Source organism: Pagrus major, chromosome 12, assembly GCF_040436345.1.
Source record: "Pagrus major chromosome 12, Pma_NU_1.0".
Taxonomy (NCBI): Eukaryota; Metazoa; Chordata; class Actinopteri; order Spariformes; family Sparidae; genus Pagrus; species Pagrus major.
The window spans coordinates 25,113,632-25,173,041 of record NC_133226.1 but is presented as its reverse complement, the minus strand read 5'-3'; the positions used below and the strand labels follow the sequence as shown (position 1 = coordinate 25,173,041).

The following is a 59,410-nucleotide window of genomic DNA, read 5'->3' as shown; positions in this document are numbered from 1 at the left end:
TCCTGCCACAGACTATCTTAAAAAAGTCTTTCAGCATTATTTGTGGTATGTAGCCATCAAGCAGATATTTTATTATCCTTTGACAGGATTTTTGTTGTCAGATTAAAGTGGAAACGATAAAGACGTAGCTGAAGATGACACTTTTAACTCATTGACACATGTTAGCTTAGCTGGCTAGCTTGATCCTTTCACAGGAGTTTTGTTTTAAAATAAGTGAGGAAACATTGCTGATGTAGCTGAAGACGGCACTTTGATTTCATTGAGAAAACGTTAGCTTAGCTGGCTAGCTAGATGCTTTTACAGGATTTTTGTGGAATTATCGCTGTTTTAACGCAGTCGTAAACGCTCTTTGTGTCTGTATTTAAGCCTCCAAACTCTGTAAAACATGTTATTATTATTATTATTATTATTATTATCATTATTATTATTATTATTATTATTATTATTATCAGATGGAATAAAAAATGCATGTTGACTAACTTGCAGCACATACACTACTTAAGATTAGTTAGGGATATTAGGATATTATTATTTTTAACTGTTCTTTGTCGTACAGTTGATTAATTGTGTGCAGGTAGAACGACAGTAATGATCATTTTTCATTATTTAGTGATCATTGTCTCTTCAGATCTCCAGACAATAAAGACACACAGTTTACAATCAGTAAAAGTCAGGGATATCTTAATGTTTCACTTGGTTGTTTATTCTGTGACATATCTGAATTTACACACATTTAATTTGACTTTTATCGTATATTTCATGCACATTCATCATTCTGAGTTGTGTATATGATGAATATAAGCAACACATATTCACATTTAAGCATCTGGAACCTCTGGATGAAGTGCAAGTGCAATTTTGTGTGGATAGACTCATCGATTATTTATTCTTCTTTCCGATTTAATGTTCATTGTACTCTTCCCTGTACACTGAGAGCCAGATTCCTTGTCGGTGTGCTCACACTCGGCCATTAAAGCTGATCATCTGACTCATCAGCTCAGGCGTTGAGTCATCTGTACAGATGTGTGCAGCTGTTGGATCAAAGCTGGATGAAGATCTTCAGATCTCCAAACACCAGAGACGCACAGTTTACCATCACACACACTGCTCAGGACGACTTAGGGACGTTTTATTGTTTGTTTATTTTTTGAAAAATTAGATTTTTTTTACACATTTCACATTTAATTTGACTTTTATTCACATCCATGCACCTTCCATCCAAATAGCCCTTATTCATTCTGTTAAGTGTCCATCAGGCAGATCTTTGTGCAGGAACAGAGCAACACTGCCACCACCTGGTGACTCACGTGAGCTACACACACACACACACAATAAGCATTGTGTGCGTGTCACAATGTGTGGACCAGTCTGCGTGCGTGAGTCTGGCGTCTGGATTACGCAGACAAAATGACAGAAAAGGTGTTTTCCTGTGTGATTTAGATTAATTGCTGAGTTTTTCTTATTCGCTTCTCGTCGCTGCGGCGGTGAAACCTCCTCCAGCCCGCGTTTAAAGGCGCCAGCAGCGGATCCAGACCCGCCTCTCCTCAGTCGGTCCGGACGCATTTTGTCTCCAACTGTGTGTCCGAGATGACGACGAACAGCAGGTACAAGAGCCGCGCGCCCCGGTCAGGTAAGCTGTCTCCCCCCCCCCCACCCACCCACCCAACACAGGTGATTAACGAGCCTTCCACGCGCGTCACAGCTGCTTTTTGTTAATTGACTAAAGGCACAAATCCACGTGATGTTTTCATTCTCTCCTCCGGATATCATCCTCATCCTCCTCCTGGATCTGGACCGACCGACCCGACTTGTCTCCCGGAATCTGTCTTCATGGCGCAGATGATGGAGAGGTAAGAGACAAGGTGTGTTAATGATGAGTAATTAATCCTACAAAATAAGAGCCGAGAGGATCTTCTTTTTGTTTTGGCGGAGCTGGAGGTGGAGGTGGTGGTCAAGCTTCCCTCCTTTGTCACTGCTGGTTTCATTCAGCTTTTATCCAACATCTGCACACATCTGCACAGAGTCAGATCATCCAGAGGTTCCAGATGCTTGAATGTGAATATGTGTTGCTTATATTCATCATAAATGCATCTCAGAATGAGTGAGGGGGGTATTTGGGATGTGGGTGCATAGATGCATCTGCATGGATGTGCAATAAAAGTCAAATTAAATGTGTTGCATCATAAAAAATCAGATATGTCACAGAAGAAACAGTCAAGTGAGACACTAAAATCTCCCAGACTCATCCTGAGGAGCGTACGTATGATAGTAAACTGTGTTACTTTGACAAAATGACACTAAATGATAAAATAATTGTCATTACTGTAGTTGTAGCTGTACACAAATAATCAGCTGTATTAAAAAAGGGCTTTTGCAGACAGTGCAGGAGAATTTAACGATCACAGACTCGTCCAAAACTTTATCTTAAATGCTTTGAGATGTATCCGGTCTTTGTCATAGATAATATTTTAGCCATATAAGTTCAGCCAGATATATTTTGTATCTTTGGGTGACGTTTGTATAAATCCCTCGGTGGAAACATCACACAGCAGACCTGTCAGATCATTTTATTAGGAGGCTATTTGTCCAGTTTCGTGGTTAAATTCTCTTATTTCTTATCAGCCTGTTGACGCAGGAGAATTTAGTTTATTTAATCACATTTAAAGGTCAGATAGGGAACGTCAGTGTCTGGTCCCTTGGCGCTCGTATAGCGTCCATGAAAAGCTGGAACAAGATGACAGAGAATAACATTCATCGCTGATATGATCTGCTGACTGTTTTCTCCATGAATCACATGTGAAATGTCAGAAAATATGAAAAATGGGCTGTGAAATGTCCAAAAACTCCAAGCGGACACCTTCACATGTCTTTTTATTGTGAAACCAACAGTCCAAAAATAAAAACAGAATCTAAAACACTGTAAATCCTCATACTGGAGAAGCTAAAGTCAGAATGTTTGGCAGCTTTAAATTATATAACTCAATATTGTGAGCATGCTAATGTTATTGCTAATGGCTAATGTTAGCATGTTAGCCTGACCCTCTGCAAGTTGTCCAGTGGTTTCCGAGGCGGAGGGTCTGTTCGATAAATAATGATCCATTGTGTCTCACGTTAATGTGACAATAACACTGATAACTGGGCAATATACTGTATATGATTCCTGTCGTTATCGTTATACGAGACTATGTCGTCATTATATCCACCTTACAGAGGATTATTGATCAGAAATCTCATTGTGTTTCATATTTTGTGAAAGTGCCAACAGTCATCCCGACAATATTGCCGCAAGATTATCGAAGTCGGGTCTATTTGGTCAAAAATATTGTGTATTTTGTCGCCCAGTGCTCACTTTTATGAAGTGCTTTTTGAGAAGATTTCAATATATTGGGGTATATATCGAGAGTGAGACACTGTGAAAATACGTCATTATAAAGACGACACAGCCAACAGTGTCATTAGTGATGTCATCTCATTGAACGCTCACCAAAACTCGTCACTTAAACATTGTAGAGCTGCTCCTGTATATCAGCAGCTCACAGAACTGAACCAGAACCCACTCCCCTGTCACAGAACTGCAGTCGTCAATATGAGCAGATTTATTGTGATTTTCATCGTTTTTACTTTTTGACTTTTTTTACGAGTAGTCGACGTCTTTGCTAATAAAATGTGGGATTCGTGCTCGTTCTTGGATTCATGTTGATGTGTGTTTTTAGACACATTTAAGAGACCAACAACGTATATGATCGTACACAATTGTTATTATTTTATCAGTTATAATTTAGCTTTAATAGAATGAAAATAAAGGTGTTTCTAGTCCGTCCGGACAGATGTAAAACTTCATATAAACCCGAAAAAGGGTTTGTTTTTGGTAGAATTCAATACCGTAGATAAGTTTAGGAACACGGTGAGATAATATTCAAATTTTGTTCGACGGTATACCTTGAAAAATGTTATGTCGCTGCAACCTTAGCTGTAAAAAGATGGATTTTTCCAACCTTAAAGCTCCTTAAGATCATAAAATAAAGGAAAACTGTGTGTTTAGCTGGTTTCATGTGTAGAAGACTGAATGCACATCATCACTTCAAACACACAGAGTGGATGAATCAGAGCAGATACACTCGTGTATGTAACGTGCAGCATCTCTTCACTGTGAGCATCTTTATTTTCAGATATATATATCCCCCCAAAAAATCCCACGAGCGGTTTCATAATGTTTGCCTTCATCCTGCTTCACAGCTTCTGTCTTTTTCATGTCGTCTTGGACGGCAGCAGCAGCAGCGGCAGCGGCAGCACTGAGTCAGAGTCAGAGCCGCGGACGTAGACGCAGCGCGGCGTTAGCCAAGCCAGCGAGTCTGGATGTGTGTATTTCTGTGATACGTGTGTGGGCGTGACACAAACACCATCCACAGACAAAATGTCAATATGGAAGCAATACCAAAGCAAAGAGAGAAGAAAAAAACACAACACCCCCACAACCTACATATGCACTCGCTGCACTACTTAGTCACTTCCCTGAGTAGTGGAGCTTTAATGCACTCTACATTAGATTTGGTATTAAAAAAAAAAAGCTGGCAGTGGAAGTGTTCGGAAAAATCTAATGCATGATGGGAAGAGCTGTACTTTTATTTGACCGCGTCTACTTAGTTCACATCACGCACCATCTGCCTCCTTCAAGCCTCACTTTTTATCCTCTTCCACTGTCGATTTAAGCCGTTTTCTGCTCTTTCTATGTGCTCAGATGAACATGTTTGCATCCCCACCCCCTCCTCCTCTTGTGCCAGTGGCTGCCTGCCATACTGTATTATGAATACTTGGGGGGACCTCAGGCCTTCGGTCTCAGTCTCTCTGCCACCCTCTCTTCAATAAAACATGAAAGGAATCATGGGAATGTCCTACTAACACGACTACGGCTGCTGCAGCACCGAGCTGTGGAGGAAGAGCTGACCCAGATCGGGCCGTGCGTCGGCTATTATGATACACAATAGCTGCTGCCCTCAATATAACTGCGTTTGATGGGGTCGAAGATGAGTTATAACCTGTTTCTGATTCAAATAAATGTTTTTTTTAATATTTTTATTATAAGATTAATAAAACGAGGATTGTGTAATCTTGGGATCACGTTTTTGATGCCGGACTCCCTTTCTCACCTCGAGAAGGTGCATGAAGTCACATCTTTTTTGGACTTTTGCTGAAAATCTGACCACATAAAGAAAATCCACAGTCCAGCAGCATTAAAACAGGCGACCGAGAGAGACGGGAGAGGTAGTAAACTGCAACAAATCCTTAATCCTTAAGAGAAACAGCATCTAAATTAATTTACTTCTGGGGTGTTGCAGCCTGGTCTCATTCCCAGCGTGTCAAACATGGCAGCCTGGTCATAGGACTTATGCAGCAACTGTACTCCTTCTGTACTTCCTGCTGAGTCACTACAACTAATTTGATATTATTTTGTGTCTTTGTGTGATTGTTTGTTTCTAGGAAAAAGACTACGTTGGTTTTGCGACGCTGCCCAACCAGGTGCACAGGAAGTCTGTGAAGAAAGGGTTTGACTTCACCCTCATGGTGGCAGGTGAGTGTTGCTACGCCCTGCAATCTTTCCGACGTAGCATGGCACAAACGGAGATGACGATGCTAACGCTAAAACTCCCATGATTGGTTGAAGCTGACTTTAATGTTTTTTCAGCAGTTTTCTTTTTAAATGAGAATCCTTTTAATAGCGGTCCTAAATATGTCCACAACGCTCAGAACAATATATGTGTTATTAATTTCATCATAACCTTTTGAATAGTTTGGATGTTTAGCTTACAATAGAAAAGACACCCAGAGGTCAGATAAATGCTTTAATTTAACTGCATGTTTCACTTTTACAAGGGGAAATAGTTTAAGGATGAGAAATAAGATGAGTTTGGTCAAATTAAGGCAATTTAATACAAGTTTGTCTGTAGTTGCAGAAGAGCAGACGACCCAAACCCAACACAGAGCAGGACAGAGCCGGTAACGTTAGCTTAAACTCCGATATAGCATTTTTTAAACAAAAACCCCACAAAATAATGTAGTTAGTGAATGTTTCCCCTGTTGCTTTAATTTGGAAATTACCCCCAAGTTACACTGTCGGTAGTTATCCTGACACGCTAACGTTAGCAGAGCAGATAAACACACGTTTTTGATCCATTCATTGCACTTTTGCCCTTGAATTCTTGTTTCATAAAGGCTGTTTCTCTCATAATAGAGCACCCATGAGCGCCACGTCTGCACGTGGATCAAATCCAAAGCTCGTCTTCACACTAACAGGACTCAGATCCACGCAGGATGTCCTCGTCGTGAGGCAGCTCTACCACCACACCTCCGCACCAGCTCAGTCTTCACAAGTTTCACGCGTCCTGTGAAAATGTGTCGCTCTGTTTAAATGTTAATGAGGAAGAAGACAGTCACAAAATCTCTCCTCCAAAATAAATGATTTAATTACACTCACCCATTATAACGACAGCTGGATTGATTTTGCTTTTGTGACTCGATGTGATAATTGAGTTAAGTTTATAAAAGTGTGTCTCAGTCTCGAGTGTGTCTGGTTGGTTGGTGGAGGAGGCGTTCAGGGACGTTCAGCACTGCGTCCTGCATGTGAGGCTTTTATATGAGACAGTCTGCTTTGGCTTTTTTGCTCAACACTTTGTAGGAAGCAACTTGTTTGGGGAGACGATGCCAAGACGTCGGCTTTTGGTTTGATAATTCATCATCATTTATTTGTTTGATTTATATTTTGTGTTATTAATCTGAAGATGCAACAAGTAATGAGTCACCAAAGCTGTCTGATGAATGTAAAAGTGCAGTATTTCTCTTTTTAAAATGTAGTGCAGGAGAAGGAGAAACACCTCGGGCACCTGGCGCAACAAATAAAGTTACGGCGGAGAAAGATGTAGCGTTTGCTAAATCGGAGGATGTTGCTGAGATGTTGGCGTTCGGTAGAAGCAGCGACGTCTTGGCAGCGTGTGAATTCACCCTGTGGAGTCTTATCTTAACCTTTAATAATAATAAAAATAATACATCGACATATCTTCTGTTCGTTGCACCAACATCTTCAATATCCTGTAGAAATCTGAGCTACTTGAGGTATTTCTTCCTCTCCTGCACTATACTTTTACTCGTACTTTTACATTTATCTGACAGCTGTTGTTACTAGTTACTTTGCAGATTCAGATTAATAATCCAAAATATAATCAACAGATAGATTATGATTATGATTTCACAGGCTACCCAGAAGTATATAAAGTAATTAAACCCAACAAGACGGTGTCACTTTGGGCTCTTTGAGTAATTGTGACGGCATTTCTCACTATTTTCCAGATTTTTTTGTACAAACCAAACAAACAATCAATCAGTTAATAGAGAAAATAATCAGCAGATTCATCCTTAATGAAAATAATCAGTAGTTGCAGAGGTGAGTTGTTGTCCTCCCTCCAACTCTGACTCATGTTTCCACCGTCGTCTTCCGGCAATAACTCATTTCTTGTGAGATTTTAGAGCGAGACTGAGAGACTGAGAGTGTTTCTGGTGAAAATCTAATTATATAACAAAAAGGTTTTTCTCTGTAGGATTTGTTTCATATTGTTGGACCGATTGGGCCCAGGTTTTAAAATATATCTGTATTTCCCTGTGAATACTTCCTCCACCACGTTCCCCATGAACAGTGACATGATCTTGATGTGTAAAGTTGTTGTAATGCCCCTTTAATGAAACTATATGTGTGTTTCTGTGTGTTACAGGTGAGTCTGGTTTGGGTAAATCCACCCTGGTGAACAGCCTCTTCCTCACTGATCTGCACAAAGACAGGAAACTGCTCAATGCAGAAGGTGAGTCAGCAAACCGATCAGATGTTTCTCCGATGACGACGAGACGGACGCCGTTAAATATCTCTTTGACCCGCAGAGCGAATCAATCAGACGGTGGAGATCACGAAGCACACGGTGGACATCGAGGAGAAGGGCGTGAAGCTCAAACTGACCATCGTGGACACGCCGGGGTTTGGAGACGCTGTCAACAACACTGAGTGGTGAGTTTCTACAGCTTAAAGCTCACAGATGCCACTTCACTGTATCTGACCTGTTTCCTTTCAGCTGCGTCTCTCTGTGTTTTCACCCACACAGTAAATAAAAGCTCTGCAGTTCCTACATTCAACAAGAAAATGAGAGAAATGGCTTCTTTGCTTATAAACACTGGCTGTACTACGACTGAAGCGTCTTCAAGAAACTGACACACGTCCAGTTGCTGACGATATATCACTTATTATTATTATTATTTTATTGTTTTTATTAGTTATTAATCTGCCAACTGTGTTCTTAATTAATCGTTTGGTCTCTAACCTGTCAGATATTTGATATAAACAACAGTTCATCCTGTTTATATCACAATTAAATCAATTTTACACCTAGTTTAAAGCCTTTTGTGGCTCCAGTTGCATTGTGGGTAATGTAGGCGACAGATTTTGAAAAGCCTGTTGGACTCATTTTAAAAACAAATGATGAAAATCGATACAGCAGAACAAGAAGATATCACCTTTTTTTATTCCACACTTTCGTCTTCCTTTTCAAATCCTGACGCCTACATTACCCACAATGCAACTTAGCCACTGAGTGACATCACTGGAGGCAATTCCTCTGGAGCCACAAGTTTACATTTAAATGTAATTTAAATGTAAAAGATGGATTTTACCATCATAGGAGACAAAGAAAACCAGCAAATCGACACATTTGAGAAGCAGGAACCGTTGATTTTTAGGCTTTTCTGTTTAAAAAAGTAAATAAAATCAGGACTGCAGCTCATAATTATTTTCATTATTAATAAATCTGCTTATTATTTTTCTCAGTTAATCATTGGATCTATGAGCTGGTTCAAGGTTATGTTTCCAAGTGTCCGAAGCAAAGTTCTCCTGATCTTAACTATTTATTTTTAACCCAAATCATAACTTTCCGTCGACCTCACCAAACGTAAACCATCACATTATCACATCATAAGACAGATTTATACATCAGCAGCTTCTAAGACAGCCAGTGTTTCGTTACCTTACGCCTCCGCAGCTTCAGCACAACCTGGATCTAGATTTCAGATTATCCATCGATGCATCTTTTTCTTCGACCTGCCTCGTCTGTTCAAGCTGTCGTTTTCCTTTTTGTCCAGAGCTGCAGTATTGATCTGATTTCATCAGGACATTAATTATATTTCACTCACTCTCACCGTCCCTGTTGTGTCGACGTGTTATCGATCTGTTTTGTTTGTGAAGCGATTTTTAACTTCCTTCTTTGTAAGAGCTTTATAATTCTTTCCCTTCTGTAGTATTTTACATTAACAGAGGAAAATGATTTTCTGACAAGGTTTCTGCAGGATATTTAAATAAATAAGAAGGATTACAGACGGTTGTTTACATGATTTCAGCCTCGGCAAGCTAATAAAATGATCCAAAAGCCTCTGATTTGGTGAGATAATAGTAAAAAATGATGGTTTAACAGCTTCTTCTTGGATCGGGTTCAGTTTTCTGGCTGTTCTGTGTTTTAAATGCCTCCTTGCGTGTTTTCTAATTAACTAGATGAGTCGTTTCAACGGCTGCCATTTCCAAAAGGAGAGTAAATATCAGTCTGTGCTCAGTTTTGCATCCTGCTGTTTGAAAACTGCACACTTCAGCAGCGACACCTTCATCGCCTGCTGTTTCCGACTGATGCAGCGTGACAGCTGGCGCACAGCTGACTCCCCCCTGCTCATCAGCACTGAGGGTGCTTGACAAGGCTGATGTTGAATATTAATCACTCAAGTTTAATCACGTGACGAGTACCAACACTGGACGCGCTTTTGAAGGCATTCAGCCACTTGTCGAGAGTTAAATGTGAAGACTTGATACCGCTCTTAGCGTGAAGAGCTAGCTTAAAAGTTCAAATATACACCGGGCAACACCTCCACACCTCACCTCATTAATTAACGAGCTGTACCTTCATTGTTTCTTTATGTTTTGTAGCTGGCGGGCAGTGACGGACTACATCAACCTGCAGTTCGAACAGTACTTCAGAGACGAGAGCGGACTGAACAGGAAGAACATCCAGGACAACAGGGTGCACTGCTGCCTCTACTTCATCCCCCCGTTTGGACACGGGTAATACACACTCATCACATCTTATGCACACGTGCCATTTATGTTCATGCACGTATTAAAAAGTTCATGTGCTCCTGTAGGCTTCGTCCAGTCGATATCGAGTTCATGAAGGCCCTGCAGGATAAAGTTAACGTTGTTCCTCTCATCGCTAAGGCCGACTGCCTCACTCCCTCTGAGATAAAGAAACTCAAAGAGCGGGTAAGACGGCTAATATACAACCACATACATTTAGATTACATAAACAATAATCCTTGAACACCAGATGTATGGGACACGATGTAAAATTCCCTTTTAGTCGTAACAGCTTTATACTGTGTGCAATAAAAAGCTGGATTTATGGACCAACCTTTCCATCTGTGCAGCATCTCTTCTTGCTGCTGGACATTCGGTGTTTGTAAATCATATTTCTGCACTGAATTAAGTGAAATCAGAGCAGAAGGAGAAGCAGTTGAGGAGTTTAGAAAGAAGCATTGAACCTCAGCGTTAGATTTGGGTTCAGTCTCAGTTAAATTTAGTGTCGATGACTCATGCGTCCCTCCACAGAGATTTATCTGGACTGAGTTGTAAAGGTTTTTATAGGGCAGTGACTTGTCTGTGTGTGTGTGTGTGTGTGTGTGTGTGCGTGTGTGTTAACTGTTATCCATCACATCTCTTATGTGTGTGTTGTCCTTTTAGCTGAGGGAGGAGATAGATAAGTACGGGATAAAGATCTACCAGTTCCCTGACTGCGACTCTGATGAGGACGAGGAGCTCAAACGACAAGATAAAGAGCTGAAGGTGAGCTCGATTCTGGTCTAAAGCACGCAGTTTATTATTTCTGATTGTTTTGCAGGGGTGGACGTAGATACTTAGTGCTGAATGGTTCCTCTGCTGCTTCATTTTGTGATTCAGGAGAGCATCCCCTTCGCAGTGATCGGCAGCAACACCGTGGTCGAAGCTCGAGGTCAGCGAGTGAGAGGGCGGCTCTACCCGTGGGGCATCGTGGAGGGTAAGAAACCTCCCCGTGGCTGTCTAACAACCCGACTCCCCTGCAGCCATTTTTGAGATTCCAGTTATCAAGACAACGCTAATTGTCATTGACGACCAGGCCTGATGTTAATCTCTTCCTGTTTGCCAGTGGAGAACCCGTCCCACTGCGATTTTGTGAAGCTGAGGACGTTTCTGATCAGAACCCACATGCACGACCTGAAGGACATCACCAGCGACTGTCACTATGAGAACTACAGAGCTCAGTGCATCCAGACCATGACCAGGTGTGTGTGTATATATATATATATGTTCAGAAACAAACTTTATCGCCATCTTTCACGTCTTTATTGTATTTCACTGTGAATAAATCTGACACTTTAACAATGTTTACTGCTCAGAAAGTTTGACAGGAAGAGATCGCTGGAGAGATTTTTAGTCCTTGGCAGCAGCAGTGGATGTAAACAGTAAACTTCATTTGTATTGATGGCGCGGTTGTTCTGCCAACAGCGGAGGAGTGAGGGAGGTGACGAAGTACAGTTTCTCATGAAGAAAACATTTCTTGGGATCTTTAGCTCTTCTCAAATTTAAGCTCCTCGCAGGCTTCTGTAAGTTTAACTCATGAAGATAAACAACAAGGAAATGTCAGACCTTTTATGGAGCTTTAGATTTAGTTTCAGCTCGTTCTTTATCTCTCCGGCCCTCAGCTTTACTGTTCTGGTTTACTCCGATTGAACGTTATCAGCCAATATTTGTTCTACATAGTGTGATCGGGCGTCTCTATAAAGGCTGATTAAAAGAGCCAGTCAGATAAACATGTGAGACAGTTTCTCTACACGCCGCTTAAATGTGTTTTGAGCAGACAATCGCTTGACAAATGAAAAAACATTAGCTGTGAGCTGCCAGTGAACAGCAGAGTCTTGCAGTGTGTTTGACTGAGGGCGCTAACAGCTAACGGAGCTAAACACACAGCAGGACTGAGAGTTTCTGTTCAGAGGATCAAACAGTGTTGAAACAGTGAAATGAAGTTACTATTACTCCAGCTGAGTACAGTCTGGAGGTAAAAGTACTTTGAGTTTGGAGTTACAGACACTTCACATCAGTGTACATTATATCAATCTTCTGTTAGAGATTAAAGTAAGCAGGTACAAGCAGTGACCAGGTGGTGGCGTTGTGGCTTCAGGGCCCAAAGACCTCAGCAAGAAGACTGAAAACAACTGAGAGTGACACAAAATTCTGCATCCTATTATTTTTATTTCTTAGTTTAAAGATACATTTTCATTTTGTTCAAGTTATTTCTTTGAATTGAGCACAAAAACAACTATTTCTTTCATCAACATTTTAATTTAATTAATAATAAAGTAAAGAAACAACATTATTGCTCCCAGTTATCTGTGACTGGCCCCCAAAACAACTGATCAGACTATCCATACTCTCACCGCTCTCATAGCATTGTTTTCATCTGCAGCAGGAAGCTGTTTTCAGAGAAAAAGCTGTAAAAAAAACAAACTCTGTTCAGCAGCAAACAGATACAGTTTGCAGAGAGTAGGTCATGAAGAGCCAGAGGAGTTTCCCTCAGGAGTTGGTGGAGACCAAAGACCGAGCTAAAAGAGGGTAAATATATAAGCATGCCTCAGATGTACATTGGACATTTCCTGTATTGGGCGCCCCCCAGTGGTAGAATCAGGAAAGACACTGGGGACACTGACATGAATGGCCTATATATGACCAGTTCTCACTTGTGATTGTCTCATTTAGCTGCAAATGCAATTACACTCATTTAATAGATGTTACAATCACATCATAAAGGTTTTGAAAGAACCCAAACTGTCTCCGTTCACGGTTTCATGACCGAGAATTCATTTTCTGGTCTCTGCAAGCTGCTTTCTCACACCGCAGTGAAACAAAAGAAAACCACTGCGGCTCGCTCGTTGTCGTCATCCGTCATGTTTATCTCTTGAATCCTACAGCAAGATGAATGCAGATAAGCGGGTGGAGAGCCCCATCCCACTGCTGCCGATATCCACACCAGACGTGGAGACGGAGAAAATCATCAAAATGAAAGATGAAGAAGTGAGTGTGGAAATACCTCGACTCCATAATAAACCTCTAATACTGAATAATGTATCGCAGGAGGCATTACATAACCAAGATGCTGGTGTGGAATGATGACCCATATATGTGTTTTATTATATAAGCCGTGTCTTATCATCCTCTTGTTCTCTTGTCATTATCTTTGCTCCCTCTGCAGCTGAGGAGGATGCAGCAGATGCTTCAGAAGATGCAGCAGCAGATGCACGATCAGGACCTGTGACTATAACCTCATGTTGCATCCTGGTGCAACATGTTATTTAAGATGGATAAAAGTCAAAAACATAGCTCAGACTTAAACCTTCAGGGGATGAGATGAAGGAATGGTTTTGCAGTTACAGTCGATGTTTCACCTGATTCTGAAAAAACAACCCGTCACAGAGAATGACAGCATGCTGGGATGATATGTATTTTGATTATAATTTAAACGTTTTTGGCATTTATATAAACTTTCATAAACTTTTTTTTTTTAATGCAGTCATTAGCCAAGTGAGTCTACACGTAGTGAGGCAATAGAGAGTAGATCGCACTTTGTTAGCTGTAGGTCAACGGTAGATTTACGAGCGTGTTTACTACTTGAAATACTAAATGACACAAATGCACGAGAACTCGATTCATTTAGTAGTTTATGCACTGATTGTTTGGGCGCCTGCTGCGTGTGGAGCGACGCCTGGATGGAAAAAGTCTCTGATGGTTTGAAGCTTTGGTTTTAGTGGCATCTGCAGTTTGTTGCTGGTACACCACTGGTGGTTTGTGGTATGTGCTTCACAAAAGATGTAAAAACCAACAGATAACGTACAATAACACACAAATATTAGAGATTAAAACTAACAAAATTAAAATAAAACACAGTTCAAGAACAAAATAAACTCTTTGTTTATTGTATTTAAGTACAAATTCGAGGTATTTGAGGTATTTATTGTTCAATTCCAGCACATTTCAGAGGCAGACATTGTACTTTATACTCCACTACATTTGTTATTAGTTACTTTTCAAATATCAATTTTTCACACCCTTTCTGTCCATCTTAGATTTTAGTTTTATATTTTTTATTTTGCGCAATTAAAAGAAAAAATATACACAAATAACAAGGATGGAAAATAATATGTTGTGCAGAAAAAGGGAGGAAACCCACCTACAGTTAGAGAAAATGCATAATTAACGTACAGAAAGTAATCTGAATGCATTAAAAGATGCTGAACTAGTGGCTAAGCTGCATTGTGGGTAATGTAGTCTAGCATCACACTACTATAACATTGTTGGACTCATTATGGACGGTTTAAAACCAAATATTGATACAGCAGAACCGGAGATGTCACCTTTTTTATTCCACACATTCTTCTTCCTTTTTAAAACATCATTGCCTACATTACCCACAATGCAACTACGCAACTGAGTGACATCACTGGAGGCAATTTATCAGATTTCACACAGCTTCATCTGTAAACGCACTTCTTTTAATGTGTAAAATCGGTGGAGTTGCCATTTAATTCTGACAAAATGCGAAACGACATGTTAGAAAATATGATTTTTAAAATAAATGTACGATTTCTGGGCTGATTTGTGAGAGAAACGTGATAAAATCTCGGAAATTGTGGTCGCAAATCAGTCAGTTTATAGTTTCTATGACTAAAAAATCTGAGTCAACATTCACAGAGATGTAGGAACCATAATCCCACAGTGTGACGGCTGATACGCCCCACAGCGACTCATAATGTACGAGTGCATATTCCACTGTATCAACAGCGACGTACCATCAGCCTCTTTCAAACCTCGGCGCTGCAGTGTGTGAGCGTGTGTGTGCTCATGCATACGTTTTCTCTGACTACGAGGAGTTTCTTCTCGGCATAGTAAAGCCATGATAATACACACATACATCAGACAATCTCGTCCTTGTATATAAAAACTTTTAATCATTTCTTTTGAAGCAAAGTGTTGCAGTTTACAATCATAACTGAACATCACAGAGGGAAGAATCCTGTGTACAGTTCACTGATTACATTTTGAGAGCATGTGTTTTTTTTTTGAGTTTGTGTGTATAATATTAATATATAACAATCAGTATTTCTCACTAATCCCATAGCTGTTACGTATGTTACAAGATGTTGTACACAAGCCTGTTGCAGATCCTCGTTCAGTATTTAACACTCTCCTGTACCTGCAGACAAACTGTCACATTTAAAGTAAGTTCCCAATAATTTATTAGCTTTATAATAATAATAATAATAGTAATAATGACTTTTGTTTGTAGAAATGAGAAATAAAATGTTTTGTTTTCATCTAAAAGTGTGCGTCTTCTTTGGGGCAATAATAAACTTTTAACCAGGATGATTCTCTATTTGTTTAATGTTGTTTTTTTATGATAAAATTGTCATGAAATGATGTGTATGAACTCATTTTCCCGTACAAATCCTTCTTTTTTAAATACAAATTTGTTAAGACGACTTTATTATCAGATAACCTATAAATATAAATATCTAGAGGAGGGGATGGAGACACTTTTTGGACATTAGGGGGCAGCAGAATGAGCTGTAACCCACAATAGGACATATTATTACCATAAAATGGAGAAATAATGGTGAGTATGCCAGCAAACGTTGCTTATTTACACATTTAGCAGACCTTGGTAACATCAGTATTAATTATGAGACATGTTTATGTCAACCTCATATGAACAACCCTCTTGACATTATACATATTGATCCATTATTACCTTATAAATTATAAAAGTAATGGTTAGTGCAGCTTTAATTGAGTCAGCCACCATGAGCTAGGCTACTCGTCATACCACACCAAGTGAGGTTAGCAGCTAGCACATGTTTTACTACTTAACTTTTCTTTTAAAAGAATTAATGTTATTTCTTCTTACAAAAAGTAAGAACGTGGCACCGTCTCAACACTGTATCCAGGTTTTAATGTAACACCCTTGGGCTTTACTTGGGCATAGCGGTGCTTTGAGCTATGCTAACGTCAGCTTGCTAACACGCTCACCCTGACAATGCTAACATAGCCTACGGAAGTTCTGTCAGATTATTGTTGGTCATTTTAGTTTAGTGTGTTAGCATGCTAACATGTGCTAAGTAGCTAACAAAGCCCCCAGGACCAGGCTTCGTAGTGGCCAAACTGGGTTGCAAAAACGCTTTTTTACCCATAGGCTTACATTGTGAATGAAGCTGCTGTAAAACACTCTTTCACAGTCAATATTTGACACATTTAGTCTAATAAAATTGGGAAGAGCCGCAAGATTGAATAATTTTATCTCTATTTTTGTTAGCCGGGCGCTAAGCCAGAACGTCCTCGGGCTATTAGCTAAGCATAGCGGTTCTATGAGCCGCTATGCTAATGCCAACGCGCTCACCGTGACAATGCTAACATACCGGTTGATGTTTTTGTAAGTTCATCATCATATTCATTATCTTGGTTAGCATGCTAACAGTTGCTAAGTAGCTAACAACGCCTACAGAGGCTGATGATGTCATAGTTATCGAAGTATCGAAGACGATAAAAACATTCTATCTTAACGGCTCTAAATTTGCCGCCATTTTGGTTAAAGTGAGGTCACGGGGGCTCATTAGACGCTGAGGCGGGTCCTGCTGCGCTCTGTCCCCGCCTGCTGTTGAGGATTTCTCCGTGAACTAGGGGGCTGGACGACCCCGACAGCCAGCGGTGGAGACGTGAGACATGTCGAGTGTTTGTTGTTCGTGTCTTCGCGTGTTTTTCTCGGCGTAACGCGGGTGAATAGTGTCAGTTTTGTCGCCTGAGCTTCCTCAGCAGAGGGCGGGAATGGAGCGGAGCGAAGGGGGCGACCATGATGAGAGCTCCTCGTCCCAACAAAACACCATGTGGAAACAGTTTCAAGCCAGAGCCAAGCCGCTGCTCAGCCCCAAGCTGGGCTCCAGGGACCCCGAGGAGAAGAAGGAGCGAGGCGGCTGGATGTTCAAGAAGATGAAGCGGAAGGAGAGCGTCGCTCTGGACCGGGTGATCTCCTCCTCTCAGCCCGACCTGCTCTTCTCCTCTCAGGTGGATCCGGAGGCGAAGGAGGCTCAGCTCTGCGGCAAAGCGGCCGGGAGCGGCTCCGGTCTCGGCCGCGAGAAGCTGCCGTCCTCAAAGCACCAGTCCGCCAGCCCGAACAAGCCCACGTTGGCTCACCTGGTGCAGTCCCACCACAAGAGCTCCTCTCTCGGGTCTGCGTGCTTGGAGAGGTTGGCCGAGGCGCCGGGCGGCAGCGGCGGCAGCGGCGGCAGCGGCGGAGGCGAAGCGGCAACAGCTGCAGCCGCGGCGGGAGCACAGCTGGAGGGCAAAGATGAGCAGCCGGTGAGTCCCACCTGTCAAATAATGTGGTTTGACCGTTTATTATAGTAGTTATAATTAATATTATAGTGGTTATCTGCAACTAAATGTCTTTATTCACAAGTGGATCACATGTTAATGGATGTTTGGACACTTTTCAGGTAAGTTTCCAGGTAATGTTTGCAGCAAATAGACAAAAACAACCCATATAAAGAGATTTATTACAGGGAAACTAAATAAATATTTTATTAAAAGTGAAAATCATTAAAATTTTAATTCTAATACAATGGCATAACTAATTACCTACATACATTAGTTGATTATTTTCTCTATCAATCATAGTAAAACAGTGAAAACGTCCATCACAGATGAAGGAAGCTTAAAATGATGCATTTAAATTAACAAAAACCCAAAATATTCACATTACAATGACATAAAAGAAAGAAAACAGCAACATTCATCTCAAGCGAGAAGCTGGAAACAGAAAACTTTTGGCATTTGGGCTCAATAAATAACAAATGATGTCAGGAAATGATTCATCATTTCAGCTCTAATAAGGACACATGTTGATCCTGTACTGAGCATTAAAGGCTCAATCATTCAGTCATTATCTGTGTAAGTGTGTATGTAATTGAATACTTTGAGTAACAGAAGAAAAATAATTATTTTGTGTGTTTCTCAGAAATAACAATATTAGTTTTCTCTCTAAATATCTTCCATTAAGTCACATCCATTAGTTCAGACCAAAGTGATGCAATGCAGTGATGGAATGTAACTAATTACATCTACTCAAGTACTCTACTTAAGTACAGTTTTTGAGGTTTTTGTACTTTACTTGAATATCTAAATTCTCTGCTACTTTATACTTAAGATAAAACACTGACTCCGATAATGAGATCTGATTAACAGTCGACCCATATACAGTACAGACATGTAAATATATGTTTAATTTACTTTTACTTGTACTTTTAATACCAGAAAATTACTTCTGATACCAAAATACATGTAATATCAGATACTTTTACTCAAGTACTATTTGGATGGGCGACCAAAGTAATAATTTAACAGGATATATTTACTTTTACTAAGTATGACAACATTGATAAAATGTCTCAAAGAACTTTAAACATTTCTGACCCAGTTCAAGTTGTAGGTAGACAAAGAAACAATAAACTAGTGCTTATTTTCCCCAAGAGTCCAACAAATAAATCATCCTTTCATTAAAGCCATGAGGGGCTGAGTAGGTGGTGGAGGGAGGTTTTTTGGAAAAGTAACTGGCAGCTCAGAGGTGGAGGAGGTCAGCAGGGACGGCTTGTTAGAGAATTGTTCTGAAGTGGAGGAGGACGTGCAGCGTTTAAAAAGGTTATGAAATACAATATTAGGATCATCTCAGCACTAAATCGGCCTTGAGATGAGCGAAAGTGTCTGATTCAGCTCAGCCGGCGATTGATTGATTGATTGCTCACATCGCTCGTTGACTTGGTGGTAATTAATCAGAGCAAAACTTCAGGAGAGATTAACAACAACAAGCTCTGACTCATCCTGAAGTCCACATCTGCATATACAGTATACATAATGGATGGTTAGTCATCCTCCGCTAACCAGCGTCCCTGGGGGAAACCCTGCGAGAGCTGTCACTCACATGTGACAGGGGAGGCGGGGTCCTGCACATCTCAGCAGGAAATAAAATGAGTTTGCAGGATACGTGCAGAGAATGGGTGGAGAGAGGACCATGTAATGCTGAGAGGATGAGCCCACAATACTAAACTAACAACGCTAAGCCTGAGCTACGCTGACCCACCCCTGCACGACAAACTGTGTTTAATCCCATGGTAGATGGTAGTTACGCACACTTAGTCGAGAGGATGGTAAGAATAAATAAAGGTGCAGTAGTAAACGTGTAAATGTGTGTACAGTTAAAAGGATATACTTTTCCAATAAAGTCTTTTATATAATTAGTATCATCAGAGTGGTGTGGAAGGTCCACAACAGGCGTTTTTTTCACAGCAGACACTTTAACTTGTTATAGTTGGGAAAAGGACAGTGATATTATTAATAGTTTGAACAAAATGTCCAAGTAAGACATGGAGATGAGTCAGCATGCACAATACCAGTGTTCTGTTTTAGCAGGAAGGACCCAAATGTCAGACACAATGCAGGCTGGAAGACTGGAAGGCGATTAAAACAGAAAGAACAAAAAACTAAAGAGAAAATACAAAGGTTAACTGACAACAAACAGGAATGACGCAGGGAACGAAAAGCAGGAACACCGATGAGACGCGAGGAGAAAGACAATGACAACATGACAACTGAAACAGGGAAACACACTCGGGTATTTTCGGAAACAGACGATCCAGACGAGCCTTTCAGCACCATTTCAGAAATAATCTCCGTCCACACAACACACCTGAAAATGCATAACTCATGGCCATTCACACACACCGGGCATGTGCCTGCTGTCGTAAACATGAAGCAGTTCGTTTACTCTGGACGGCTCGTTAGCTACGGAAAATACTATGAACGCGGCAGAGAAACATGACTTCTCTTCACAGAATCTTCTTTGATAACTTGTCAGCAAAAACGTCGTCAGCAGCTGTTTTTGTCTCTTTTCCATCATTGTATTTCAATGTTTGTTTTTGTAAAACATTGAAACATCCATTCCGTCAAATACTCTAATATCAAATTAACAAATGAAACAAGGGAGACACCGAAAACAGGCAGGAAAAAGACAAAGACAGGAAGTGTAAAGCAAAACGCGACACATGAGGAGAGTCTCTTTCAACATGAGACAGGACATAACTAAACTAAAACTAAGGACCGTGACATCTGAAGCAGTTAAATGGAAAGCAGCCATTATTTATTTTATCATTTACACCTGTGAAAAACTACTGTAGTGACCGTTGACAGCTGAGACTGAGTATAGTTTGCTCGAAGAGTCTGGAGCCTGCACCACCAGTGGAGCGAAGATGAAAAGTCTCTGAAAAGGATTTTACGAGTGTTTAAAAAGCTTCAAATTGCACCCACATGGCACCACTTTTTTTTTTTTTTTTTAATGAGTGCAACTGGCAGATATCCAAGCATGTGCCAGAGGCGAGGTGGTACAGTCGTGTCTACAAGCAGTGTTTTGGAGAGGCCCGGCCAGCTGCTGTAAATGATTAGATCCTTCATCAGAAGTGATTTATGGAGGGAGATCTGGTGGGCTGAGATAGACCCTCCAGGAAACAGCTGAGTTAGAGGAACTGGGACAAACGCATGATGGGGAAATAGATAGGCCGGAGCTTTTGTCTTTAAACAAATTATTCTGTGGAGGCTAATGCTGTGTGTTGGTGTGTATTCACCCGGTTTAGGAAAGACGAGAGATAAAATTCTCTCCCTGGGGCCATCTTTGTTTCCCTTCTGGGGCATCAGAGGCTGTGTGCGTCCACCTGTACTGACCTGCATTGGTCACATTTCAGGCATTGTGGAGACGGAGGCTGCAGGATTTTGCAGCGGAGCGTGGAGTCTTCTCTGTGACTCATGCACTCGGCTCCCTCTGCATACCAGCGTCCCTGTGAATGATGTGAAACATTAGAGAGCTACAGGTCATTATTTCACGGATTGGACAGAGGTTATTGAACAGTGTGATTGGTTGTAAGGCCCGTATTGATGGCCGTGCTGTATAATAGCCATTGAAGATGTGTCACACATTGAGTTTTCCACCGTGAAGAGCAGCTGACTCAGGGGAAACACACCATGTGCTTTAAGGCTAATAGTAAATGTGTTTTTTACACAAGACAAATAGCTGCGAGACTTGATGGTAACTGTTTGTCTTTCTGTGTGTGTGTGTGGTCCCTGTCAGAGATGTTAGCAGTGTTAGTTTTCGGGTGTTTGTTCAGTCGCTGCACGTGAGTTTTGCATATTAGAGTTTTTGTGACACTGAACAGTGTAATAATGTAATTTCTCATCACCTCACAGACTTGTGAATTCAGCAGGGTTGCAGCTAACAGTTACTTTCATTGTTTATTATTCACTTTTTCAATTAATCAATTAGTTTTTGTTCTATTAAGTATCATAAAATGGTGAAAAGTGACATACTGTTTCCCAAAGCCGAAGATGACATCCTGAAATGTCTTGTTTTGTCCCCAACTCAAAGATATTCAGTTTACTGTCATAGAGGAGGAAAGAAACCAGAAAATGTCCACATTGATAATCAAAGGAGTTTGCAACTATTCTTTCGATTGACTCATTGATTAATTGTTTGTAAATGATCCTCTGTGTCTGTTTCACTGTTGGTGCAGGAGAGAAAAACCGGACTTTCAGTTATTTCTATAAATTAGTCTTTGAAGCATGTAAACAAATTATTTTGGGAATGACTGATGTAGCATGAAGCTGCTGCTGGTGTCTGCGCTCTCTTGTAGTCTGTTCTGGTCTGGTTATTCTCAGTTCCCTTCAGATCAGGTCTTTCTATTTTGAAAATTAATTCATGCGTGTCGGGTTTGGACTATATCCACAGCTTTAGTCTTTTGAAAAATAAAGAAAAGGGCACAATATCTGCAGTGTCTTTATATTTTCTGACGCAGAGAGAATCCAAGTTTAAGGTCTGTATTTTGTGACTCCTGACTGGCCTTAAATCTTAAGTCTGTGACCTTATGAGACTTCTCTCCCGTCCTTACGTCTTACGCTTCAGTCCAACCTGTCAGTCAGGCTTACTCCACTGGAGAAGGATTAAAGTCGAGCCAACCAGCACGGTTCCTCCTCTTCGTCCCTCCTCCTCACCTGTAGCTCCTTCTCTCTTTCAGCAGCACCACCACTCGCTCCTTCTTGGCTGCAGCTGTTTTCTTGGGAGATACTTTTTTTGTTTTTCTGCCAATCTGGAATCACCTCGGAGGTATTCTCAGTTTTCTCTGCCTTCGCTCAAACATAGATGTTCTACTCTAACAAATCCTCACTCCTCTCTGATCGCCTTCTACCTCCACCTCAACTCGCCTGTATCGTCTCCCTGCGACCTGCTCGAATCCTGGATCTCTTCATAAGAGAGGCCTCGGTGGCAGAGTCCCGTCTAGTGATTCGAGAGTTGCTTCGCTGTGCCTCTTGTGATGACTCTGTCTCCTTCGCCTCCACATGTGGACGGCTGCTGTCGGTGAGCATCACCACCCTGTGTTTGATCCCTGTCTAGATAATTTGCGCGGTGCTCTGAAGACAGACGCGAGCGGGGACTATTTCAGCTCCGTGTTTGTGTCTCGTCCTTTGCACTTCATGGAAAATGTATTAGGTGACACGTGACTGCGTCCAAACACAAAGTAACTCATGACTCTTAAGAGTTTTGCTTTTAGTTTTTATTTTTGCTTTTGAGTTTTGCTGAAAAATATAAAAAGTAACAGGAGTTGTTTGCCTTTGACTATATATGTATGTATGTATTTAAATATGGGCCTATGACAGATATATCATTATTATAAATGTGCTGATATGACAACTTTGTTTTTAGAGACTCTGATGCAGAAAAAGATGATTGAGGTCATTTATAATTATCAAATTCCCAGTGAAGTTTAATAATTCAGTGCACTGATGTCATTTTTGACAATTAAGCTTTTTGTTGAACAGTAAAATATCCTCCCTCCGTTACATAACTTTGTCGCAAGTGTGTAATTACCACATTTGAGGGGTCATTGTTAAAAACGTTTGTATATCAGCCGATAAATCGTTTTATATCAGCATCGGCACCTGGAATCGGATATTGGTCGATCTCTACTTTTTTGCTTCTACATATCATTATGATATTATAAAGGTTGATTGCACAGTGTTATGGTTATAGAATAATGACACCATCTGTGTTTAGATTGGTTCCCTATAATCTTCGCTTTCACTATATAATTTTGTTTGCCATCCCGGGGAAAATTAGTGCTAAATGGCGCCATTTCTATCTGATTTCACGTCTTCGTTATAGAATAACTGAATGAATAAACTCACGTTCTGTCCCGTGTTGTTGGTAGTTGCGACAGTGAGGAAAACGGAGAGCGATCCAATTGTCTTTGCGACAGCAGCGCGAACAGTAATACCACTTGAAAACGCTAGGGGGGAAAAGTTGTTCTGGTTTCGTTGTAAGGCAAAACTTTATCAATCACAGAGATAAATTAACAAGCTAACCGGCAGAATGTAAAGTAATTCAAAATAGATCCACTTTTACCAGCTGCAACATTAAAGTAATGAACACATGAATTCATCAATAACCAGTATAGCATTCAGGAGAGTGCTGATCCCAGAGCTGTGTGAGCAGAAAACTGATCTAACTAGCACCTCTGTGTACATTAGGGGTCGACCGACATTGCTTATTCCGGGTCGATACGGATACCGATTATTAGAAATCAAGAATATTTGGGACGGATGTTCATTTTTACAGTAAAAATGAAGTACAATTTACTCATATACTGTTCTTATGTACAATTTTCAGGTACTTTACTTGAGTATTTCCATTTTCTGCCACTTTATACTTCCTCTCCACTAACTTTAGTTACTCGTTTCTTTGCCGATTCAGATTATTCAGTGTTTATAGGCTATTAATTGTGACATGTTACCAATTGTGGGCGGGACATCTTGTGCAAGGATGTTGCATCAGAGCCAAATTAGCACGTTTTTAAATTTGTTTATTGTATCGAGAAACTGACATAAAAATCGGATAATCGGAAAAATGCTGAACATCAGCCCCAATAATTGACCCGGCCTTACAGGAATGACCCAAAGAGAAGTTAGCTTTTTTGCACTACCTGTTCCCTCATCTTGATTTTCAGGTTTTGTCCTACGACCTAAAATACTTCTGTCTGACTGGGGGAAAGAATTCAGCCTTTAACCTCTCAAATGAGCCCAAAGCCACACCTGTACTCCAAATGGTTCAACAACAGCTTTAGCTTTTACTTTGGGCTCGACTGGGATCAGTGTTTCTGGTGTTGCACTTACGCTTCAAAAATCATGAACGGTGGTGTTCATCTGTTCAGATTATTTTACTGAAGAAAACGTGTAGGTGTCATAAACAGAGTTTATATTCTGCAATAATCCCACAGGGAACCATGCAAAGCCTACAAAGATACATCATCCCTGCAGCACGTTATTGCGGTCGGTGTTTGTCACTGCTGAAGGAGATTAAATGCAGATCACAAGCAGCTGATGTCGACCTTCACATTGCATCACATTCCCACTTATAGACAGCCTGATCCTGACCACAGTCTGGGTCAAACTCAGGGAAGATGAGGAATGACCCAGTCAGATTTGACCTGTTAAAGGTTCTAGAGGGAATCCTTAAGACATAAATCAGGTCAAACTGGTGCTGTATATTTAACTCATCTCATGGATACAGTCTCTGTCTCTTTCGTACAGTAGATCTGAAGTTGACTCAAGTGAAAACAGTCTTTGTATCCAGACTTCTGCCTCAAAACATGACTGTTTGTTATGGCACACTTCTTTAATCCTGCTTATTCTGAGATTGGCCTACATACATGCAGCGCTGGAAGAAGTGCTCAGATCTTTTTACTGAAAAGGTACAACAAGATACCATCAACTGGTTATGAAACAGTCTCAGTTTAATACCGATGGCTCTATCTGACCTACATAACCAGACGACAAATCTGTTTTCAGTTTTCTGTTTTTCCTTTTCTCTTTTCTTTTGAAATATGAGGATGATTTCACCTCTTTGGGCCTCAAACTGTCATGTAATTAAACCAAACAATGAGAGAACTGAGGAAGAACAAATAGAGAACACAAGCAAAAAAAGGTTGAGAACCACTGGTTTAATCTTTAACACTGTGTTGTATTCAATAAGATTTAATGTAAAATCTTAATCTGAGAAAGAAACTTGCAACTAAAGATGGCAGACAGATATAGTTGAGTAGTATAAAGTTGCATAAAATCGAAATACACAAATAAAGTGAAGCGTTTTACTTCTTTTCCTCTGTTCGACTGAGCCTGTTGGGAGCTCCTGCCTTTCATTTATAGTATTGATCCCTGCGGTCTGTATTGGCAGACAGTATTGATGTTAATGGGCCCTTGAGGTTAAAGCATCAGGTTATGGAGAGCTGTGCTGTTGACACGAGGAAGATGTATGTTACTCTAATGTTTTCAGCGCTCCTTAGTGCTTTTTATCGACCGTTTTTTCGAGCCTCTCAGGCCGTGGTCTCTAATCTTCATATGTCTGTAGTTATGTGCTTCCTGACAGACAGAGTGCTACTTTGTCTTCTTTACATAATACACATAAAGAACAGGATTTATCATGGTGAATGAAATACAAAGAATAGAGCTGCAGAGATTAGTGGATTCATTAATCAGAGTGAAGATACCAAACGTTTGCTGCTTCCAGCTTCGAAAAATTGCTGCTTTTCTTTGTCATTAGATTGGATTTTTCACTTTTTTGACATTTTACAGACGAAACGAAAGGCACATTAATTAATAATTGAAAAGCGAGTTACGGCCTGAAAATAAAGTAAGCCGATGTCAAAGCCACCAGTTGTTTAGTCAGCATAAATAGAGCTGTATGTTAAATGACCTCAACGGATGAAGATTTGCTTCGACTAGAATAAAATATCACATTATTAACATTAAGATTGGTTGACAGTGTGATAATGGCCCCAGATTTTTAAGAGAAAGTAAGGAAAGAAGGAAATAAACAACTTAATGTGTTGTACCTGTTGCCGAATTTACAATAAGGCATGAATGATTCAGAATTTGCCGTCGCTGCTTCCCAAATGTTTGTCAAGTTTCCCCTCGTTCAGCAAATCTCAAAATTGCCAGATTTTGTAAGGGAGTCTGGGGATTTTGCTGTTACTAGTTCAGTGGTTTTATCGATGAAAGAGACAGTGGGTAGAGCTCAATGATGCAATGTGCCTAAAATCAGACTTCAACCACTTCTGAATGTGGTCTGAGCGATCATATCTTAAAATCTTCTTGTTCTGCTTCTCCAACAGGAGGATTTGCCACTTAGATGCAAACAAAACAAGACAATTAAGGACTTTAAGACTTTTTGAAACAAATCATCGACTAAACAATAAAGCAACAAAATAATTGGCAGATGAATCGATGATGTAGATAATCCTGTACTTTGATAAGACAACAGATAAAGCCTTGGCTGCAGATGTTTGCATAAACCCTAAAATAGGAGTGCATCAGAATAGCTGATGGGATTGTGTGTGATCTGGTGCTATTCTCAGCTCAGTGCTTCCTGACTTTCCTGCAACAAGACAGTTAATCCTTTCTAAGCAGCTTGTTAATTCTGGCAGCCTGGTTACTCCCTGACTCAGCCTCAGACTAGGGTTTGTGGCAGTTTTGGCTCCTCTGTTTTCACCATTCATACCTGCCAAGGTGATAAGACATAGCGTGAGTTAGGACACTTTGGTCTCTGTGCCGAGACGAGGAAGGAAAACCTCAATGTGGCACCTGAGGAGCTGCCACACACCGGATGTTTTGATGGAAACCTCACACTGCTTTTGACTGCTGTCTTTCTGTCTGAGGTTGTCACTGGCTTTTTGCAGAGTAGAGTGACTGTTCAAAATCCCTGTTCACATGTTACATAACAAGTGTGACTGATGCACTTTCAACAGAACTTGCCACGCATTTCCTCTCTCTAACCCTCTTTTCTAACCCTGAACAGAAAACAATACGCACAGCGGACTGACTTCAGCGAGCGATGAGCAAAACTTAGCGTTAAAAACTGGAACCTGGCTTTGTCTGAAGCGTAAAAACACCTGTAAACCTCCCTAATTACCATGTTTTATCTACTCTGTTTAAACTGCACTCACACAGACAAGCAAAAATAAGAGTTTGTGGTTTCAGTGGGAGTAATCTGTGGGCAGATTGTTGACTAATTGTTGTAGGTCAAGAAGTAGTTACACAACAAAGCCCTTCCTCAAACAACAAAATGTCCTCTTTAAATTCAGGTTTGTGAACGGAGTAAACAAATGAGATACAACATGTTAATTATTGAGCTTAAGAGGCATTTTTTTTTTAATTGGACAGAGCCAGGCTTTCAATTAATCGCCTCAATGCTTTAAGCCCTGAAACGGACGCTGTGTTAAAAATAAATAAAAACAAAATGCAATAATTTCCAAACGAACTGCGTTTTGCCCCTTTTTTATATGCAGTCACGATACTGTCACCTGTTACCAGTGACGCTGTTTACCTGTGCAATGATACAAACAGGTGTTTTTGGAGCATTTCACAACTTTGCCAGTCTGTTGGTGCTCCTGTCCCAACTTTTTAAAGTCATGTTGCTGCCACCAAATTCAGATTAACCAGCTAATAACGACACTCATACAACTTTAAACTTGATTATTTGTAATATAGGAGTGTTCAACTATATTTAAGGGTAACTTCATTGGTTTTATACGTGTAAATATCCTTAATAAAACATTAAAAGGCCCCCAAAACAAGATCTTTTTAATCACGGAAAATCACTGTATTTTTACAAGATTCTTTTCTGTTGTTTTACAGTATTTACAGTATTTTTTGACGCCCCATGCTGCCGGAATATTACCCCCCCTTTTTTTTTTACAGTGTTGGTGGACAATACGGAGGGTTTTAAGGGTCAAAATTAAATACACAAATAAATATATAATTAAATGTATTTAAATGTAAAATTAAAAAAAAAACAGAACGCTTAAATAAAGTAGTACATTCATAATTATATAAAAAAAATACTTAAATAAATAAAAGAATGAGCAATTATATACTTGATGCTAAATAAATATATAATTATATAATAAAATGCTTAAATAAATAAATAATTATTGATTTTAAAGCTCATTTGTCACTGTAAATGAATAAATCACAAATTTAAAAACACATTAGATATATAAATTATATATTTTCTTAGAGTATTTATTTATTTATTTATTTATATAAATTTATATATTTACACTTTTATTGTATTATTTCATGTAATGAAATGTAATTGTATATGTATTAAGCATTTTGTTATATAGTTATGTATTAATATATTAACACATTTTAATATATAAATATGTATTTTTTCATTTATTTAGGTATTAATATAATTAATTTTGACCCTTAAAACCCTCCGTAGGCATCTAAATGAAAGCTAATGTTGCTCTGTGTCTGCTCGATGTGTATAAAGACCGTTGGTTGCTAACATTAGCCAAAACCGCTCCAAGAGATGATGATATGCGAGTGTTTCCAGTTATGTAAAGCTGACCTGGAACACCTCATCCTGCAGCATGTTGGTCCACTTCATCTCCTTATTCAACACCATCACGTCTAACCTGGACTTACCCCACTTGTCAGAAACTCTGCATACACAACGCTTCAACCGTCCCTCCACCTACAACACAACCCTCCACACGGACTCGCTCAGCCTCCTCATGTTACACACGATGGTAACACTTATTTTATTACCCTGTTTTCAGTCACTGCCCAGCTGGATTTCCGCAGCTTGCAGAATGCCAGAGCAGAACTTGGCACACTTGTAAAAGTTTTTGCGGCCTCAGGAAACAAGTTTGTGTTTTATAACGTGTGTAGCTGAATGCTTGAGAGGCTGACAGGATGCTTTAGAAGCTGGTGATGCTGTTTGTTCTTTCGTGAGAGCCATCGACTTACATCCATGCACTTATGTTATTCTGATTGTGGCTGGATTAAAGGGAAAGTTGAGAGAAATTTGAGTTGAGTTAATTTAGTCTGACATTCAGCTTCCAGAGCCAAGTCCTCCAGTCAAAAATGTGTTTTTCCTCTTGTTCTTACAGATGAAGGTTTGAGCTTCACTGTTGAGAATGATTAATGTGCCGAGTTTGACGCTAGAGGGCTGTTTTCACAATCATTGCTTCAATGCTCCAGTTCTGGTGTCAAAACTGACATTTCTCACCATTTTCTGATATTTTATGGACCTTGCAACTAATCAGTTGATCAAGAAAATAATCGACAGATTAATCGAAGTTGAAAACAATCGTTGGCTCCAGGATGCTTTCTTTGTTTTTTAAAGTAACAACATTCTCCCTCAGTAATGGACAGAATACGCCGACACTTATATAATATATCATAATGACCTCTTATGGCCCCCTGTGGTGGATATCGTCTGTGTCGAGCCAGGCGCTGCTCCCTGCATTATTTAAAAGGATCAGAAGTACTCTCTGGACATCTGAACTTTAATACACACAATCAACTGAGGCCTCTTTTCATAAGAGCAGTCCTTATGTATTGCTGTATCACATTACAAAAGTATTGATCAGAGCTTCTCTGTAAGTGGATAAATGTGTGTTGACAGGATGCAGAATCCCCGGCAGAGTAGTTGCCCTGCATTAGAAATGATGTTGGATGAGATTAACGTTTGATAAACACTGTTGCTTACGTGTGAGCAGACGTTTATTTTCATTGGAGAGGCACTGACGAATGTAGAATCACATGTTGTGATCTTTATTTCAAAACCTGCAGACCTTTCTCTGTGCAGGGTGTTTGTTTATATCTCTTTGTACAAGTCAACAGAGGGTTATTTTATTGCTTTGTTCTCTCATGAGGACACCAAGATTCAGTTTCAACAAAATAAGGAACCCTAGGATTAAAGGAGAAAAGGTAGCAGGCAGCGAACCGACCAGAGTAAAGTAAATTAATGCCCTGAGGATGTACGTGTAACAGATTTGGTGTCACTACTGGATGCCTTGTCCTCTTTTTCCTGTTTATATTTTGATTGTTTTGGGACTATTTAAAGTGAGTAGGATAATTGCTTTGCTGTAGCCGGTTGTGTTTGCTCTCCTGTTTAGTAGCTCCTAAAGTCTGAGGATAAGTCACGTCAGGATATTAAAGCAGATTACTGTATATACACGTTATCAGATTGACCTCTTTTTTGCTTGTCACATCCCTTTTGTAGTAGTTTAAGTCTTTGTTGTTGTTTTGCAACTCCTAGTGATCATTTTGAATTTTTTTGTAGTTGTTTTGAATCTCTTTGTAGTTGTCTTTAGTCTTTTTGTGGTTGTTTTGAGTCTCTTTGTGGTTGTTTTGGATCTCTTTATAATTGTTTTGCATTTCTACTGGTCGTCTTTGTGGTTGTTTTGGGTCTCTTTGTAGTTGTGCATCTCTTTGCGGTTATTTTACATTTCTTTGAAGTCGTTTTTGAGTCTCTTTGTGGTTGTTTCGGGTCTCTGTAGTTGTTTTGCATCTCTTTGTAGTTGTTTTGCATCGCTTCTGGTCGTCTTACATCACTTTGTGGTTGTTTTTGGTCTCTTTGTAGTTGTTTTCCATCTCTTTGTTGTTGTTTTGAGTCTCTTAGTCGGTGCTGTGCATCTCTGCGGTTATTTTACATTTCTTTGAAGTTGTTTTTGAGTCTCTTTGTGGCTGTTTCAGGTCGGTTTGTAGTTGTTTTCCATCTCTTTGTAGTTGTTTTGCATCTCTACTTGTCGTCTTACATCACTTTGAGGTTGTTTTGAGTCTCTTTGTAGTTGTTGTGCATCTCTTTGCGGTCATTTTACATTTCTTTGAAGTTGTTTTGAGTATCGTTGTGGTTGTTTTGCATCTCTTTGTGGTCAATGTGCATACATTTTTGGTTGTTTGGAGTCTTTCTATGGTCGCTGTGCATCTCTTGGGGGTTGTTTTGATTCTTTTGATGGTTGAAGCTCATTAATTTAATGGACGAAGTTACAGAATGGTCTAAATGCATTCACATGTAGTTGATGTTAGTGTTTCAGCCTTTTCACAAGATGACAAATACAGTCTGTAACTGTGTAGAAAGTGTTCATAGAAACATTGATCCTCTCTTGCATCTGTATCTGGTATTGATGCAGTGTTTGGCTGTGAAGTACTACAGTTTGTCTGTCTTGTGTGTTCAGTTTCTGCAGAGGTGATGCTGCTGCAGTGAAAGTGAGAGCTATACAAGAATGGAAAAAATATTAGCTCGACAACACTCTGGTCGGATGGGAGGAAGCTACTCTCGTGTAATTTCCTGTCAGTAGTCACCCCTGGGGGACGTTACTGAGCTGAATTAGACACTTCAGTCAGTGTTGGTAGCGTCGGTGCAGCTTCAGTTGAGGAAGTGAAGGCTGCGCTTCAAAGGCAGCTCATAGCGGCTTTTGTTTCTCTTAAAAATGGCGGTGAGTTTTAATTTAGGAGCGTGGCTTTTGTGATGTGAAGGGAGTGATTTATAGTAGTGCACTTTGTAATGAATGCACCCATTTCTCCTGACAGGGTATGGGTGCTCCATGTGCCTCGGGGGTCACGCCTGAGAGATCCATTCACAGCTCGGGGATGTACAAGCTGGAGATTGAGCTGAAGAGAGGACACAACCTGGCCGTCCGAGACAGAGGAGGTAGAGTTGTGTCTCATCTGTTGACTCTTTTCTGTCTTTATTTTGTAGATCTGTGACGACTTTGTTCCTTTTTTTTTTTAGGCAGCAGCGATCCTTATGTCAAGTTCAAGCTCGCTGGTAAAGAGGTATTCAGAAGCAAAACCATCCACAAAAACCTCAACCCGGTGTGGGATGAGAAAACAACGCTGATAGTAGATTGTCTGAGTGAACCGTTGTATGTAAAGGTAAGGAGTTTGACTCACAATGCACAGAGCTTTTCCCCATGAACTCTCACTGAACACAAGAGTCAAAGGAGGTTTCTCTGTTGCTCCTCTGCAGGTGTTCGACTATGACTTTGGCCTTCAGGATGACTTCATGGGTTCTGCTTACCTCTACCTGGAGTCTCTGGAGCAGCAGAGGTACGTCAGTCCTCATAATAATGCCATTGTTTGGTATCATTTATGTGTCCCTCCTTGAAGTAGGGCTGTCACCATTCTCCAAATCCAAATACGTGACTAGACTACATGTTATCATCTGTGATATAACCGCCATATTTTTTTTAATGTCAGTACTAAGGCTATACGGCTGAAAAACATTTTTTTAGAAATGTAATTACAGTAACTTATTTCAGTTTGGAACAAACAAGGATCACTAGATGGCAGACTTCCACTTCAAGACACTGTCCTGCGTCTACTATTATTTTCTTACTATGTTGTGTCATCTCTGAAGTGTTGTTTTTCTTTCATATGTGCTGCTTTTGATTGAGATTATCGAAATTCAGAGGTTATTTTGATCGATTTTCGATTTAAAAATCAGAATCGTGAACCTTTTACAAGCAGCTCCATTACCTTGCTGCGGCACTTCATGACACAGTCACGTTGTTTATCCAGCAGATTCGCCATTTCTTTCTCATCCTTGAATCACAACAAAATAATACAACCACAAGCACAACAATTACTGTTATCACACTCATATATTCTATTTTTTGCATGTCGGTTCACACTGGAAGAAGGATTTTTTTGTTATACGAAACAAGTACGCTTCTGTAATGCCTGGGAAGTCCTTGAATAGTCTTTGATTTAATTTATTTTTTTAAGTTGGGGAACCCTGATGAAACTGTCTCAGATGGTGGTGATCAGTAAGGCCTCGTGTTATAAAGTGTTGTCCACATACTTAAGTGTTCATTTAAAAACTTCGATTAAAAGATTATTTTTCAACTATTAAATTCAGCTGCAACTATTTTGATAAAAGATAAAATGTTTAGAGTAATTTTTTAAGAAAAAAAAGCACGATATATATGCCGATATACTGATTAAATGATCAGCCCGATTATGAAAAATGTACATTATCGGTTATCAGCAAATAATGAAATTAAATAGAACAAATATATTGTAACAAATAATACAAAGTGAAATTGCTTACGTTGACTTAACAAGTGCAGCATTTACACACAGTTTGTGGCGGTACGCACCTTTAAAGTTGGTTTGCCAGCTGCCAATAAACACAGAGAAGAAGAACAACAACAACAATGCTGTTGTCGCGTTCATGACGTGGAGCTGCTGCACCTGAGCCACACATGTCGTTGCTGGAGTGGGCGTCGTTTTTCAACTTCAGAAGAAGACAACACAATCGTAACTTGCAATATGTGTTCGCTAGTGTTTCAGAGAGGAGGGAGAAAGTCTGAGTTTAACACGATAAATCTTATTAGAGCTATGAATAATAAATCATCCATCTTTGCCCGCTTCATCTTTGCCTTTTTACCCTCAGGGGTGCATAAACAACAGGTTATGAACTTATTTTTAAAATAAGTGTATCAGTATCGGCCGTGAGAAGTAGGTAATTATCGGTTATCGGTATTGTGCATCCCTAAAAAAAAAAAAGTCTCAATTCTCTGATTCCAGCTTCTTAAATGTGTATATTTTCTGGTTTGTTTCCTCCTCTGTGACAGTAAACTGAATATATTTGGGTTGTGGACAAAACAAGAAGATTTAAGGACGTCATGTTGGGCTTTGAGATAATGATGACCAACATTCTTCACCATTTTCTTTCTAATCAGTTAATCAAGAAAATAATGGAGGGATTAAACAACAGTGGAAATGATAGGTCTTTTGGCCCCAGTTACAGAGAGTGAAGTGGCCAAGGGCCCTGAGCACCACCAACCATCTCACCTTACCGCTGTAGTATGTTGAAAACATGACACAACACTTGTCCTACCTGTGTGTTACAGGACGATACCTGTAACTCTGGTGCTGAAGGACCCTCAGCTCCCTGATCAGGACCTGGGCTCCCTGGAGCTGGCTGTCGCCCTGACACCTAAAGACAGTCCTCTAGAGGAACGACGGGACTCAACGGTACGAATGCTGCTGACTACATCTCTCAGTTCAGCTTCTGTTTTCTTTTTGGTTTACTTAACTGGTGTGAATGTCAATCGAGGATCTTCTTTATTATGTGTTATATATTTATTCATTTATTTAGGTGTTTGATTATATGATCATTTATGTGTTTATATATTTGTTTATGTATTTAATTTTGTCCCTTCAAACCCTCCGCAGCGAATCACTGTACTAATCTATTAACCCACTAATCTCTCTTTATCACACACACACAAACATGCTGTGTACGAGGACACGCTCCTTCGTGTCACTGTGAGGATTTAGTTTTCAGTCGGTAATGACGAGTCTCTGTGCTACGTTTGTGTTCCTGCAGCAGAGTGAGATTAAGATGTATCGGTGGAAGCCATATGTGAATAAAGTGAGTGTGGCTTCGATTAATCTCTGAGTGACTTCCTGTTGCTTCTCCCTGAATAGATCCTATCCTACGCCACCTCCGAGTCGAGTGACAAGCTTGTGATTGTGGTTTGATTGGGTCTTTTAGTCGTTGCAGGTTTTCTTGCTGTACGCTTTAGCTTCATCTCCCTTCAGCAGCCCATATTGATGAAATAAATATAAACAGGAAATGTAAAAACTGTTGCTGCGTTCTCACCTCACCACTGTGGCTGAAACTGAAAGAAATTCACGGGTAATTTCATTTTGAATAGCTTTTAGTGAATGATAGTGAAGATAACTGAGACATTTTTATCACTTCTGAATACTAAAAGAAGAACTACAGACATTCAGGGTCGCACCAACATACAGTTTGGAGACTCTTTTACTTAAAGATGGACAGTTAAGAGGTGACAGGAAATAAGCGTGCAAGAGCAGAGCACATTGGTTTGCTATCAGATTATAATGTGTGCATCTTAACCACAGTCCAACCCCGACAAGCGAGCTGATGTTTTGACTCGAATTTGTAGGTTTTGAAATGACAAATTGAATTTTCGAGCAACTTGAATACATTTTCATTCGAGCCAACAAGTATTAAAGGAAGCAGTTGCTGTCTTATCCATTCATTCTTGGGGTTTTTGTCTTGCTGCAGTAATAAAACCATTATATACAGTTTTTTGAATGCTGGACAAGCTCCCAAAATAGATATATTTATACAGACAATGGACCAAACGACTCATAGTGTCAAACATGTCGAGCGTTATCCCCTCAGCTTTAAGGACCAAAAACAGAGCTAAACAAAACAGAGTGAAAACTGGACTTACATTTATTATGTGGCCGCAAAGACGACTCCAATTAAATACTAATGTTGCTCTGTGTCTGCTAGTTGTGCTTGCCGACGGCATTAACTTATAATATGTGTTTACCGTCTGTTGCGCTGCCCCTAGTGGCCAAAAACGTAACTAATGCAGCTTTAAAATGAAGTAATGAAATTACCTTCTGCAAATTACAGACGAGTAAAATATGCCAGTACCAGATTCAAATCCTTTTAGCCTCTGTTTTCACTTCTACACAATCCTTGATCAATATTCAAGTGTCAGGAGAGAGTCTCCAAATGTGTCCTCAGCACTCGGGTATGAACCGCAGCCTGTCTCATTCATGTTTTATTCAGTATATAAATTAATCATCGACCCGAGTGTTAGTGTGCGCTGCGGCTCCAGTCAGAGAGGAAGACACAGAGATAAATGACAAAGAGACACAGAGAAGAGGGATGAAGATGTGTGAACCCAAACAAACAACGAGAGGAAAGCATACAAGAGAATCAGGAGGAAGACTGAAGGATGAAAGCTAACGAGCTTGCCCGTGAGGCCGAAAGTAATGAATATTCAGCACAGGTTTTCACTGTCGGAGTCTATTTTCGGTTGCTTTATTCATGAAGTATAATTGAGGTTGGACTCGTGCCGCACACCTCCCCTTCAACTCTTGTTTTAGCTGCTTATAGTTAGAAATAAACCTGTCTTATAGCTCCCCCTAGTGGCTTAAAAAAGGCTGTAGCGCTCTTTCTTTTGCAGTCAAGGTTTTCTTGTAGCCGACTAGTTAAACCGTGAGTCTTTTCCCGCCCTGCAGGAGTCAGTTGAATTAATGTATTTTAACTTATATTCAGACTATGCTGCTCAGGAGGTCCTGGAAACGATCCACGAAGGTAAATCACCATCATCATCGTCATCGTCATCATCGTGTGTGTGCTGTCACAACTTTCCATTAACTGTCCTAAAACATGCTAATCATCTTTCTGTCCCCCTTCAACGCTGTTTTATTTGTTCATTTTAGTCTCATGTCATGGCGTGATGAATATAGACGTCAAACATGTCTCGTGATATGCTCCTTAAAGGTGCAATACGTACGAACTGGCATCCTACCATTAGCTAGTTAGCTCAGTTAGCCGTGCAGCTAGCAGTCCAGGCTGGGAGCTCGGATAGCGGGGGGAGTACACAGCACCAGTCACCACTAGATGTCATGATGTCACATGTTTTTGAATGTTTTTAGATAAATTCTTACATATTGCACCTTTAAAGTTCCCATGAGGTTAAAATCGATGTTTAAGTGTTTTTATCACTTTATCATCATTGTCAGTTTATCTTGTGAAGAGAACAAACCAACAATGAATGTTTGTTTCAATTCATCACCATTCACGTCAAGTTGTGAAGAGCACAGCCCGGCATGCTCGTCCTTCTTCCTGACCTGTGACACGTAATATTGATCGTTTGTCTCCGTGTGGACCAGCAGCAGCAGTCGCTGCGTCTCTCGGAGCTGCATCGGAAATCCCAGCTGTGGAGAGGGATCGTCAGCATCGCGCTAATCGAAGGCCGGAACCTGATCCCCATGGACCCAAACGGTCTGAGCGACCCGTACGTCAAGTTCAGACTGGGACCTCAGAAGTACAGAAGCAAGGTGTGTGAACACTGAGCTGAGTTCAGCTTCTGATCGCTGGTTTACACAGGACAGACTTTTAGTTTGGAGATGTAGCGTGTGCTCCTTCAAATTAAGAGCATGTTACCCTAATCCATGTGTGTATGTGTGTGCAGACGGTGCCAAAGACCCTGAGTCCACAGTGGAGGGAACAGTTTGACCTTCATCTGTATGAAGAGACAGGAGGAGTGTTGGAGATCACAGTGTGGGACAGAGACACCGGGAGGAGAGACGACTTCATTGGACGGTCAGTCGGGCCTTTCTGTGTTGGTCTGTGTTGGTTACATTTGAATAAAATAATGAGAGCTGTAAACTTTTGTCTTAATCACAAGAACATTCATACATATAAGTAAACAAACAAATATAACGGGTTAGTAAGGTGTCCTCCTCAATGACCACAAGAACCTCTAATGGACATAGAACCTCCTAGGTGACCACTAGGACCTCTTGAAGAAACTCTAGAACCTCCTCAATGGCCCAGAAAAATCCCCTAGACTCAGAATATCGGAACCTAGAACCTCCTCAGTGACCACTAGGACCTCTTAAAGTAACCGTCGAACCACACTGACCTTTTTAGAACCTTTCTATGACATTAGGAACCTCCTAAATGACCTTTAGAACATTTCTATGATAACAGAACACTTAGAACCTCCTCAATGACCACTTGGACCAATTAAAGAAACCGTCGAACCTCCTCACTGGACACTAGAACCTCCCGAAGGACCTCTAGAACCTCCTCAATGACCGCTAGAACCTCCCAAAGGACCTCTAGAACCTCCTCAACGACTCACGACTTACTCAATTACTATAGTTAAGTATAATTTGAAGGTTCTTGTACTTTACTTGACTATTTCTATTTTCCCTCTGAGATGTAGTGGAGTAGAAGAGAAAGACTCAAGTGCACGTACTTCAAATTTGTACTTGAGTAAATATACTTAGTTACTTTCCACCACTGCACACATGTAGCTCATTAGCTGATTGTGTCTACTGTCTTTGTTGTCCAGCTGCCAGTTGGATCTCTCCACGCTGGCTAAGGAGCAAACTCATCACCTGGACCTGCCGCTGGAGGAGTCCCGGGGCTTCGTGGTGCTGCTGGTCACGCTGACCGCCTCGGCTCACGTCTCCATCGCCGACCTGTCCGTCACGCCGCTGGACGACCCGCAGGAGCGAGCGGAGATACTCAAACGATATGTGAGCAGCCCTCTTAATACTACTGATGATGCCTAACCAGTGGTGGAAGAAGTATTCAGATCCTTTAGTTAAACAAAAGCATGTCAGTCAGAAAAACAGCCTGTTTTGAGCTTTGTGACGAGGTTTCTCTAACAGGATATCAGGCAGGAAATGAGATGGGTGGCGTCCCACACAGGGGCCCACACACACATTACTGAACACACAATAAAATAATAGGAAGGGTTAGTCACAGGGAATATCCACTAAAAACATCAACATACACTGCAGCGTGAATAACATGTTTCTGTTTTTTCCTTCAGCGTTTGATGAAGTCGATCTCTAACCTGAAGGACGTTGGCATCGTGCAGGTGAAGGTGATGAGAGCAGAAGGACTCATGGCTGCAGACGTAAACGGTAACCAACACATCTCTCTAATGTATCTGCTTTATTTTACTTTGTACTTGATGTGATGCATCCTGAATGTAATGTTACAGTAAAAGTTCACACAAAAACAAAAACTCAGGGATTATCTCCTCGTGATGTTGTGTAGTCCACAAAACATTTCTGAAGCTTCGCAGCAAAGCAGCATCACAGCTTTGTCCTAAACAACAGAAGTAGCTTGAGACCTGTTTTATAATATACATGTAAAAAAAACATAAAATGGCTCCATGCAGCTTATCTGGTGTAATCAAAGCCTCTGAAAACTCTGACATCCCAAATTGATTAGAGATTGTTACATTTTAAAACAAGTCTCCAGCTACTTCAGTTGTTTAGAAAAATGCTGCAACACTGTTTTGCTGTGACGCTCCAGAAATGTTTTGAGGATGAGGGTGAGTAGATGATGACTGAATTTTTCAATTTTGGTCTCTTATTCACTGTTTTTCTCAGGTAAGAGCGATCCGTTCTGCGTGTTGGAGCTGAATAACGACAGACTACAGACACACACAGTTTACAAGAACCTCAATCCAGAGTGGAACAAAGTCTTCACCTTGTGAGTGACCGTCAGTCCACATGTACCTGTTTATTTCTCTCCATAATAGAGCCCCAGATATATTGGTATCAGCATATATGTTGAAAATTAAAGATACATTTACAAAAATCTCATTTGAATTATCAAATAATAAACTCGGTTTGCAGAGAAATTATAATTCTAGTTTTTAACGGTGTAATTTAAGTAGTGAATATCTCTTGTTGGCTGTTATCAAATATAAAATAAAACTCCTCTATGGCTCTCTGTACTGTACATGCACATTAATCTATCTCTATTAACTTTTCTTTGTCACGTTTCTGTCTTTGTCTTCTCAGTAATGTGAAAGACATCCACTCAGTGTTGGAGGTGACGGTGTTTGACGAGGACAGAGACAGGAGCGCTGACTTCCTGGGGAAAGTGGCCATCCCCTTATTACATGTGAGTGCAACAACATAAACACAAGGTCAAGTTTATATATAGAGTGGAGACAGATATAAAGTGTATAGAAGAGTATTTGCTCTCTTAAATCAGTGATGTGCTGAAAATCAGACCAATTTTGTCAACAGGGGGCGCCAGAATCAACACAAAATGAAAGTTCCTTGTAGCAGCTTTTAATTGCACCACTAAACAAAGTTGGACTTTTTCAGTGCATGAAAAAATGGTGTTTTCACCTGTAGTGTCTCACCTGTAAGTGAGTCTGTGTCTAAACACTGTGTGTTTATGATCTGTCAGATCCGTAACGGTGAGCAGAAGAGCTACGTGTTGAAAAATAAGGAGCTGACCGGTCCGACCAAAGGAGTCATCTACCTGGAGATCGATGTCATCTACAACACCGTGAGTGTCTCTGTGCGCTGTGTGAGAGATCGTTTATCCACAGGTGGAGAGTAAACAAGTACATTTACACAAGTGCTTCAGTTTTGTGTTAATTGTGCGTTCTCCGCCACATTTAGAAAGCAAATATTGTACTTTTTGCATGTGTTAATTTCACACGACCGACTTTTAATGTGTGTTTTCGTCTTCAGGTCAAAGCTGCTCTGAGGACGGTCGTCCCCGCAGAGCAGAAATACATCGAGGAAGAACCAAAAGTCTCCAAGCAGGTGTGTGTTTGTGTGTATAAATATCTACTTTAGCGATAATCATGATAAGTTGAATGAAGAAGTGTAACTGGTCAGTAATATAATGTGTACTTTGTGTCTTTCAGTTGCTGCAGCAGAACTTTAACCGTGTGAAGAGGTGCATCATGGTCCTGATCAGCTATGGGACGTATATCAACAGCTGCTTCGAATGGGAGTCTGCGCAGAGGAGCATCATCTCCTTTGTGGTATGAAACACACACACACACACACACACACACACACACACACACACACACACACACATCGGGTGCTTGCTCGGCTGACCTGGATATCGATCTGATCCGCCTTCGTGTAGGACGAATCACTTCCTTTATTGCTTCTCTGAGGAGCGAGTCCTTCATCAAACCGACACCTCCCTCTATTGACAGTCTGATTGGACGACACAGCTGATCAGACTGCTACGATACTTTATCACCACAAGACACTAGAAATGAGACATGTGAGACAAACGAGAAGCAGGAGGTGACATTGCTCTTGAATCTTCGTCCCAGCTGTTTGTGGTGGTCGTGTGGAACTTCGAGCTCTACATGTTGCCGCTGGGTCTGCTGCTGCTGCTGGTGTGGAACTACTTCTTCTCCTCCAGCAGGGACACATCGGACACGGTGAGGAAACAAGTAAAACATTGTTATTTTTAATTAACTTTTTCTTTCAAACCGTCAAACGTTTATTGCTTCCTCTTTCTGCTGCAGTCCATGGAGGCCATGTTTGAATGGGAAGACGAAGAGGAGGATAAAGAGGACAAGGTAGAGTCGTCTCGTTACTATTACTCATCATATTGTTGTAAATGTACTGAAACACTGATTTTTCTCTCCTTCCTGTCAGGAATCAGAGCACAAGGGCTTCATGGACAAACTGTACGCCATCCAGGACGTGTTCATCAGTGTGCAGAGCGCTCTGGACGAGGTGGCGTCACACGGAGAGAGGATAAAGAAGTGTGTATCACCAAGAACATGTTTACTAAAATCTCCCATGTACAGATTCAGTTATATAAAACATATGAGGACCTCCCAACAGTTTATACAAGTTAAGTCGATTAACAGAGAGTTTTGTGCTCTTGTTCCTCTGCAGCACCTTTAACTGGACAGTGCCTTTTCTCAGCTGGTTGGCGATCACTGCCTTATGTTCGGCCACAGTTCTGCTCTACCTCATACCTCTTCGGTACCTTGTGCTGGCGTGGGGTGAGTCCTGCTCTTATTTAACTCGTGCAGTTGAAGAATATGGACATCGAATCTAAACTGATTTCTTTTTTTCTCCGCAGGTGTGAATAAGTTCACCAAGAAGCTTCGTGATCCGTACATGATTGACAACAACGAGCTTCTCGACTTTCTCTCCAGAGTGCCGTCTGATGTTCAAGTGGTGAGTAACTCATGTAGAGTTTGTGATGCAGGAAGGAAAACATGATCAGGAGAAATACTCTGTGTGTAATACTTTCAGACTGTTTGAGATTAGCTTTAAGCAGCAACATTTATATTTAAGAACCAAAGTCAGTCTATTAAAATTCTAGAGCACTGCCTGTTAATCTGGTGATGTGAGGGGTTTACAGATCCGGTCTGAAGCCTCCTGAACATGTTCGATATTTAAGATTTAAATTCTGGATGATTACATCGGTACTTTCTGAGCTCGACCACAACAACTAATGAGAGAGGCTTCCCGGAGCAGTTAGCGGTGCTACGTCTGCTTCCCCATCAGATCATGTCAGCAGGATCACTTGTGAGCCCAGCTTCAGTCCGTGAAGTCACTGTTTATTCTAATTTTCTTTAATATTGATCCAAATCACACCATACTGAACACTGCACTCCCTTGGGTCCTCAACGACAAACCTGCCAAGTGTGCCCACATTACCCAGAATGCAACTCAGCCACTAAGTGACATCACTGGAAGCAGTTAATCAGATTACATGCAGCTTCCTTCTGGAGCAACAAAAGGCTTTAAACAGCTTTTTTTTCACTTCCCCAAGACCTGTAAACACACTTTAATATGGAGAATTGGTGGAGTTTAAGCAAACAATATGGCTGCCGTGAGCAAATGCACACTGCAAATATGCACGTTAGCACCAGGTGCTCATAGAGATTTTAAATCTGTCATCATGTTTTCATTTGTGTGTCTGTTTCCACCTGACTGTGTGTGTCTTTTATGTGTGTGTGTTGACGTACAGATGCAGTATCGCGAGCTGAAGGTCGACCCCGGACAAAGTCCCAACAAACGCAAGAGGACCAACCCGAGTTAGCTGCTCCTCCCTCCTGTAAACACTCTCCCTGTAAACACTGTAAACTATGTTATTTATATATTTCTTGTATATTTTGAGAAGTTGTAACCGTTGAGTTGTTTTCCGTTTTGTTACCGTGGAAAGATTTATTTTCTAAATCTTGTAAAGAAAATCTTCAGCTCCTTTTTTCTTTTGTTTTTTTTTTATTTCCTGTAACAGCACTCCTCACACAGGATGAACCCAAACATATATATATATATATAATGAATGTACATGTGTGTGTAACAGAGTGTGCATGTATGAAGCGTGTTACTGTTGCATGGAGTCGTTGCATCTCTAACACTAAACATTTTTGTGCTGTTTTTGTACTCAGTGTGTCATCAGTGTCCGATGTTGCGTTGACGATAGAGCTGCATGTTGTTTCTGCCACTGTTGCACACTGACCCGGTCAAAGCCGCTCGACTCGTAGCATGCTAAAATCATGGACTGCTCCTTTATCGGTGAAAATATCAACCGGATTTCAGTGTTTCTGCGACAAGTCATCAGTTTTTACTCTGTGATTAGTTTCTTTGATATTATTTTGTGGTGAAAGGGACATTCCACATCTTTTTACACATTTTTTTAGGTCATTTTAGTGCGACTCAGCCTGGAAAAAAACTTGTAAAAAGTCTGGACGGAGATTTCCAGCACCTGGGAGAATAACCTTGATGATGTCATAGTGATGTCATCATATTTCAGCTGAGGCTCAGATGCCTCTTTTTCGAGTGCTGGTTCTGGGCTGGCGCTAGTGCTGGTTCGAAGTTGGTCCAACCTGCGGATCTTTTAAGAACCGATTTGCTTTTCCACGGCCATGAGAGCCACCACAGTCCACATAGGAGCAAGCGTCCATGGCGGCTGGCGGCGCAGCGCTCAGCGTAATTTTTTTCGAGCGCTCCGCCTTTTTTGTCTGGCTGCTCCGAGTGCTTCCAGTTAAATATATCTCAACGTCTCCAGAAAGTTTGTTTGTCGTCAGCACCTACATCACGTCTGACAAACTGTTACAGACCTGGATTTGTATTTACCACAGTGGTGTTCCACCCAGAAGCTGTGGGGGGCGCCAGAATCGCACAAAAAGCCAATTTCTACATGATGTTGCTTTAAGTAAAACATCTGAGTACTTTAGTAGGTCTGTGCTGCAATTACAATAATTCAGTTATTAAAAACAAAAGACCAAATAATTGTCCTTTTAACGTATCATTTTATTATGAGTGACAGTAAATATAAGCAGAAAAAGGAAAATCATTAAATCAATGTTTATTTTATTTTATTTTTTTAATTTGGGCATTTTAAATCCTCCATGACTTTTTAGCGTTTATGTGGAAGATCTTAATATTTCATCTCGACTGTTCGTCCAGCAGCAGTTTATTTTTTTATACCTTGAATCTTTACTTTTTGCCTCATTCTCACTTCACCCAGTTTATTTTCATTTCCTTTGACTTCCTGCGTTTTCTCTCCTCTGAACATGAGTGTGACGTGTACAGTCAGACAGTCGGCGTGTGTTTATTTCACTCTTCCGTGCTTTATAACCTCTGAAATATTTCACACGTGGACGGTTTTTTCGGGGATTGCGATTTCCTTGCATGTCTGCGTCTGTGTGTGTCAAAGTGTTTTTTGCATGACTGAACATAAATTATATGCAAAGTGCATTTATGGATACTGAATGTGAAAGTTCATCTAATGCGTCTGTGGCTTGTGTGTGACGTCCAGATCCACCTGAGCTCCAGGTAAAGAGAGACAAACCTGTGTTATAGTTATAATATGCTGTTTACTCTCTTCGCTGTTCATTTTGCACATTATCCTGTTTGTTTTTTTTTCCTGTTGCATCATGGGTATTTTCTGCTGGTGAGTAATACTGCCATTGTACTGAAGTCAAATGCAGGACCGACTGTAACGACTGTGTAGCGTTTGTCTGAGAAAATATATTTCTACACAGATCCACGTGCCTCTCGTGTTTTATATTATTACAGTTATGCATAGATGAGCAGATATCATGAAATGTATGGAGGCTTTTCAGGGCCAAAATTAAATATATGAATATATATATACTGTGTGTATATGGCCCTGTACATGAGTTTCTTAAAACAAAGCTTTTTCTATGTGTTTTGGCCTTCTGTACATGGAAGATGGTGCTTTTGGAAACCGTGGCTTGTCTGCTTTGTTTGACGTCTTGTGATTGGCCAACATGGCCATACGGTAGAGGTTATATCGCCAGCTGTTGCTTTGGCGTGCACTTGACGTCACTTGACAGCTTGCGTTTTCACGTGGACAGAGATTTTTTTGAAACCGGAGGAGGAAACCCAAGACTCACAGGCTTTATATTGTGATGACGTCACCGATTTTTAAAATCATTTTCTCCATGGATCAAAAATTCATGACAAAAAGAGTCTGAACTGAAAAAACTTGTTTGCAGTTCTTGTTATTTTGTCAACAGTTTTTACAGACGTCTCTTTTATAACGACACATGTATGAATCAGAAAATACGGACAATGGACCCAAATACAAGACACTTGTAAGCTTAAATAAAAAGTACAAACAAAAGCAAAGCAAATCGGGAGAAAGACACGAGGAATAAAGCCAGAAACAAAAAAAACATGGGGAGTCACGGGAACAGACTCAAAGTCAGCAGCGAGCACGCAGACTGTATGTACACAAGGGCTGATTGACAAACACGACACAGGTGAACACAGAAAATGGACGGGAAAACACACAAAAGGAGGAAATGAAAAGCAAAACGAGACACACGAGGGCAGAACTTCAAAATAAAACAGGACATCACAGAAACACAAACTAAAACATGACAGACAACAGCCAAAGAAAATCCATTGTCGCCATGTTTTTAGGAACATTAGAAACAAACCCCTCAGACAGGAACAAAACTGGAAAAAGTTTGTTGAACGGAAGTCCTGCTGAGGAGAAGATTTCTGGATCAAATACAATAATATTCTTGTCAAAAAGCTGAAGGATGACACGAAAATAATCCATTTCATCCAGTTAGAAGTCTCAAGTTGTGAGTAATTCCCTCTGCCTCAGAGATATTCTGTCCAACACTTAACTTTTGTGATGAACTGCAGTTCAGAGTGTGTGTGATGCCTTCACTGTCCTCGCTCAGCCTGCAGGTTGTGCAGCACAGTTTTGGCCACTGGAGGGCCTCGCAGACTTTCACCACCATCATCACTGATGTTGTGACTCTTCTCACTTCTTCCAGACTCAAAGATTCAAACATGAGTTCAGGTCTCTTCTGCTGGATCTGCACCTCCTGGTGTGTTCTGGTGGTCGGGTTGTGATTGCAGGTATTTATAAACCTGTCCAGATACATGTAGTGTAACTTTATTACATTTTATTTCACTTCATATGGAAATACTCAGAAGTACCTCTACTATTCTACTTGAGGTACTTCTCTCAGAAGTGAAGTACTTCTGAATTCTACAGTAGTTGAGTAAATGTACTTAGTTACATTCCATCACCATGTAATAAATTGCATTAAATGAAATACTCAGAAGTACCTTCTTAGGTACTTTACTCAGAAGTGAAGTACCTCAGAATTCTACAATAGTTGACTAGGTGTACTTAGTTACTTAAATGTACTTAGTTACAGTTCATCACTGAGTTAAAAAGTCACATTATATAGAAATACTCAGAAGTCAGAAGGTAATGTACTTCTAAATTCTACTTGAGGTACTTTACTCAGTAGTTGAGTAAATGTACTTAGTTACATTTCACCACTGAGTAAAACATTGCATTGTATGGAAATACTCAGAAGTACCTCAAAATTCAGATGGTACTTCAAAGTGAAGTACCCTCTAAATTATACAGTAGTTGAGTAAATGTACATAGTTACATTTCATAACTGAGTGAAATATTTCATCACATGGAAATACTCAGAAGTATCACAGTATTCAGAGGGCACTTCTGTTTCAATACTTTTTTAAAAAAAGTACTTCTAAATTCTACAGTAGTTGAGTAAAAGTACTTAGTTACATTTCATCACTGGCACCAAATTAGAGGAAACGTTTCAGAAATAATTCATAAATCTTTTGTTTTGATGAGAAGTGTGAAGTGAAGACTTGTGGAGACACGTCCTGTCGGTCTGAACATCTGCTGGTACAGGCTGTGCGTCAGTGTGTGTGTGTGTGTGTGTGTGTGTGTGTGTGTGTGTGTGTGACCGGCCGGTCTGTGCGCACATGCTCAGTGAGGTTATTTTTGCGCGCAGAGGCTTTAAGAGCGCGGCGGCTGGAGGAGGAGGGCAGCAGAGAGAGGAGACACACCGAGCGGAGCGGGAGGAGAAGCGGCCAGCCGGGAGCTGAAGCGGCCCATCAGCGGAGCGTCTCACCCAGATGAACCGTCACGGACACGGCCGCACACCCGGCTCTGCGCTGGGGCCCCGGAGCTAGGCGCATGTATCTGTGCCACACGGCTCTTCTCACCAACTTCTCCTCCACAGACTCTTTATTATTATTATTATTATTATTATCATTATTATTATTATTTGTATCTTCCTCCTCCCGGTTTGTCATTTCACCATCCTCTTCATCATGGTGCTGGGCAAAGTGCGCGCCCTGGCCATCTACTTTGACAGTCTGAATGAGAACAACCTGCCGGCGTTCTCCGGCGGGGACCTGGTGTCGGGGCGCGTGGTGGTGGAGGTGACCGGGGACGTGCGGGTGAAGAGCCTGGACATAACCGCGCGGGGAGTCGCCAAGGTCCGGTGGACCGAGTCTCGGAACGCCGGGGCGAACACGGCTTACACCCAGAACTACACCGAGGAGGTGGAGTACCTGCACCACTACGACACCTTGATAGGAGAGGAGAGAGGTAAGAGAGGGGGGTCGCTCCATCTTTTTACTGTTTGTTGTGATGCAAACTTTTTTTTTTTTTTTTTTTGTGACAGGAGCTGCCTGTGTTTGTGTGTTTTTGTTGGGATAGAAAAAAAACTTTATTGACACAGGAATGTGCGGACAAAACAGAGCAGAGAGAGAGAGAGAGAGAGAGAGTCCCCCCCCAGAATAAAAATCCAGTGGTGCTGATGCAACAGCTGATCGTTGATGCGATACATCTCCCCTCCGTCCGTCCTCACTTCACTTCACTTCACTTCACTTCGCTTCACTTCACAGACACACGCACACTAAAAAATGTTGAATTTAAACAACACAAAGTGAAAGCTGACTGCCAGGAGAGGAGGTTTTAGTCTGCTTCTGCATCCTGTGACATCTCAGTTTGCTGCAGAGAGGAGGAAGAAGAAGAAGAAGAAGAAGAGGAGGAGGAGGAAGAAGAGGGAGGGGGAATCAAAAAAAAAAAGTTGCAATCCATGTGCGAAACAGTGCGAGAAAGAGCTGAAATCGACCCAAATCGAAGCCAAACTCAAAGGGAAGGTTTGCTGTTTGGTGCAACATTCACACAAAGTGACGGGAAATGAACATTTTCACTGATGACATCCTGAAGCAGGCTGAGCACAGGCAACTCCCTTTGTTAGAAGCGGTTCAAACCTGTTCAGAAACTGCCAGAGAGGGGAGGGAGGGGAGGACCCTGCTGACTCTCTCTCTCTCTCTCTCTCTCTGTGTGTGTGTGTGTGTGTGTGTGTGTGTGGGATCACATCTCAGCTGCTGTAGTTTAAAGTCCCTCCACCACTTCCTCCACCTGTGTTCATGTTGTACTTTGTTGATGCAAATGAGCCGCAGAGAGACAGTTTGATGGAAATGAAGAGACCGCGGCTCAGACTATCACCTGCAGCTCTTTTATAATCCGTCTCATGTTTGTGTTGGAGCCAGACTATAACCTGTGTGTGTCTGTGTGTGTCATATACATCAGCCCTGTTCACCTTCTGTTGTAGAAGAAGAAGAAAAAGTGCAGATACAAACAAAAACAATGCACTTTCTTTAGTCGTAGTGATGTTGTCAGCTGGATTAAGAGGGTTTTTTTTGGTTTAGCAGCAGACGTAACTAATGATGAGCTAATTAGCCGACTGACTACGTGATTAAAGGGCCACAATGAGGTCATGAGAGGGCCACAGTTGTTGGATAGGTCTGTTATAAACTGTAAATGATTCAAAAGGAGCAGAGAGGCCGAGCACGGGACGGATTCTTCCATCCTCGTCGGATTTCATGAACTTCTGCGTGTTGTTTGTTTGGTCAGGGATGGACGGCGGTGTCGGAGGAGGGTCAAAGGTCGAGAGGAAGTGAAATGATGTGGGAGAGTAATCCTCTTCTTCAGCTGGTTTAGTGTCAACTGTATTCCAGTGTTTTTACTTTAAAGGAAAGGTTCACTCATTATCTACTCGACCTCGTGCCGATGGAAAGTCTTCACAGCAAAACTAATCCTCCCAAATTCTCCTGAACGACTGAAGGAGATGGGTAATTGTTTTAAACTGTTAAAAACAACAACAACAAAAATCATTTAATGGCTCTGAATTCATTTGGAAAGACGTTACTGAAGCTCGTGTACCCACTTCAGACTTGTTTAATACATGTTGTACGTTTTAAAACGAGTCTCCATCTGAATGCTGCGGTGCTGTTTTGCTGTGAAGCTCCAGAAAATGTTTTGTGGACGACAAAACTTCACCTGACTTTCGGTCTGCGTGAGGTTGAGGAGGTAATGACTGAGTTGTTTCATTTTGGGGTGGACTTTTCCTTTAATGGCATCAGTAGAGCTGGACTGATCAAGCAAAAGGAAGAAACTGCTCGAGGTTTAAGGTCATTTAGAAGAAGTTTCACCGTGATGTGGTTGAGTTTTACACTTGTAGCATCTTAACATTTTTAAATACAAACAAATCGAAGTGATCTGTATTAAAAAATTGCTTGTAATCGGTTTATTTATGTATAAAATTCCCAAATTTCTGTCTTTTCTTTGGCCTCATAAATCCAGAATGAGACAGTCAATAGAAGTTCACATAGAAACATGCATTTCAACCTCCTAAGTCCCAACGTGACGCCCTCAAATATCTCGTTTTGTCCGACCAACAGTCCAAAACCTCAAAATATTTAAGTTTAATGTCACATGAGACGAAGAAAAGCAGCACTTTCTCACATTTGAGACGCTTGAACTGATGAGTTTTTGCGAGAAAGTTGATTTAAATGAAGACGAGTCATGTGAGAAAACTCAGAAAGCTCAGGATCGGGCTGCTAAATGGATCTCACGTGAGCTTTTTCTTTGCTTGAAGAACTTGAACTTGAAACGCTGGTTTTGTACAAACAAAAACATGCTTTTTTCACGCGACCTGTTTCTTGTCTTTGCTGCTTTTTGAAGAATAAAATCACCTGGCTGTAACACTTTCTCTTCTCTGTCATCATTGATCTCATTTCAAGTCTGTGCGTGACAGCCTCAGGTCTACCTGGAGTTCACAGTCAGTAGTACAACACCCTTCCTCCCTCCTCCACCCTCCACCCTTCCTCCCCCCTTTCCCTCTCAGGCGACACACCACATGGTTGTACAAATGTGGGCGGGGGCTTGTGGAGGCCGGGCCAATCAGAGCCCCCGGGCTGTTATTCGTGTCACGCTCTCCTCCAATGAGAGGCCGAGTTGTAATGCGTGCGTTGGAGTTTCCAGCTGAAGGAAGCTGCTCAGTCTGGTTCATACCGGTCTGCTCCTGCTCTGCTGCTCTCTGTGTTGCCGGTGACTTGACGAGGGCGCACGCTCATACGTGCACGCAGACAGACACACACACACACACACACACACACATACACAGACATGCATGTGAGCTGTTTATGACAACTCTCACACCAAACATACGAGCACACAGACAGACAGACAGACAGACAGACAGATGCAGGCTGAGTGCTGAGCTGGCAGGAAGCAGCAGGCCTGACTGGAGACGTATACAGAGAATTTGAAATACAAACAAAAACAGAAGAAATGAGGAAGTTGATAGAGGTCATGTTCTTGCTCTCTCGCAGGGTGTGTTGCTGCAGCGGCGCCTCGCTACGACACTTTAACAACCGCAGCGATACTGAGTTTATTCATGAAATGCAACAAGCAGCAACGTGACGTGAATGTGTCAGTTCTTTACGAGAGCTGAGGACGGTTTGAACGTTTCAAGTTCATGTCCTGACGTACGGAGGCCCAGAGGGGACACGGGGAGGGGAAAAAATATCTTTTAAAGGTCCAATTTGTGAGAATTTTTTGAGTCTCGTTCCCAGCTCGTCAAATACTGATGATGTTTTGGGATTTGGGTCGGCCGCAGTCCAAGCGAGTTGGGAACGAGACTCAAAAAATCAACTTTCTCACAAGCACACAAAACTGTCTGGGGCTCACTGGTGCGTACCAGAAACTACATGTCCTTGTTTTTGCCTCTGTATTGATGAGCTTTGTCTTACTTTCACAAATAAAACCATGTTTTTCCCATCATGATAACTTAATAATGATAACACTAACTTTATTTATATTGAGCCTTTCATGCAAAGGTGCAGCCCAAAGTGTTGAACAAAGACAGGATAAAAGAAAACACAGAAAAAACAAGAAGTAACAGGATTTAAAAACAATCTTCACGTCCTTGTCCTTTACATTGACTCCTTTACTGACAACCTACGTATTTCGTTTCAAAACATGGCGCCTACATTACCCACAATGCAACTCGGCCACTGAGTGACATCGCTGGAGGCCGTTTATCAGGTTACATGCAGCTTCAGCCACAAAAGGCTTTATACTGCTTATAAAGAAGTACTCCCCAAGACCTGTAAACACACTTTAATGTGTGAAATTACCCTTTAAAGAAGAACGTGTCCATGAATCTGAGCGATAACTGATGAGTCTGTTCTCCTTAAACGGATTAAAATGTCCGCTCCAGCGTCTCAGAGTCCAAGATGGCGTCCTCACACTGCTTGTTTTGTCCGACCAACAAACCAAAAGCCTCCCAAAAATATTCAGTTTACTGTGAAATCAGCTGAGAGAAGCAGAAAATCTTCATGTTCAGGGGCTGAAATGTGAAATGTGAAAACAGTTCGATGCAGCTCTGATCTTGACAAACTGAAGTGGGTGTTTCTGTGCTTACTCTGCTTTTTATTCTCTTCTTACATGCCTCTAACAGTTGGAGATAAACCCTCTGAGGTGAAGTGATACGTCCATTGTGTAATAAGTGACTTTGTGTGTGAGCAGAGCGCAGGTGTGTGAAGAAAACGTGCTCTTTGTGTTTCCAGATGAGGACTGTTCGGAGGAAGGGCTGACTGTCCTGCACGCCGGCTTACACGAGTTTGCCTTCAGCTTCAACCTGCCTCAGATGTGAGTACATTTACTCGAGTACTTTCCTTATTTCCATCCATCTGTTTGAACACATTTTCAGTTTGCACATTGAAAAACTTGACTGGAAACACCAGAAATTCAAAGAAATGAAAAAGTTCCCCCTCTTGGCTGTGGTGGAACAGTTTGTGGGTCAATAAAAAACCAAAAATGAAACCAGACTTGGTGAATAAACGATGACGTACATGAGAGCTGCAACGATTATATGATCAGCTGTCAACGATTAAATTAATCACCAGTTACTTTGATAATTGATGAATTGGTTTGAGTCATAATTCTCAGATTCCAGCCTCTTAAATGTGAATATTTGCTGGTTTCTTTTCCTCCACTGTGACAACAAAGCAAGACATTTGGGCTTTGGGAAACACTGGTCGACATTTCTCAACGTTTTACAGACCAAACAAGTAAAAGATCAATTGAGAAAATTAATCGCTCGTCTCCTCCAGTACAGAGCTGAAAAAAACAACAACCCATAAATGTCTGACTTCCATTATGTTTTCCATCGTTTGAGCTTCGACTGGAGCTCTTAAAATGACGACGTCAGCTTCTTCTGCAATGGTTTAATAGCAGGAGAAGTAGCTCAATCAGCCTTTTATCGCCACCAATTAATGAATTCATACTCGATAAGCAGGAGTGGATGGAAACAGGCATTCATTTATGTTTTCTTTTGCTGATTTTCTGGACATTTGTGCCACATTTGGATGGAAATTCAAGGCCCAAAGAGATAAAATGACCAATAATTCACAAATGACACAAAGTTCAAAATACAAATATAATATTCATGTACCAGAACTTTGTTTTATCGGATCTGACGACCCCTCAGATTTATGTGGTGACCCTTCAGAGGGCCCGGACCCCGAGATTGGGAACCGCTGGACTAAGCTCGCTATCTTTAAACTATCGAGACAATCTATTAATGTTACATAAATTAAATTATCAGCGACAGGAGACGTTTTACTACAGATACTTAAAGTACATTTAGCTGTTTATACTTCTGTACTTTTACTTGTTACCGAATATCTTTAACATTGTTGTATTTGTATCTTCAGTAAAAGATCTGCGTACTTCTGTAACAACAGTGAATATCAAGAGTCATTTATAGCACACAGCCTCAGACCACCCTCACTTCCTAACACTCTCGCTTCCTGCTGCCCTTCCTCTCGTCTGTCAGGGCTCTGGCCACTTCCTTTGAAGGGAAGCACGGCAGTGTGAGGTACTGGGTGAAAGCTGAACTGCACCGTCCCTGGCTGCTGCCGGTCAAAGTGAAGAAAGAGTTCATTGTGTTCGAGCACATCGACATCAACACTCCTCTGCTGCTGGTAGGATCGCTGCACATAATCCTGTTGATTCAAACATTTTCCTCATTCGCTTTCAAGGAGGATGAGAAGACTGATACCACTCTTATGTCTTAGCTTAGCTTAGCTTAAAGAATGGAAACAGAGGGAAGTTTTGCACCAACTTTCATCAGAAAAAGATGCGATAATAACATCAAATCTTGTTTTATTTAGGGAGCAAAAGGTTAACAAGACACTAGGGGGCAGAAAGATCGATGAGAAGAAAAAAACATGTTGTGTCTTGTTTGTTTAAAGGCTCAGACGCACTAATCCGACATCTTAGAGCTAACCGACTGTAGGGTCGTCTCATGTCGTTCTCAGCCTAAAGGCTGCACTTGAACACACCGCAAAGACTACAGCTGAGGGCCAACTAGCTCGTATGACGTGAGACTGCGTGAGAGGGAATATTACTCCAGACCACCAGGTGGCGATAGTCTTTATTTGCCATTCAAAGAAGGGAAACCAGAAGACTATGGACCACATTTTTTCCACTTTTTTTGCGACTTCTAGTCGATAATATGTCTGATGAAATGGTACTGGCGAATACGTAAACAAACGTCCCTGTTTGGTTTCTTGAGAGGGTTAGCCAGGCTAGCTGTTCCCCCTTGTTTCCAGTCGTTATGCTAAGCTAACAGGCTGCTGGATGTAGCTTCATATTTAGCGTACCGACATGAGAGTCAGTCTTCTCCTCTAACTCGTAGCGAGAACACGATAAAGTGTATTTCCTAAATTGTGGGACTGCTCCTTTAAGAAGGCCGGAGTGGACGTGATGTTTGTGCTGAAGCAGATGTTTGTGTGTGAACAGGCCCCTCAGGCTGGTACAAAGGAGAAAACTCTGTGCTGCTGGTTCTGCGCCTCGGGCCCGATCTCCCTCAGTGCCAAGATAGAGCGAAAGGGCTACACACCAGGTGAGCCGCACCTCCTCCTCACTCCTCCAGCTCTTCCTCTTCTTCTTCTTTGCTTTTTTCACTTACTTCCCTTCTCTCTCAGTCTGACAGACTGATCTCTTCTCCCTTCTCTCCAAGGCGAGTCGATCCAAATCTTCGCCGAGGTGGAGAACTGTTCGTCCCGCGTCGTGGTGCCCAAGGCTGCTCTGTACCAGACCCAGACGTTCTTCGCCAAGGGCAAGGGCAAGCAGATCCAGCAGCTGGTGTCCAACCTGAGAGGAGACCCTCTGCCGCAGGGGAAGAGTCAGAGCTGGGAGGGCAAACTGCTCAAGATCCCCCCGGTGTCGCCCTCCATCCTGGACTGTCCCATCATCAGAGTGGAGTACGCCCTCGTGGTGAGTCCGCGACGTATCTTAAAGCCACTATGTGTAGTAATAACTTACTAACAAAACACTTAAACTACTAATAACCTGCAATTAACATATTTATAACACTAATAACACATTAATAATGCTCTAAAACTACTAATACCATGTTAATAACGCCAAAAAGCTACTTATAACATGTTAATAATTCTAGTAACTCCCTAATAAAACACTAAAACTACTAGAAAAACATTATAACTATTAATAACCTGTAATTGATGTACAAAAAGTAAATAATAACTCACTAACAAAACACTTAAACTACTAATAACATTGTTATAATGCTAATAACTCACTAATAAAGCACTAAAACAACTAATAACTGGCTTATAACACAAAAATCTAACAGCAACATATATACAACACCAATTACTCATTAATAACACACTTAAAGTTACAGTAACAGATTAAAACTACTTATTACCTTTTAAAAATACTAACAAGCTTTTATGAAAACACAAAAATCTGATAACAGCATATTTATAACACTAATTACTCAATTGTAACGCTTGAAAAACTTCCAGTAACTGATTAAAACTATTAGTAGCATGTTAATAACACACAAATAACTCACAACAGCATATTAATAACACCAATAACTCACAAATAAAGCACTTTAAGTAATAATGATGCATTAAAAAATTGCTAATAACCTGCTATCTACACACAAAAACTATTAATAATCTCTTTTAATGCACAAAAAACTTATGAAAACATGTTAGTTACACTATTAACTCACTGATAAAGCACTAAAACCAGTAATAACACATTAAAGGTACTTATAACACAGTAAAACTACCATTAACTTTCTATACACACTGATCAATAATCAGCACAGTGTTGAGGTGACGTTGTTTGTCCAGGAAAGTGTGAAATTCATATCATAATTATTAGAAAATAGGTCAGAGATGTTTGATGAATGTTCCTGAAGTGTTTCTAAAGACTGCGACGTGTCGTAGGAGGCAGCGGACTGTAGGTCATGTGTATATGAAAATACTTTGGCACCTCAGGCGCTGAATTTTCCCGACGCGAACAGGTAGAACAGGCTTCTGTTCAGACAGAAATGTTTGCTAACACATTCTGTTCTTCTTCGTCTTCCTGCAGGTGTATGTGGACGTCCCCGGCGGGTTGAATTTGTCTCTCTCGTTGCCCTTGGTGATAGGGACCATACCTCTCCACGCCTGCAGCAGCCGCACCTCCAGCATCAGCAGCAACTGTAGCACTCTGAGCTGGCTGGGCCTGCAGGAGAGACTCGAGGGTACGTAGAGTAAACACAGACATGCACGTTCCCTCGTTTAATGTGCACACAGCACACAAGGATCTCTTACACTTGTCTGTTTATTGCAGCACCGCCGAGTTACAGCGATCTGGAAATATCAGAGACTCAAAGGCGGGACTGTCTGCAGGGCTGTGATAGGTCTGACGGGGAGGGAGACGACCAGGGATCTCTGCTAACATACATCACAGAGTTCAGATATCTGCCACCGCCACTCTACTCTGAGGTACAGTTCACACGCAAGCAGAGTCACAATCTCACAGGAACCACAGAGGCCGGCAGGTCTCGTTGAGATTAAAATCTGTTCTTCAAGAGAGAGTCCTGGCCACGAGGGCAGCGTGAAAACAGTGTTACAGCAATAAAAAAACCCACCAGGAACGGGTTAGGACGACTGTCACACACTGTGAAAGAGCACAGCATTCACAAAATGTACAGTTAAGATGTAATGAAAAAGTATTAAATCTCAGTCAAGATGCAATAAAAAAAGCATAAAATATACGTTTAAGATGCCGACTAGATCTTAAGATGTTAAGAGGTAATGAAAAACTATAAAATGTTCAGTCAAGACGCAATAAAAAGTATAAATACAGTTATGATGCAATGAAAAAGATGCTATAAAAAGTACAAAATGTACAGAAAGTGGAAAAAAGAATAATAAAAAAGAAAGTAACAGTTTAACATGTACAGTTAAGATGTAAAGAAAGTATAAAACGTACAGTTAAGATATAGAAAAAGTATAAAATGTACATTTAAGATGTTAAAAAAAGTACACAACGTACAGTTTATATGCAAAAATTCAACTTTGTAAAAGAAATTACAAAATGACCAGGTAAGGGACAATTAAAACAGTATAAAATGTACATTTTTTATTAAAAAAAGATACAAAATGTCCAGTTAAGCTAAATAAACAAGTATGATGTTCTGTCTAAAAGAGTGTAAAGAACAAAATATGTATAAAGAGACTCATTGTTCTGTTCAGCATCCGTTTGAACACATTCTGTACAGATTAAACAAACACAAAGTGGAGCACGACGCAGTTTAAGTTGTAGTTTTTTCCCCCTTTAATCTTCTTTACTTGACCTTCTCTTCAGACTTTAGTGTTTTTATTTAGCCCTCCGTCCGCAGCCTGTAAACATGCAGCTCTTTTCTCTGCGCCCCCTCCCTCAGGTCGACCCTTACCCCGACCCCGTGGAGGTGTGCGGGGCCTCGGACGTCAGGAGACCCGACACGTGTCCGTCCCGCTGAGGAGAGCTCGTGAGCTCAGAGGGAATTCTGCACAAACAAGACACCGTCACCCTCAGCTCCAGGCCCACATAGCCAGCTTCTCACCAGATTATATATCACGATAAATAAGGCTATACCCTCCCTGACCTGGGAGAGTCAGCTGAGAGAGTATTCGGTGACCATTGACATATGGACCAGGGATTTCGAGCCATGCTGGATCCTCCATATCCTGTGCTCAAGATGAGGAAAGTAAAAAAGTTCTCTCTGACACCACTGTGCGAGTCTGACAAGGCAGAAAGCAAAGTGGTCAGGAGACGCCTCCTCCTTCCTCACAGTGAAATTTTGCACATACCGTTATTACTGTTTTTCTATTGGTGGGTTTTATATACTGCAGATTGCCGCAGGCCTATATGCTACAGTAGATTCTGTCCACAGATGTAAACAATATTGAACTCTCTAATCTAAATGGCACATTTGAAACAGGACAAAAGCTATCTCCAGTTTAAACGATAGTTTGAGCGCGTGACCGTCGCCGTCACTAACCAGACTTCAGGTGGAAACTGTCTCCTTCTGTGAACAAAGCAAAGCAGACGAGACAGAAAAAAAACAGACGAATGATGTTTCTGATTATTAAACGACCACCTCGAGCACTTAAGCTCAAATTGTGTGTGAATGTGTGCGTATGAGAGAGCGAGAGAGAGAGAGAGAGAGAGAGAGTGTGTTTGTGTGTGCGTGTTGATTTAAATGACCAGGTATAAAACCCAAACAGGGTGTCGAGAAAAAGCACAAACTCCGACCAACCGATATAAAGTACCACAAGTCGCCTGTTGGTTTCTGAACTAAAGCTTCTCTCGCTGTAGATTTTTCTAAACACGGATGTTAAGAAGCTTTGTGCTTTGCGAAAAAGAAAAAGAGAAAAAAAAGAAAAAAAGAATGACAAAGTGTAAAAGATAAATGTTTACAGATGAATATATCGAATTGAGAATGTTGCTCAGACATGACTTCTTCCACCTAAAACTTCAAAGTGCAATATATTTTTGTATTTTTGATTTTTTTTTTGCACTAGTTTTTCATATACTCTGTTGCTGTTTATTCCATTTCTGTGCATTATATATTATTGTCATGATCTTACTGCTGTCATGATCAACTTTTGATAAAATAAAAAGTTTATTTTATAAAATAACGAGACGCCTGTAGTGTTTCTTTCATCAAGTCTTGATATTTCCGAATATTCTTGATACTGTTTGCTGTGAAACATCAGCTAACTTGCTGTTGATGGGTCAGTAATTACAATCTCACCTTGAGTCGACAATTACAGAACTTTATTTAACTCTTTGCTACACACAACACACTTGTTTTTAGATTCACCTTGACTTACACTTTCTCAGGATATCCTTAACTGTGTTGTGCATTGCAAGAAACGTGCATAAACCAGCTTAAGAATAATAAATAAATAAAAAAACTCCTCATACCAACAGAACTTGCCTGAGAATCTTCATGTTTTTAAGTTTAATTCAGTATAAAAGTCATCTTTTGATAGTTGTCTGTACATCCATGGGTACAATGCAAACAGGAACTGCTAATGGCTAATTCGGCATAGTTTTAGTGGTGATACTTTGCAAAAATGTGAATGAAAATCATCTATAAAAGACAGGGATCAAGTTGTAGCCGACAGAGTAACTCAGTGTTTCTCAAATGGGGGCACTGGCGCCCCTAGGGGAACTTTGGAGTACTGCAGGGGGACGTGATATATATATATATTTTTTTTTTTAAAAAGAGAAGTTAATTAAAAAAATTCCTGAAATAATTATGCTATAAATTCAGTAAAAAATGTTTTTAAAGTTGGAAGGTCGGAAGGTCAAATGTAATACATTACTCTTAAATAGATGCAGAGGCATAGTTATAAATATTGTGTTTTATTTTGAAGAGTTCATGGTCATAAAAGGAAGTGGTCTGGTTGCCAAGTCTGCTTATTTTAAGCGACCTTGAGCTTTATTCTTTAAAGTAGCTTCCAAATATTTGTGGTTGCTGGTTGTGTTTTTGTCATTTTTTTGTTATCGGCTTGTTTTTTCAAGTGTAGCTCCTTCTTCAAAATGCACATTTTTAGTATATACTTATTTAAACACAGCTTTTAAGCCATATGATTTTGTTATCAAGAAAAAGACCAAAACCAAGGATGGCCACAATTTTCACGGCTGTACTACAGTGCATTATATTTATACGTACACCAGCAATTTTTTGTTGTTGTTGTGCTGGGTTGCCTGTAGTTTGTAGTTTGTTGTGTGGATTCCTGTTTCCTGTGCACCTTAACGTGAAGCCCTTTTACTGTCGTTGTACATTGTATAATGACAGCAAACTCTCTATTCTCTAATCTAATCTCTCCTGCCCCCGCACACAACACAAACACGACTTTCTCAGAAACCTAACTACAACGCCTGAGACGAAGAAATGCAGATACTGTAAGTACTTTCAAACAGTTGTACAGTGAAAATACAAAAGGTTGAAAAAATAGCAACGTCTTAACTTTCATTATCATTAATTTATCCCTCATTTTTATTTC

The 59,410-nt window shown here is 40.8% G+C and overlaps 3 protein-coding genes across 4 annotated transcripts; all 3 read left to right on the top strand.

The window, feature by feature from the left end:
- Positions 1-1,587: 1,587 nt before the first annotated feature.
- On the top strand, positions 1,588-13,415 carry septin5b (septin 5b). Of its 2 annotated transcripts, XM_073478178.1 has the most exons (13): positions 1,588-1,630; positions 1,840-1,850; positions 5,479-5,569; positions 7,761-7,847; positions 7,924-8,047; positions 10,001-10,135; positions 10,216-10,333; positions 10,811-10,912; positions 11,027-11,123; positions 11,253-11,388; positions 11,782-11,784; positions 13,072-13,174; positions 13,353-13,415. In XM_073478178.1, exons 1-13 carry the CDS (start codon positions 1,588-1,590, stop codon positions 13,413-13,415), a joined length of 1,113 nt encoding a protein of 370 aa, XP_073334279.1. The 2 variants fall into 2 exon arrangements, with proteins under 2 accessions (XP_073334279.1, XP_073334278.1); XM_073478177.1 differs by lacking the exon at positions 11,782-11,784.
- A 3,560-nt stretch (positions 13,416-16,975) lies between these two features.
- On the top strand, positions 16,976-42,805 carry mctp1b (multiple C2 domains, transmembrane 1b). The gene is made up of 20 exons (XM_073478176.1): positions 16,976-17,506; positions 31,625-31,745; positions 31,827-31,969; positions 32,064-32,143; positions 33,952-34,075; positions 36,770-36,937; positions 37,072-37,202; positions 37,960-38,146; positions 38,446-38,539; positions 39,014-39,116; positions 39,431-39,533; positions 39,828-39,929; positions 40,118-40,192; positions 40,297-40,416; positions 40,723-40,833; positions 40,921-40,974; positions 41,054-41,163; positions 41,300-41,409; positions 41,490-41,587; positions 42,387-42,805. Exons 1-20 carry the CDS (start codon positions 16,976-16,978, stop codon positions 42,456-42,458), a joined length of 2,637 nt encoding a protein of 878 aa, XP_073334277.1. The 3' UTR covers positions 42,459-42,805.
- A 3,888-nt stretch (positions 42,806-46,693) lies between these two features.
- Positions 46,694-58,024, top strand: arrdc3b (arrestin domain containing 3b). The gene is made up of 8 exons (XM_073478536.1): positions 46,694-47,288; positions 51,605-51,686; positions 52,876-53,023; positions 53,844-53,946; positions 54,064-54,320; positions 55,455-55,608; positions 55,698-55,852; positions 56,794-58,024. Exons 1-8 carry the CDS (start codon positions 47,009-47,011, stop codon positions 56,869-56,871), a joined length of 1,257 nt encoding a protein of 418 aa, XP_073334637.1. The 5' UTR covers positions 46,694-47,008; the 3' UTR covers positions 56,872-58,024.
- The last annotated feature ends 1,386 nt before the right edge of the window (positions 58,025-59,410 follow it).

Coding starts and splice junctions, on each gene's coding strand:
- arrdc3b (XM_073478536.1), top strand. CDS start 47,009: ATGGTGCTGGGCAAAGTGCGCGCCCTGGCCATCTACTTTGACAGTCTG. Junction 47,289..51,604: donor CTTGATAGGAGAGGAGAGAG/GTAAGAGAGGGG, acceptor TTGTGTTTCCAG/ATGAGGACTGTTCGGAGGAA. Junction 55,853..56,793: donor CACCGCCACTCTACTCTGAG/GTACAGTTCACA, acceptor CCCCTCCCTCAG/GTCGACCCTTACCCCGACCC.
- mctp1b (XM_073478176.1), top strand. CDS start 16,976: ATGGAGCGGAGCGAAGGGGGCGACCATGATGAGAGCTCCTCGTCCCAA. Junction 37,203..37,959: donor AGAGACGACTTCATTGGACG/GTCAGTCGGGCC, acceptor TTTGTTGTCCAG/CTGCCAGTTGGATCTCTCCA. Junction 38,540..39,013: donor CATGGCTGCAGACGTAAACG/GTAACCAACACA, acceptor TGTTTTTCTCAG/GTAAGAGCGATCCGTTCTGC.
- septin5b (XM_073478178.1), top strand. CDS start 1,588: ATGACGACGAACAGCAGGTACAAGAGCCGCGCGCCCCGGTCAG. Junction 8,048..10,000: donor GCTGTCAACAACACTGAGTG/GTGAGTTTCTAC, acceptor TATGTTTTGTAG/CTGGCGGGCAGTGACGGACT. Junction 10,136..10,215: donor ATCCCCCCGTTTGGACACGG/GTAATACACACT, acceptor GTGCTCCTGTAG/GCTTCGTCCAGTCGATATCG.